This window comes from Centroberyx gerrardi, chromosome 18 (genome assembly GCF_048128805.1).
Source record: "Centroberyx gerrardi isolate f3 chromosome 18, fCenGer3.hap1.cur.20231027, whole genome shotgun sequence".
In the NCBI taxonomy this organism is placed as follows: Eukaryota; Metazoa; Chordata; class Actinopteri; order Beryciformes; family Berycidae; genus Centroberyx; species Centroberyx gerrardi.
The window spans coordinates 21,440,132-21,512,220 of record NC_136014.1 but is presented as its reverse complement, the minus strand read 5'-3'; the positions used below and the strand labels follow the sequence as shown (position 1 = coordinate 21,512,220).

General features: G+C 40.9%; 1 protein-coding gene across 1 annotated transcript; it reads right to left on the bottom strand.

Moving 5' to 3' along the window:
- Positions 1-22,167: 22,167 nt before the first annotated feature.
- Positions 22,168-53,123, bottom strand: ptchd4 (patched domain containing 4). The gene is made up of 3 exons (XM_071899292.2): positions 52,698-53,123; positions 43,662-44,157; positions 22,168-23,849 (listed from the first exon to the last, which is right to left on the bottom strand). The coding sequence occupies exons 1-3, from the start codon at positions 53,121-53,123 to the stop codon at positions 22,168-22,170; spliced, it is 2,604 nt and encodes an 867-aa protein (XP_071755393.1).
- Positions 53,124-72,089: the final 18,966 nt, after the last annotated feature.

Sequence of the window (72,089 nt, the reverse complement as noted above, 5' to 3'; positions counted from 1 at the left end):
TTGACTCTGGTTCTGAAAATTTGAGCCAAACTTGAAAAGTTTCTAACCGAACTCGAGCCGAGTCCGAGGGTGGAACTTTTTGTAAAACCCTGCTAAAGCCTGAATTTGCTAAAAAGAAAATCTCTAATGATAAATTTAATATTTTCAACAATATGAACCTGAGCTTGATGCAAACTGAAGCAATTCAATGAGAAGTTCATACTGACCTGACCCATGCCAATTGGGTCCAGTCATGTCCCATTGAGTTTGGGCGCGACTGTCAAGCTCAAAGCTGTATTTTTACTGTTTGTACAGGCCGTTGTGTCCTTCGTACTCCTACACCTGTGGCTTGTATACAGTAGATATTTCAAAAGCACTGAATGACATCAGCTCATGCACTCGTCAGCAGCCTTGAAACTCTGCACACTAGGGAGACGAACGCGACTCGACTCAAAGAACTCAAGGCTTCGACGGTCCTTTTGCAGCGGCGATCAAAAGCTGGCTCATTATCGTTCTCTTTCCACGAGTGTTCTCAAGAAAGATGAATGAAGGTTTGAGCCTTCACAAAGAAAAAATAGGACTTTGTATAAGCTGATGCACAAGTTGCATTAGGTGAGCACAAGTAAATGAACCAAATGTTTTGCACGGACGCACATATTTAAAGGCACACACACACAGAACGAGTACAGTTTGTCCTGTAAAATCATTCTGTATGCACTGACATCAGGTCATGTCTAATGATGTTAGACTCACATAACGGATCATTCCAGAGAAGTGGACGGACATACAAGATTCATTCAAAGAAGCAAACTGTGTTTCATGATCCTCCTCCTGTATGTTTCATGAACCAAAGAATTCACAGTTCTAGCCATGGCTACAGGAAACGCTACGGTGGATTCAGGGAAAGTTTGATAGCCATATTTTTTTTTGTTGCCATAGTCAGCAATCACAACAACTTTTGCAAGACGCATGAAAGTGAACATTTACTTTGGTTGAACCTTTTCCCTTTTTTAGCACACCTGAACTCTGCAAGTTCATGAACGGTCAGCCTCCAACATCAGCTGCTCTGGGGATTTACTTTTGGTATGAAAATCTGGTCTAAAAGTCATACTTTCAACACATATACAAACATGGCAAAGAAGGGTGTGGTAATATTTCATATCCTACTTTCAAGGCATAAATTTGCCTTTTTGAAGTTATTGATATTTAAGCCGGAGCCTGAATGACAGCTGGTGACAGCTAAAGTTAGACGCTGATTTCACCTGAACTCCTATGGAGGTGTGTTTGCTATTAAAAGAAAATGTTCCACCACAGTCAAATATCAGCCTAAGGTGTATAACAGGATGGGACAGATAATTACAACACTGATGAAGTGAAATTCACAACCAGACAACAAATCAGTTGCAGTATTTTCATCAATAATTTTAAACCTACCTCAATTATTGAGCAATGTTAGAGCCATCAGTCACAAAGTTAACACACAGTACAGCAGAGTGAAAAGCAAATTCAATCAGATGTCTGAGCGAGACAATGTGAATTTATATTCTTGAGATAGATGCTAATGAAATTTCTACTACAGGACTCTAACCATGATGTCACCCTGCTGCCCTGGTTTACATGGAATATTAAATACTAGTTTTTGAAGAAGAGGAGAAATCGGTTTTGTTTTCAGAATAAGACGTTTCTCCATCTGAGTGACAGATAAAACTAGGATGGGTTTTCCATACAGTATGCCCAGTTTAAGTAATATGCAACAAAAAATTCAAAACAATTTGACCACACGATTTGTCACAAATTTTGGTAATACGAGACTAGTGACTTACGAGACTTTTTCTAGTGAGGTGAAGTGATATTCCCGCTGCTGCTGAATTTTCTATGTCTTCGTGTGTCTCGCTGGGGTTGAAGCGTAGGTGTTTGGACGTCCTGTCACTGTGTTAAGCATGTGACTCGCCTCTGTTATGATGGCAACCTTAAGTCAGACACTCTGTGGACTTACCATCAACCCTTTAGTCCCGCTCTCCTTCAATTCTGTATTTATCCACTAGCAATACAATACTCCATCTCCTCTCTCAGCGTTGACTATATTTGTGTTGTGCACTTTCTATTATCTTTGTCCATAACTGTTCATTTGCTCATTGTCTTTATCGTCTTTAAGATCTTTGCTTTTTTTTGGTTGGATTTTTGGTGGAGTGATGTCATGTGATCTGACTTGTGATCATGTGACTGATGTCAACGTAGAGCAAAAAGGACACAAGTTTTTTCCAGAGAGCACGCTGTATTGTTTACCTTTAATCAGGACTGACACAACTGACGCGTTTATGCACAAAGAAATGCATTATAACTTGGGTCTGTTCGCTTTCAGTTCAGGAAGTTAAAATCAAATCTGAAGTTTGATTAATTTAAATATACTTATTCATAGTAATTAGCAGAGTGAATATAAGCCACTTCTTAGGTCTACATAGATATCTGAACTGAGTGCGATGTGGTTCTGGCCCAGTTGTTAATGACATGATGGAGACTAAAACGATGTCCTTGTTCAGCATCAAACTGAATCTCAGGTATTGGCTGTCAGTTGTTTGGTCTGTTGCTTGTCTGTCTGTCTACTTATGGCTATTTTTTGTGAGTGTGTCTGTCTTTTGTCTGTCTTTCCCTTTTTTTCTCAGTGGATAGGATTCAATCAAACACACCTTTTCAGCGTTTACACTGGTTTATTCTATGCCAAAATCTGCTTGAAAATACGATTATATTTTGTTTTTGTTCAGTCCAGAAGCATCAATAGCGCTCCCTGTGGGGAGTGCAGAGTATTAATTTTCTTGTTTTGACTTCCAAAATGTTTCATTTGATCTTTGTGCAAATGATAATTCCTGTTTTTTTCCATGTGATAGTCAGATGATTCATTGGCCTGAGGCCAGTCTGTGGGCCGTGTAAAACTGTAATGCATGATTTGGTAATCACCATACAAACAACAACATTAAGCCTCAGTGATGACATGATGTATAGTCCTTTCTCACATCACTTTAAATTAAGTAAAATTATCAACAGCAGTCTGAAAATAGGGATAAGTTCGCAAAAATTATACACATCACAGACATTTGGCATTATGTTTTTCTGACATTTGTACAGTGATTTTCAGAAAATAAAACCATTTCTTCCAGTTTCACTTGATTCTTAGATGGCCAAAAGATCCATCTGATTATCACATGACAAAACAGGAGTTATCCTTTAATATTCAATCAGACAGGTAAAAAAAGTCTGGACATTTACCCTACTGTATAAAAAGATTGCTTGAATATTGTGGTTCAGTTTAGACTAATTGAATCAAATATGTTTTTACCACTGGAAATCTTTAGAAATCAGTCGTTATGAACCTACTGTCCCTGGAAGAAAAAGTTGTAGCTTGAACCTTTAAGCAGAGTCTCTGAGGTAAAGAATGACTGAAAGAGTATAAATGATGAAAGTATTGAATGGTAAATGATGTGTGAACGGGAGAAGGAGCACATAAACACTCACAGTAGTCAGGTTTAATGGGATACCTCAACATTTTGAATTTTAATATTGCAGCACTTGTCTAAAAGTACTATAATAATCAGAATCAGAATTTTTCTTCATCATGCACTTGTCACATAATGGGGAAAAGATTTCAGCATTTGTCCATCAACCACCCTAATGCACTGGCATGTGGCTGCGTATCTGTAGGTTTCGAACCGTTCCCTTCGTATTGTGGCAAGTGACTGGTTAAGAAAAATAAGCAACTAAAATTCAAAATGGCAAAGTATTGGCATAAGAAACACTGCTTTTTGCCCTGCGTAAGCACTTCCCGTGTCGCACAGTTTCCGCCACTGGTTGTGATGTTCATGGACAATTCCCAAATTTAACAGAACTTTATAGTGCAGAACAAACAAGAAGAACATGCATGATATCGGATTGGATCGCAAAAACTCTACTCTAAACTATTTAAATAAACATAGTTAGGCATGGCATCAAGAGTTGGCTAGTTTAAAGCCGTAATCTCACACCTTTTGTCCAAAAACACCACTGACGATGAGATTGTGTGACAAGTATGTATTGACTGTCGCATCCCAGTGAGGTATTATTGTATTTATTTGAAGTACCACATGTTGCATACTGAGTAAATAACACACTTCTGTAAGGAATATGCTTTAATCCCCTTATTTGTATTGAAAAAGTGCAGCACTCCATTGCAAATGTGTTGTGTTCTGTAAAGTCTTGGATGAAAGTGCAAATAAAGGTGCAATAATGCACATATATTTAGATGAAATATGTTGTTTCTTTGTTGCAGTCCTACTTCAATGCATATCTTACAGCGTTCTTCCCTTTAATCGAATTTAAAGTCATTACAGTATCCACCGAAACCAATAATGACATAAAATATTAGACTATAAGAATTAAATAACTGAATTACCTTCCATCTGACCTGAAAATGTTACTGCAATAGCATCAGTTACATGACGGTATACAAATTACAGGGTAGTTACTGTGTAATTACATAAAATATTAAATGCCGGTAATTTCTGGTGATAACAAGTAATTATTAGCATGATAACAGAACTGCATTAATGTGGTAAGTTGTACAATCATTACTGAATAATTGCTATGTAATACTCTTTCCGATACCTATTATGATATATATATAACACCATGGGAACTGTATACTGCCAAGTAAAGTCAGGCTTGATACCTCAATATTACACTGATTTTACTCTGTAGTTACTCTATTCCTTGGTTCAATAGGGTGATGAGGTAGTTATTATGAAAGTATTATGTTAAGTTATATTATATTGAGTTGGTATTATGTTAGAGTTTTCAGTCTGACTAGGTTGTAAACACAAAAGTAAGTGATTGGCGGTGATTACAAGCCAACAGCCAGTGTTGTTGGTTGATTATTCCTATAAAGTGATGTGCATTAAAAAGTGAACTTTAGTTTAAGTTGATGGGGTGAAAAAACTATGAAAAATCTCTCTCAAAATGACTGAAAAATCACATCCAGAGCATTCAAAACTGTTGCCTAAGTCTTTCACTACCCATTTCACTATATACTGTAGATTGACTTATTTATGATGTTTCAAATTGTTCTCAGTCCCATTGACTTGTAAGAGCATTGTTATTAAATGCTAATAACTTCTGCTCCTACGTTTTCAATAGCCAAAGCACTGAGGCGAGCGCCTGCTGCACTGAAAGGCTTCCTGCTTCATGATGAATCAGGTAGACTTCTTTAAAAAAAAAAAAAAGAAGAAGCTGCCTAGGCCTACTGGTTGAATAATTGACCAGGCAATATTGGATCAATAGACCTCTTGTGGCCGGCGGAGACAGAATCTTTAAAACTTCATTAAATGCACTACTGAAGGACGCAGAGCTTTTTAACCGGCTATTTAAATGTCATTCTCCAGTGACCCTCACTCCTCTGACACCAAAAGGCAAGGCCGCTGAGAATATGAAAATGCTGTTAAAGCAAAAATCCACTCCTTTTAACAGGATAGGCATATTCTATCTCTGTGATTTTGGAGAATGTAGGGGGATTTTACAGCCGTGAACAAGCCTCTCTTACACCGAGAGGAAAGAGAGAAAGACGAGCCAGTGTTTGAAATCATTCGGACATGTCTTGGTTTTCTGGATTCTAGTTTTGGGAGTAGGCAAATATTGACGGAGCTGCATGTGATTTTGGTTTTAGGGTGGATTTTCACACTATAGTCCGCCTGAGACTTGTGCTGCTGCAGCACCTAGTGGTGGATAATGGCATATGAGAATCCTCTGAATATGAAGTAAATTGAAGTGCATTTGCAGGATTGTAGGGATTATAATCATTTGATTTAGCAGAATGAGCATCATGGAAACATTCAAAGTGAATCTGAACTGAAGCATCATTCTAGATTTGATTAATAATAGAGAAGGATGAAAAAACATAAAAACATGTTATTGACTCACAGGGATTCTGACCTAAAGGAATGTGTTTTTTTTTGCAAGGTACACTTGATGAGCAACAACAACGCGAATCTAATAATTTATTTCATGCTCCTTATTCTGTTATTCTCTTTGACTGTATGTGAGGTGCTGTAGCATGTGTGTCAGTACTGTGAAACTGCACCAACGTCATCAAGACTAATTCCTTCAAGATGGATTTAAACGGATTAATGTCTTTCGATGTTGAGGTTTTTTTTTTTTTTTGGTTTATCTTTTTGAAGTGACAGTCTGCAATAGAGAGAAAAGTTAAAGAAACAGCAACATTGATTCACTGCTTTCATTTTGTGGATGTAATTACTTTTTCTTTCAGTCACCTCAAACAAAAGAGAACGGTGTATTGCTTTTGTTCACGTCTTCCAGGCCGAGAGCTTCTTTCTGGGGCCCTTTACCATTGAAAACAATTACTTTTTGTTGTTTTCTTAAATCATTCTTGTGTTTCAAGTAGTCTTGACAGGCCTAAATGCTCCAAGATGTTGGCACCAATCATGGAAGTACACCAATATCGTGCACATAAGTACATTTGCGTCTTCAATTACTGTTCACAAACTGCTGTTTAGACAGAATGAATCCTTCATCAACTGCATTCAATGAAAATGTACTTAATAACTTGCTGTAATTGGATTTCACTTGTGTCTAAAGTGTTTTTTCTTCTTTCTTCAGTATATCTCTCTTTCTAACAGCCCGCTTACAGCTAATAAACACTATTTGCTTGCAATCTACACCATTACTTGCTTATTCCTTATTCCTGTCCACTCTATACTTTGACAAAGCCGTCATTTTATCATCAACAGTGCTGCTAAGGAGTTCATGTCCCACCTCCTCTCCCCTCCTATAGAGTTATTTTGAGGTTTGCTGATGGCACAAACGCCAAATAGAAAGTGGCAACCGGTCAGTTTGATTTTCCTCATGAGCAAAAAAGAGTGAGGGAAGTGCAATGCTGCTTTTTCCTTTTCAGTATTGGTAGCCTTAACCATCATCATATATCATATTGTATTGTATCATGTCAATGTGCACCAATAATAAAACTGAATATTAAAACCATAGGGTAACATCTGAGATAAACACATCACTTTAGGTTTGTACTACAAAAATAATCAACAACAGGTGATACAATGCAACTAGACATTACATTATTGAATAACATTACTAACTCTGCACTGGGCTTTGGTCACTGAGAATACCGTTGGAAACAAAGTGTACTGCCCTCTAGTGGCCAACTATATGAACAACATAAACTTGACAGTATAGGTTTGATCTCTGTGATGACCAGTACCATCCTGATGAGACTTTATTGTGACTTTAGCAAGACGTTCAACGTTTTGGGTTGAGCCGACCTACTCTCTGACCTTTGACCCCTCTGATGAAACACATTTGTGCTTCTGCTAATTACACTGCATTGTTTTCCTTACATTAATTTTAGCAGATGTGGCATTCATCTGAACGGCCATGTTTACTGCTGATCATCACTAAGGTATTTTGGGCCTGATTCAATGAAATATATGTGATGGAGGTTGCCCACTTGATATCAACGATGACTTGACAGTAAAAAAATGAAGAGTAAAATTGAGGTATTTTTAATTGCTGTGAAGAAAAATATTCAAGTAGGTCTACCTCAAAAATGCACTTCAGCACAGAACATAGTAACGTTTTAATAAATGTACTAAAAAAAAGTATCATGTGTGACTGAAACTACCTGGATCTACTTTTCCTTGTTTATAGATGTGTTGGAAGCAGGATTTTTAGACTAGGTTTACAAAATGAAAAAAAAAAAGTGGCTCCTCAGAGTGGCAAATTTTAGTGGTTGACAATTCCTGAGCTCCTATTCAGAGACAGTGTATGTGCACTGAAAAATGAAAATGCCCTACCAAAGTGAAATATCACATAAAAACCACTGTTGAGCAGAGAGAAACCTCTAGGGGGAGCAATGGCTCTTCCTTTGTAGTTGAAAAGCCAGCCAGCACTACAGCATGTAACTTCAGCATCACAAGTATGAATGTCTGCTATAAAATCTCTGAATTTATTTAACACAGTCTGAAAATGGAGATGGCGTTTTTTTTTTTTTTTTGCAGTGATAGATCATTTTCTCATATTCGCTTTCCTTGGGAGAATCAGGAACCACTCGTTTCAGATTTCATAAGTGGAAATGGACTGTGGAAATATCATGGTCATATAATTATGTGACACATTTGAACCAAAGCTCTTCTTGATGTCCTGCGCTGCATCTTTCCTTCCCTCCTCCCTCCATCCACCCATCCCTTCCTTCCCACACTTGATTTTTTCCTTCTCTCCTTCCCTTGCTCCCTCCCTCCTTCCCTCTATCCTTCCCATGTCTGCACCCAAAAAGACACACACACACTCTCTCTCTCTCTCTCCCACATCATCCTTCTCACCATTTTGTTCTCCTGCTCGTCTTGCTGTGTGGGAGGCAGGGCGGCTGGAGCTGGAGCTGGAGCTTGGCCTTGCACAGATACAGTAACACGCTCTGAAAATAAACGGTGTGAACTACAGTAGATGGTCGAGGTGTTGGTGGTCATGGTGATGGTGGCGGCGGTCGGCAGCGGCGTCCTTGGCGGCTCTGTAGTAGTGATGGCTCCAGTAGTAGTGGAAGCAGGAGGCTGGCTGGATGATAAGCAGCAGATAAAAAATCCAGTGCTTCCATGAATATTTCATTTTTCTTGAGAGATGCAAGCAGGAGTGGGTGAGAAGGAGTGTGGTGAGTGGCAGAGAGTGACAGAGAGTGACAGAAAAAAAGAAAGAAAGAGAGAGAGAGAGCTACACTACATAAGCCTAAAAAAAAAAAAGATAAATGCAGAGATTCAACAGCATCCTCTATCTGTCTCCTCTCTCTCTCTTTCTTCTCGTCTTCCTCCTCCTGCTCTCTCTGCCTCCAGCCCGCCGTGCCAGATGGACTATTTTCATTATCTGATTGGGATTTGTAATTAGTGGCGATGAGCTTCCCTGTAACGTAATGAATTTGGAATCAGATGTGGGTTATGTCATTCCTCTCTCTGCATGGCTAGGTGTCACTAACGACCAAACCGCACTCACTGCATTAACCCATGGACTTTAGTCTGAGTTAAATATCATATGGGAAGGAAAAATAAAAGTCTGATTCAGTATCTTAGTTCAGATATTTGTGGCTTGGACTTTGAAGATTTTGCTTTATACTTGTATCCTTTACTGTCCCAATCACTGTAACCTTTTAGATCATTTAAGATGCAGTGATATGACACCTGAATGCCAGACTTAGTGAGATTGAAGGGTTTCATACCAAAAGGAGACATTCCCCATTTCAAAGACTGGACATTTTCTCTGTGAAAATGATTGCAAGAGAGTGAAATTCAGTTTTTTTTATCATTTGCTTGTGGAATCTTTCCTCACTAACAGTGCCATTTTGAAGAACGTAATCATCTGCGTGTTTGAAATATTAACACATTTCCCAAAATGGATGTAATAAAGCCTTGTGAATTGACACGCTCCAATTACTGGTCCCATTTTCCTCTTCGTTTAGCAGAACAGACCCAAAGCCAAGTCGAATTACAACCGGCCTGTCACCTGCCTTTGTGAGGAAAACCACTAATATTTGGACAACCCCTGATTAACAGACTACATTTGGTTGTGTCGCCAATACCAATTAGATTGAAATCCCATTTTCTTTTCAGTCTGAGGAAGTTACTGATAATTGAATTGATAAAAGACAGTGCTTGCCCCAAGACTACCAATAAGAAAAGGAGAGGGCATCTGTAGTCTGTAAACACGTAAGTTGGAATATGAGGAGTGATATTAGCAGGATTGATTGAACACGGCCGTGTGTACGCTGCCTCATACATCACAGGCTATAACATGCGCCGATAAATGTGAATTCATCAGTGCCGGCGATGCACTTGAGCACGACGAAGAAAAAGAACGGCCGGAACGGAATGGAAGGCAGGAAAATATAAATGATATGTATTATGAGAGTGGAGAGTGAATTCATTAAAAGTGCAGGAGGCCCTTGGGCGCTGCTGATACACGTACATCAGACCTCAGAAGATTAGCAGAGTCTTTGTGATATGGCAGATCAGATTAAAAATGTGTCTCTTTGTGCTGTGTTTACGTGTGTGTTTGTGCGTGTGTGTGTGTGTGTGTGTTTGTGAATTAGTGTGTGCGCCTAAAGGGAGCGAAGCAAGCTGTAAGCTCAACCTGCAACGAGGCTTTCTGGCCTTTTATCGCTTCCTGCAGAGCAAAGTGTTTAACACACACAGACAGGGGGTCTCACACACACACACACACACACACACACACACACACGCTTACATGCACACTGCTTCCCAATTGTAGCCATTCCTGCAGGGCGTTAGGGAGGGGGCAGAGCTGTGTGTGTGCGTGTGTGTGTGTGTGTGTGTGTGTGTGTGTGTGTGTGTGTGTGTGTGTCCCCAATAATACATCAGAGACAGACTTCTCTACAGACAGATCTGATTCGGAAAACGCCGTCAGACAACAAACAAGGAGAGAAAAGCCTCGCTCTCCATCTGGAAGCTGAGGCTCAGTGTGTGTGTGTGTGTGTGTGTGTGTGTGTGTGGCATAACCTTAACTGTCCTCTATCATATATTACCACTGTAGTGATAGCCATTTCACCTTGTGTCTATATTGCATTAGTACTGTAAACAGTTTTAACCCTTGCCACCGATTATCCATCTATCCTGGGTGAGTGCTGCAGGATTTTCTGAGCAATTCCTTTTGAGTTGTAAGTTAGCTAATACATTTAACATTTCGTTGTTTTTTTTCTTTCATGCCAACAATCACTTGGAAAGAGCTTTTTCAAATGGAGTGAAATATTGTTGCTGTTGAGTTAAAACCTTGTAACTCCAAATTTTGGTGGTTTTGTGGTGATGATTTAACTTGAAGGATTACATGCTCTTCTATGGGTTCTGTGATCCTTGGGCTTATGAAAACCTTTCAATGGATAACCTGAGAAATGCATCGTTGTGAAGCTTCCTGAACAGTTTGGAGATACAAGGTTTTCACCCAACCACAGCTGTATATCATTTTGGAAGAATACTCTTCAAATGAGAATCATTTTGAACAGAAAAGGTGTATCAATACTTGTCAAAGCCTCAGATTAATATCCCTTAGATTTGTATCGGAAGTGGGAAATATAGGCTGTAAATGGTAAAAGTGGCCTGTGACATTATACAGATTTTCTCATGGAAACATAGTGAGTCGACTGGTAACTCAACACTAATGTAGGCATCTTATATATTCATATGGGCCATGTGGGTACTTGCAGTCTTCCTGCTGGCTTTACAAAATTAATGAGTGTTACCATATCTATTGAAAACTGAGATACTAGCTCAAAGATTGAAAAGCAGTGAGAAAAAAGTCCAAGCCACTCGAAATCCAGTAAGGAGGGAAGAGACTAAAACATCTAAATTTAAAAAGCCTTTATTGTCATAGCTTAGACTAGAGCCAACATGTTTTGACCATAAGGTCTTCATCAAGGCATCTTTCCCAGATGAAGACGTTATGAAGTGATGGAGTGCCTTCGACTTTGTGTATACAGCTCAAGAGTTTACTTTTTCTTTTTCAATCTTAGAGCTAGAATCTCAGTTTTCTATAGATTTGATTCCTATTCTCAATGAGCACTTTTAAACCTTTAAACCTAAGGACTTCACTATGTCTCCCTAATGATTCTTTACATTTTATAGTTCAGTCACATCAGAGACAGTCACATATGTAAAAGTCAACACAGAGCTAACAAAAACACAACATAATAGATTTGGTTCACTTGTGATATAAAAATACATATTCTGAATGAGAATGTACCAGCAGGAGATGAGTGTGTACTCTGCTGTGTTTACCATGCTTTTAGCCTTTATTCATCCGGAGAAGGTTTGCTGAGCACACATTGGCCTTCTTTTTTTTTTTTTTAGCGCCGCCCTGCTTCACATTTTAATCATTTCACACTTTCACACATGGGAGCTGCCCAGTAGAACCGTAGTTTTCTACTGTTGGCCACTGATCAGTGCCACTGCAGCTCTTATGGGGTAAGTGCCTTACTTAAGGACATTCTGACAGACGGTACTTGTTGAATAAGAGGACAGCGCTACTCTAATTTATTCTCTCCCCACCCAGATTTCCATCGCTTGATTGAGGAACTGAGCCAGCGGCCTTTCAGTCAAAAGCCCGCTTCTCAAAATCTTTTAGTTTACTGTTGACAAAATACTAAAACATGGAAGGCACAATACAAATCCAGTTATATCACATTTGTGAAGGCCTCAAATGTCTCACCTGTGCAGCAGTTACAGCACGAACAGCATGGAAACACAAAGACAGGCAACAACAAATAACAGAAGTCAGTCACAAGTGTTTCATAGACAAAAGCTTTTTTTAATGAAAATCATGTTTTTTTTTTTCCGTCAAGTAAAAAAGATTTATCATATGCATACTATTTATAGCTTCAACATTGCAGGCAGTAGAAAAAGAGTTTACATTTAAAATATTCAGAGCATTCAAAAGCATACTTCTTCTAATAAATTTAAACTGAGACATTCCCTTACATCATCAACTCACTATGGTTCTATTTTTGGCTGGTCTGATTAGTAGTGTTCAGCTCCTCGCTACAAGATAAATGCACTGTATACAGTATGCAAGCCTGGGGTCAAATTATATCCAAAATCCTTCCAGAAACATCCAGAACATTAGCTTCGGCCGGTAAGAAGTGCCAAGGATGGGCGGGTTTGCTGCTGTTGAGACAATGCAATTGGCTGCAATGTGCTAGGCAAGCTCAATCAATCACTGTAAAAAGCATTTGCAAAAAAAAGGATTCCAGATATTATTTTGACCCAGCTCATTTCAGCCTGACACATCTGCAAATCTAAAAGTTTTTTTTCTCCATTGTTTTTTTTTATGTTACAGATTGCCAGCTGAGACGTATAGGCTATGCTGTCCAAAGAGGTCTTTTCTGCTGTTATTATTACCTAGATGTCTGCACTTATGGAAGACTGCTTGTTCATTTGCTGCTGCCGTGAATGTTTGTGGTATTTCACATAGCTGAAAACAGCTGAAATCGCCGTTTTGAGAGTAACGCTGCGCTCATGAAAGTAAAAACGCTAACCTCTTACGCAGAAGTCATTCAAGCCGTCACTTAACAGATTACTGCCTTTGAAGAACTGATGAGGATACACACACACACACACATACACACACACCGAGTACACAAGCTGACTTAATGTATATCCTTTCATCTAATTCTTACTGCATAATGTGTTTATTTCAGACTAACAACTACTTGGCTCAGCTTCTGTCAGTGGGCCAAAACATGTCAAATGATTGAGTGGCTGCTGTGGATGATGCTGCCTGAAAGTTTAGTTTCCTGCACATTTTCCATTTCTAAATTCCCTACATTTCCCAGACTTTAATTTCTTGACTGTATTTGAAGTCTTTGTTTGGCGTTAAATATGATGTATGCTGGTAGTGGCTGCGCAGCTACGCCATGTCACTCTAAAAGAGCTGAAGATTATTCTGTACAACAACGAATATCACAATATATGAAATTACACCGGGTCTAAAACTTACATAAAATACCTCGTCCTATTTGTATCAGGACAGAAGAGGTGTATTTTTCATTCTTTTACAGGCTTTTTGTGCTATTCCTAAGATTTTAGAGCCCTGGAAATTATGAAATTCTTTTGCTATACTTTCCCAGACTGTCTAGACCAGCATAGGAACTTAGCTACAACCTGGCAGCCACTCCTGCAGTCCTCCAATACAGACACTCAAGTTACAAGTGGTTTGGATGCATGCTTTCCAATAGGACTAAGTGAAAAAGCCGGCGCACTGAGGACGGCCTGAGTGCTGGAACATCTGTGCATACTTTTCTATTTGCATGGAGAAAAGGAACTAGAAATAGAATCATCTGGCAACGAAGTGAGCCTGAACAGTGTTTTTTGAATGCAGACCGTTTTTTTTTCTTCTTCTTTGATAGGAATAGGATTTACTCACTGCCAGCAACTTTCCCATCATACATCCATTCCTCCAGTCCTAGCAACCGAACACAGTGATATATCCAAGTCACAAAACTGTTCGACCGTAACAAAGATCTCACAGATTTCTCACTCTCAGTGAAGGCCGATGGTCTTCAGTTACATCATCTCTAGTCAAATATGCATTCATACATTTTCAATCTTCATTCACTGTCAAAAGACTTCAGAATCTCCTTTTTAGGTAGAGAATTGAGGGAGAGAGAGAGAGAGAGAGAGAGAGAGAGAGAGAGAGAGAGAGAGAGTGAGAGATAACTCTATGTAGGCTGTTACCGCACCAACCCTCAGGAATGAAACTAACTACCTCAATACCTTATGAAGAAAATGGTCAAAATGGAGGGGGATGTGGAGAGAAACATTAAAAGGTACTGTAGGTAGTGGTTGTTAAATAACAGGATTTTAATTAATTTATTTATTTATTGGAGGGCATGGAAGTACTGCAGATACATTACATAACTGATTGGTCACCAGCATGGGACCACACACTTATTGAATTACGCACCTACAGGCTGGGAGCATGCAGGCATGATAATGATGACAGAAAAGGGGAAGGAGAGGAGGTGGGAGGTGGGGGGGCGGGGGGGAGAGTGAGAAGAATAGACTCAGGAGGAGAGAATGTGAAAGTGTGAAAGAGGAAGCAGAGAGAAGGTGAGAAAGTGGGGGGGGGGGGGGAAGGAACGGGAGGCAGTGAGAGAGAGAGAGAGAAGGTGGGATGAGCAGGAGGGAGGAAGGGGAGAGGAGAGGAAGCATGAATAATCCATCGGAGAATCACGACAGGATTAAGACAAGGTGGGAGCCAAAAATATCCCCGGCCAAGACGCTTGGCGCAATAACGCTGCAATGGAGCACAACACGACACCAGCCACTCCTGCTGCCAATCTCCCTCCGCTCAGGAAGGAAAACGCTTGGGGATTATAAAAAGCCACCACGACATCAGCATGTACAGTATAACTTCCAGTGTCGTGTATAATAAAGACCAGGCTCACGGTAGTCTTCCACTTTCTCTACTGCCTGTAATATCTAGGATGTCATAACGTAGACACACTTTTAGACCTAGTCAACAAACCGTAAACATACCATCACAAATTGCCAAAACCATCACAAAAACTCAACCAGCACATCAGTTTTTAAATTTCCTCAGTGATACTGACGCTTTCTAAATCCAAGCTTTTAACTTCTTCAGTGCTAATTCCTTTAAGACAGCCTCCCTGCTGAAGCCTGGCAGCCTCACTGCAGAAAGTGCCCATCTTGACAAGTCATTTAATCTAGTATTGAGCCTTAAACATTGTATTTTTTCTTAAAACAAGTGAACAAATCTGTGACAATTCTGAGATAATTCCACTTTCTTCCAATGCCAATCAACTTGTTTCAAGCATCTTCTATAAACAAATGACATTATCTTGATACTAGTGGAGTAATCTACCTGTTTTCAAGATAGCGTCACTCATGAGTGAATCTCCATTGGAAACAGCAGATTTCCCCCCACTTGTTTTAAGAAAAATAAGATTGCAAGACTCATTACAGCAGTAAAAGACTTGTTAAAGATGCACATTTTTTGCAGTGTTGCAGTCATCCTCAATATGACATCTCCCTTCACCAGAAAACTTCACATCATCCCCTGCTGCTGGAATCTTCTCAAATTCAAATGAGGGCTTACCTCCTGTTTTGCCAGCACTTTTTATTTTTTTTTTATCTCTTCCTCCCTCTAACACTTCTCTCATCCTTGCCTACGCCTCCCTCTCTCTCTCTCTCTCTGTCTGTCACTCCAGTCAAACGAGGTTAAATCTTCCTGCTGCTTGGAGAAGAGAAAAAGATTTGCAAAAACAAAAGTGACGCCAAACACCGGTGTAGCAGAAAGTTGACCAGAATATAAGCCAACGCAAAGACCAAGCTGGTATGGACAGAAACTATTTTCATGGCCTCCTGTGTGTGTGTCTATGTGTGTGTGTGTGTATGGTACAAAGCCATGCAGTGACAGAGCTGCACAACATTAGCATTTACATAACACAACATGTGCAACATTAACAGTGATTAGAGATGGAGAGAGCTGGCCTGGGAAGCCTTGTAATCCCATTTTGAATGTGGGAATAAAAACAATACATGTGCACCATAAATTCTGAGCAGTTTCTCACAGTCATGCATGAGCACTTCTCTCAGTTTCAGAGCAAAAACAATTATAACCCCACTAAAATGCTGCATGTGAGTGTGAGTGATTGTTGTGTGCTGTATAGTTACGAAAAAGGCATTAAGGATGAACTGCACTTAAAAGCCTGAATTCCACAGTATAGTACCTATATCAAACATGACAACACTTGTCCTCCACTTCCATACGCTTCCACTCCACCTATTCACACAACACTCAAACCGCCAACGACATGTGACATGATGACCGCAATGTCATCTCTTCACAGTGTATCTTCAGTCTACCTAGTTCTGAAGACCTGACTTAACATTGATACCTCAGTCACAATATAATAAAAGTACTCCACCTGAAGGATATCAACATCGGTATTGAAGTAGTGAATATAAACATAGATAGCACTGAATGTAAGGCAATGCCACAGGTCATGACATATATCAACCCCACAGACTTATGAAGCTACCAGGCGCTTACAACACTTAAAAGTGGAATACCACCCAGTTTGAGAATTGATATGTTGTTCGTATCGCCAAGGAGAGACCGATCCAAGATTTGTGATCATGACTAAATCTCAAAACCAGAAGTCAAGCAACTCAACTTGACTAAGATGATATCAAAATGTAAAGTGGAAAGCTAGTAAAGTGGAAAGCTGCTCAATAGATGATGAATGGGCGGCTGATGTTGAGTTTTTATACCCGCGAGCTTCGCTTTAAAGGTAATGTAGAACAATCCACAGAAAATTGCAGTTTCATCAGATTTTACATCTTGATGACCTCATAATGTCAAGTCTTAGCTGTGTAGCTTCTTGTTTTGGGAGAGGGTTGATCGTGTTAGCAAAGACTGGACTGCCCTAGACCACAGGAACAACATACTGTGTATACCTTCTTAAATTGAGTGGTATGCCCCTTTAAGACACAGTATATAAGGCTCAGACTTTGGCAAAATCAAACTGACCAGATTCCTCCAAATACATAGTTATCATTATATGAATAAACAACCAACCATCAACACATTGTACTATGCGATCCTTATTACCATATACAGATCTTTATCATTTGGGTCACAAAACTCAAATCCAGCAAGTTATACAATGACCATCAGACAGTACATATTGTACAGGTAAACACCAGGAGTCAAAAAGAATAGGTAAATGGTAGCACACAAATAGGTGAAAGACAAATAGAAAAATAGAAAGAAAGAAAGAAAGAAAGAAAGGAAAAAGAGAAAGGAAAAAAGATCGCCGTAGTTAAGACACAGAAACAGTGTATGAGTTCTACCTTCTGAGGTAACATTAGTCCCATTTGAGCTCTGCACAATGTTCACAATGTTCCCTTCTGCACAATGTTAAAACTTTATGAAAAATGCTGAACTAGATGCCATTAAACAACAGATTTGATGAATGAGAGCAACATGAGCCTATTTTGTGGCTTAGTTAGTTGACATACAAGATAGATGACTGACAATAAAACAGTAATTTGTCCTCTGAGGCTGTTGTTGAAACAGATTTGCCATGTAGATTATTCAACAAGCGAAGTGGGGATTGCATAATTTTATTGCCCTGTATTATGGGAATATTGTGCTGTACCTGGTTATGCAAACTTAAAATGTGCTGGTGCATGGTCAAAGGGCTCTGCAAGACTCATCTGCTGTTTGCCCCAACCTTAACTGCCAAAACCTCACTTAAGATTTGGTCATCTCTATATTTATTTCAGTGCCTTTTTGCTTTTGAGAATCATGCACCATACTCACCATCACCGTTAAATAAAAATTCGGAGGCAACCTGGCCTCATACCCAATGTTAACCTGGTCTTGTTTGAAGCCTATCCATCACATGGGTATTTTAGTTGTAATGTCACAGTATCGCATATATTTGAGTTATCATTTCCCCATAAAAGACAAAAAGGGCTACAGTAGACAATATAGCACAGGCTTCTGGGATGGGTCCAATGAAGTTGATTTGTAACATTAGAAAATGTGCAATACGTGAAGCGGGTTTGAGTGACTGTAAAACCTTCACGGTTATCTGTCTTCCAGGAGAAATACTGCAAGGATGGATGAAGGTGAGTTTTCACATGATTATGGGAATATATTAATTGTGACTTAAAAGGAAGAACAACCTAAATTTACTACTTACAACTTATTATTTATAGTCTTTTTGAGTCAGAAAATATAATTGTGCATAAGTGTATTTCTGGGCTACAGATCAGAAACATGTACTCTATGTTTCTCCCATTGGGTGAGAGTGAGATGTCCCCTGACAAAAACATAAAATCTTATATATCAGAAACCAGATCAACTTCTTCAAGAATATAGGGCACCCATCAAATTAAATTCTGAAACATATGACGCCAATTTTTTCTTTTTGAGTTGGGTTTTCTTCAAAGGAAGACTGAAAACAGTAGATGAGTATTGAATATCAATTATGTCGTTTCAGCAAACACATTGGTAAGACTTCAACTCAGTGTATTAACATAGAAATAGGAAGCCATGAATTGCTATTTTGTGAACCTGACACATTTAAAACACATAGTAGCCTAATTAGACGGCATTCAGCACTAGGAATGATGCCAACTGTGAGCACAGAAAGCTGAATGTCAAAAATGGTGAACCTGTCTAGTCTATGGCAAGAGCTTTCTAGGCAGCAATGATAGGTTGCCTACAGTATGTGGAGGCTAAGAATGATTAGGAATCATGTTTTAAGACAGTGTAATATTTGTTAAATATTGAAATATTTGCCAGCTAAGTATGGTACGCCTTATAGTAGACTCTAAAAGATTTATTTCAGTATAAAAATTGAAGATTTCAGTAATATTCTATGTTAATTTGCAACCTATGTTTGGTAGAAATGATCATCGCCAAGCCTGATTAAACTAAAAAAAAAAAAAGAAAAGAAAAAAAAGAAAAAAAAAAGAGACTGTTAAATATTTCCCTGTTATCTAATGGCCAGATAGTGATGATAAAGAAGTTGAGACACACAAGCAAATAATAAAACGTTGGCCACAGTCTCCCATATAAAATGTGAGATCATCAACAAACATTGACACTGCAGTGTGCAAGGAATAAGATCTAGTACTTATACTGGTAACATTCCACTGTTTATTACTGGCCTACTGTGTTCAACTTTTTTTTCTTTTTTATTGCTTTTTTTTTAAAGAAAATTCTGTCATTAAAAAATCTTTCTATAGTAGATTTTTTTCTTAGAAAATATAGAAAATAGTAATGTACAGTTATTTTACACATGAGATATTATCCTCTGGCTTTTGTTTTGGAACAGAAATGACTCATTTTGTTCTTTTGCAGCACATGGTGTTACAGAATATGCATTGAAACAACAAACATAAGTCACTACAGCGTAGCAAAAAAAAAATACGCAGACTTCATACAAAAAATTAAATACATGCATACATACAATACAGTGCCATGCAAACACAGTCCATTTTGGGAAGTAAATTATTTCAGTTTTGCATTTCTTTCCCATTTTATCAAAATTTTCATGCCTTCTTGCTATACATACATGACATGGCTTTTACATAATGTTGTAACGACTGCAGGTGCTGCAGTAAGTAGCTTGCCTATTACTCCTCATTTCTGAGTAGGGCAATGTCTAGTTGATGAAAGCTATGACGTTCTTACTAGTAACACTTCAACACTTAAGATTACTTTCAAACTCCACAAAAGCAGTAAATCTGTTAATGGTACAGTATAAGTGATACTTTTTCAACCCATTGAGGACTAAACTGGCTTTCAATAGAGGTTAATGAGTATGGCATGAGAAAGAAGATTCCTTTTCACCTTGGTCGCTAATTTGTTCACAAATATTAATGATTTACACAAGGAGTGGGTATGCCCATGATCAGCCAGAGATATCATTTTTGATAACTAGTGAGCTGTCATTTCATACTGAATGAAAACCAGCTCAGTCTTTTTACCAACTTTTTTTCCTACACGATCCTTCGCCAACGGTGACACAACATCAAATATTTCTTACACATACGTCTCACTGACATTTGGTCCAGTATGCACATTCCCCACTCAGCTGTCTGATTAGCTTTGTTTGCGCTGTATGAGAGCCATTAAGTTTCTAAGCAGCAGCACACAGAAACAAGACAGCAGTGCCCCCTCAATGTCACGACAGCCCAGTAAGAACCAGCCAATCCCCTAAGAAGATATTGACCGGTGCGCAATCAGCCACATCTCTTCACATATGAGGCCTCTCTATCACATGCCACCAGCTGAGATCCGCCTGCCAGAGGTCAGTGTGAGATTGGTATCTGTCGGGGCTGCTGACCTTGAGTGTGTTTGTTTTGGGACCGCAACAGAGATTGTTATCGGGCATCAGCAGACCTAGATAATACTGTTTACCCTCTGGGGAGAAGGCAGCCATTTTGGACTGCTAAGATTGAATATTCAAGGAGGGTATTAGTGGAAGGGAACGCTATTTTTTTTTAATGGAATGTTATTTTAAGTTTTAGGCTAAATAAACTCAGTTACTGTAGGGACAAAACCAGCTCCAGGTCTACAGGCGGCATTAGGGGGCATTGCACCCTCACTTTTGCATTGTGCCCCATCAGTTTTTCACGCTATTCAGAAGCAGTGTAGCTCTACAGTAAAGAAAGTGCCTCATTGCTTATTTCAAATGCCCCCTTCATTATCTTGCTCAGCAACCAACACTGAAAAACAATACTAGCAACCATTCAAATTAGCGAGAATAATTCATCATTCATGGTGTTTGATTTGTATGCAGGTTGAAACTTTAAAAGTGATTTGTTATAGAAATCCAGTCACACAAAAATTTCTATACACTGTATTTGGCACCGCTGTTCATCAAATTACTGAGACAAGTCGGGTAACCTCAGTTGAAGCTAGTATCGAAATCACATTCAAACCTTCCAGTTCTCAGTGCCGTGCTAGTGTCTTTATGTAATTTAATCAAGGTGACATTCATACCTTCACAGAAACGCTCCATTGTTATCAACCTAGAAAGGCGAGTTCAATATTTCAAGCCTTTACGATACTCTTCACTTTTGGTTTTACTGGTCTGGTGCAAAGCAGTTTAGGATTTACTTTAGTCATATTCTAAAACTCAGGCATTCCTGCCTTCCCAAATACTGCTGCAGAACAGTCACTTATTATCATTTCGCCTTCATGTATTTATCATATGCCGCAGCCCACTGCAGTTCCACTTGCCATTGCCTAAGACCATATGTGAACTCTGAAATAAAGCAGAAATACTGTATTTGTCTCCTGCTTAAATTAACCTTGACAATTCTATTCACATGATATAATGTGCAAGATAATTCTTCATAATGGACACAGTGTATGCCATCTGCCCAGTTCAGCTGTTCAGCTATTTTGGTGTATTAGAGAAAAGCATGCAATGTGCTTTCGGGTCCGCAGTTTCTCCCTCCCACAAAATTTTGGTTACGTTAGATTTTTGCAGTTATCAGTGTGAAGAGTAAGGTGTGAAGAGTAAGCCGTCCTCCGCTCAATTTTAATCTAAACACTTTTGTCTAATCACACTAACCACTTCCACCACCTTCCATAATGAGATATTTCATTTTGATAACTGCGAATAAGTTTGAGAGCGCTTGACCTCCCCTGAAGAGGCTTCTATGCTCTTCACTTGCTTCCTTTGAGACAAGGGCTGCAGGAGCTGAACATATAATTGCTAAATGGACTAATATATGAGTAGAATTTACTTACAGATTAAGCTAGCATTGGTTCTAGTGCATGGTAACTTGTTTTTTATATGCCAAAATGGCTGGGAAAGAACTTAAGAACCGTGAGCATGTTGCAGGTTGTGCAAATGAGATACACTGTCCAGACTGAAGGACTGAATGACTGACCAATGGGGCTGCTCTCTACTCTGGCCAGCATGGCTGCTATTGGCTGGGAGTTACGAGTGCCCACCCCACTTTATGAGGTCAGAGGACATCTCTGACACCTCTGGACCCTGAGAGGTGCCTCACCACTGGACAGGCCAACACCTCTCATCCACCAATCACTGACGGATACCCACTGATACTCGCTGCTCAAATTACAACCCACTCAGACGTTTGTCACATGATCAGGATTCTCCCTGACTTCGATGCATTCTATCTCCTCCCTTTCCCTCTCCCTCTCCCTTTCCCGCTCCCTCTCCCTCTCCCGCTCTTTTCGCTTGGCACGTTTCTTTTTCTTGTGTCTCTTTTTGGACGGCGGGAAGAAGGTTAGGAAGACGGGCAGGATGACGAAGCAGTGCAGCACGGTGCAGCCCGCAGTGAGGAGAGAGCACTTGAACAGCGTGTAGGTCAGATTGGAAGGCACAAACACCAGGGGCATCATCCCGATCACAAAGCAGGATGCGTTCTGCAAGATGGCTGCCCCGTGCTCCTCCAGTGCCAACTTGATGCACTGCGTCCTAGTGTGCTCGGTGGCTAGCACAAAAGTGTACAGGTGTGGTGCACAGTGATCCATGGCGAAGTTGAGGGTATAAATAAGGCACAGGATTGAGATGCTGTCCATGCCAACGTTCCAGAGGGTCATTAAACCCAAGACGCCCAGCTCCACAGAAGTAACCGTCAGGATGAGCCAGAAGTTCCCCAAGGGGTTGATGACCAGGAAGAAAGTGAGGATGAGGATGGTGAGCACGCTGAAGCCTGAGGTCAGGATGGGCGAGATGACCGAGGAGCTGTAGCGGTCCATAAAAACAAAGGTGGGGTTGAAGGCGATGAACTTGATGCTGTTGATCAGCATCAGCGGACGCAGCTTCTCCAGAAGCTCCACCACCTCCTCGCGCTTTTTCTCTGTGGTCCGCGCCACCAGGTACATGCGTGAGGCAATAATGTCATACTCATCGCTCTCACGGTTCTTGGAGAAGATGATGTCCTCAGTGAAGTGCTGGTACTCCGGGCTGCGCAGGAAGGAGCCCTTGAGGATGGTGATAAAGTCGCTCTTGGTCGACGCGCTCACGTTCACCACCCGCAGGTAGTGGAAGAAGTTGTCCATCCAGGAGATCTTGTTGAAACCGTGACTCAGTGTCTTCAGATGCTCCTGCACCGTGGAGTTCCAGTACTCAATGGGCTCGTAAATGTAAAACCCAATCACGGGACTGTAGTTACTGAAGTATTTCTGCTGGGTCAGAGCGTATGAAACGCTCGGAGAGTTACTAGCCAGCAAGTTCACGATGTTTGATCCATCACTGATTTGTAAACATCCCATGAATGAGAAAGAGGCGTAGATGAGATAGAGAATGACGACAAAGGGCTTGACGTAGGTGTTGGTAATCCACTCTGTGTAGTGCTCACGCAGGAAGTGTTGGATGAAGTGATTCTGGTAGGGGACGCTGTCGTGGTGCGTGGACAGGTCATGGCCGTCACTCATCATGGTTTTAAACCATGTGGGCTGGCGGTCCAGGTACTCCACTGAGGGGATTTTGCAGCAGAAAACACTGTGGTAGCGGTTCTGCTCCAGTTGCCCGGCGAACACCAGGCAGGAACCGTAGAAGGAGAAAACATAGAAGTAGTTGACCAGGATGGCAACACACATGCTCTGACAGAAGATTTTGACGGACTCGATGTTGGTGAAAGGGCTAGCTCCCATGCCGAAGGTGATGATGTAGAGAGAACTAGTCATGGTGTAGCACACCATCACATCGGCAAAAGCGTCCGCCACACGCTCCTTGAAGGGGAGGTTTTCCCTTGTTCTCCTCCAGCCCGCCAGCAGCTCAAACACCCCTTTGGTTCCATGGCCTGGAAGAGAGGAGAGATGACTCAATAAGGTTCATGTTGGCACTGATATGTTAGCACTGTGTACATCACAAATGAGAAGTTCTGGCAATTATTCATGATATGACATAATGTTTGCCTCCTAGGCAAGAAGTTGGTTCATGTCTCAGAGGGATCTCAGAAGAAACTAATTTCTTATTACACTGTGTGTAATATGGTGATTGAATGCTCCACGTTCCTAAAACTCTATTTGTTTGATTAAATTACTAAGAACTGCTCAGCCATATTTAATCACAAACACACATTTTAACAGATATAGCCTGGAGAGAAGATATGACAAAAATATCATTGTGCAAATATGCATTAACAATTTTAGTGTTACAACACAGATGCAATTAAAACACATTAATGTACTGCTGAACAGTTTCAGCCTGAGGAAGATGTGGACTCTCCTTCGTTCTTCATACTTGAGTGATGGTCTTATAATGTACTTTCTGCATCAGTAAATAGCATCCAAATCTGTCTGCACCAGGCCCATTCATGTGAGTCAAATCTGTGGGATTTCTCACCAATCACAAATATAGACATGAATACACAACGTTCAAAAGGCATATGCTCCATAGTGCAAATTCTCCCACACAGGAACACCCGCACACCCACACACACTGTTCATTTGTAAAGTGCTGGAGCCATATTTCTGGCAGGGGGGGAAAACTGCTGTGAGGAAATGTGTTATGAATTTCTGAACACTAGAATAAATTTAACGCTCCTCCACCATGTAAATATTTCAGTACAAGTGGATAGTGGATTTGGCCCCACATGTTTCTGTGCCAGCACCGCAGGTTTTAAGTATTCCTTCAAATCTACCAGGTGGACAGGGAAGTGAGAAGAGGGGGAGGGTTGCTACCCCTGACAGCATTATACATTTTCCCTTGTTTGACACAGAGAAAAAAGTTAATTAACTATAAAGGATTAGGCCAATATAATGAGTCGGGTAGATGGCTCTTCCTGCTTTTAGTTTTATTAAGCTGTGCTGCAAGTCAATTAGTTAGTGTCAGTTGGTTTAGAGGGTGTGGAGGGAAAGGAAATTCACGCCCCTGGTTTTATCAACATTATACAGGGGGCGTCTGCATGCATTTCCATTCACCAGTTACCAAATAGGATGTTAAGTAGCGTGTCATTTTCTAGTCGTGATTGGAAAAGCTCTGGGATTCATTACAGTGATTGATGGCAGGCAGGTGTAGGCGGATAATGACAAAGAGCCCATCTGGTAAAGCATCCCTGGTTAGTATTATTACTAAAGCCACTTTAGGCGGATTCTACTGCCAAACATCTATCAGTTTACCAATACATTAACTAGTCTTTGCATTACAAAATGTATATATATAGACTTAATGTAATATAAAACGGAACTCAATTACACAGTCATTCAGTTTAAGAGCTCCCTTTGTGGGCTTTCAGACACAATAAAACATTTGGAAAACATAAGCAATCACAATGATTGCAATGGCATGCACATCGATATCCATCAATTATTCAGGATACTGAAGTGCTCCATTTTCAAGTGGCCTCAAATAGATATATCCAGTTTACAACAACCAGGATAAGCTCTGAAGTATTAGTTACATTTACACATAGTTCAGAGTATGATGTATTAGGGAAGAATGGTTATTAATTCTCCCTTTGTTTCTTTATTTTCATGTTAAACAGACCTGGGTTGAGAAGCAATGAGTCTGTAATTTCAGTAATACATTTTGATCAAGTCTGCTCTCAGGCAAGAAAAGATCTTCCATTTTATCAATGATATACGAGTAACCGCTTGGGAGATTTCGCACCTACCTTGATGTCTGTCTTTGAATCTATCCTGTCTCTGAAAAACCTCATTGCGTAAAAGCGAGAAGGCAACAGAATCCCAATTAGAGGTGATGAGAGAGAATCAAAAAACAGCAACGTGCTCACTGGGGTGATATGTATTCAGACCCATTGGTTAAACCAATGGGCAACATGTTTGAACTAAACATCGAATACCGCCTCGCTGTATTCGATGATGTACAACTGCGTCTCTACATGTACTCTCTACAAAGTGTTGCTTACTCACACATTTCCCCCCAAACAGATCTATACCTAACAAAATGTAGGAGGATGTTTCAGAATTTATGCTAAGGGAGTAAAATCCCTCTTCGTACCTCCAACCAAAATCAAATTGTCTGCTGCTTATATAAAAGAGTCTTGCCTGACACCTAGGAAGCCTCATGTTTCCTTTGGCTACGTGGTTTATCCTTTGGCTGACAGCTTGATGTTTGGCTTGCAATGTTGGAGATGGTTTGATTCCAGGTGTTCTTACATCCAATGTGCAAAAAAAAAAAGCCTGACAAGTAAAGTGTGGACAGTCCAGGCGCTTCAATCAATGAGGAAGTAAGGGAGAAGAGGAGAGGAGCACATGGCTGGAAGCATGACTGCCACTCGATGCTAATCAGCTTTGGAGCTAACTGTGAATGTTCTGGATGTCTGAATGCTGAAGGATGCAAAACTGAAAGTCCAAATTTTCACTGGTGCCTTTTGACTGTTAGGAATTGCAGATGGAGGGAGGAGGAGGGACGAGGTATGACAGAGAGAGAGAGAGAGAGAGAGAGAGAGAGAGAGATGAACATAGAGATCACATACATCCCTGTTTGAAGCCATGATTATTGCAGTGATAAAACTAAACCACCATGCACACACACACACACACACACACACACACACACACACACACACACACACACGCACACACACAATATGACTAACATCTTAGAAGCTTCCAGTCTACAGGGACAACCAGACTCTCATTTTCTCTTGCTCTCTCTCTCTCACCCACCCACACACACACACACACACACACACACTAGAACAAACACACTCACACACACGTACACACAAATAAAGCACAGTCTTTCTCTCTTTACTCTCTCCCCTCCCTCTATAGAGGTCTTTCAGATGATGTAACGCACCCTCTGGCGGCCATATTGGAGGGCCAGAACAGCTGATTGCATTTCTAAACCTAATTATGATTGAATAGACATGAATTTCTGTGCTGGTTTTGACTGGGAACTGATCATTTTGCCATTGATACATCTGATTGATGCTAAGATAATGATTTTGTGCTTAGTATGTTAGCTAAACATAGGTTCTAGGTTCATCTGGTTATAGCTAACAATCACGGCCTTGTAAACACATAATTTGCATACTTGCTATTGTATCAAGTAGTGGCTAACATGCAAGTTAACATGTGGTTGATTTGCTAAATTAGCCTGTTGGCTAGAACACCAACTGTTATGTTAGGTGAGTTGACGCTTTTCAAGCTACAACTCCTCCTAATGCTTTAGTTTCCAAAATTTAGACACAAATGTACCTTTTCAGACTTAATTTTTACTTTTATGAATTGAACTACAGCCACACCACAACAATCTTTTTCTGGTATCGCTCTTTTTCTTGCCCTGTTGCCAGCCAGTTCTCCCTCCATGATAGCACCATCCTGCTGGGAGATCTGTGATGCAACTGCAACCCATATTTTTCTCACTCTCCTTTCTCACTTCTCACTAATGGGGGGGGGTAGCCTGTGTTGTGTTTGCCAGACACTATGTGGCTGGAAGCAGGGAAGGATCAAGAGAGAGAGAGAGATAAGAGGTTGTAGCTCAGAACGGAGGGATGGAGAGGCGTTGTATCTCCAGCCTCTCCCAGATGCAGGTACAGCGTGGATGGATCTTAAGAGGGCAGTTTGTCACTGGCTCTCCTACGGACTGTTTTCTGCTAAGAGGAGAGGTGGAAAAAAACAAAACAACACCCTGGTCTTATAGCCTGCCCACGGCGCACCTATAATGGAGACCCCGGCTGCATTTGTCCTCCCCTCCTCCCCTGGCCCGCACCGAAAAAGGCTCTGAGCCATTAAACTAAATTACTGCTCTAAAACTTCTGTGGCACGCAGCCCCCCAAAACACATCCATCACGGCGCGAGAGAGCGCGTCGGCCGCACCCGCCTACCGTGGATCCTTCCAATCAGAGTGAGTGTAAACCACGCCGGTTTGTCACACGGGTGGAGATGACAGAGGAGCCAATATTGCGAGGAGGAGGTCCCCCCGCCCAAGAGTGAACCAAACTCAATAAAAACAGATGAGGAGAGTGAAAGCGAGGACAAAATCAGGGCGAGCGAGGGAGCCCAAAAGCAATCTTCACGTCCAAATCAATATTTTGGTAATAACACTCTTTAAAAACCCCAGTCTCCTGAGCGATGCGCTACGTGCTTTTCTTGCTACCTTGTAGAAAACTTCTCCAATTCTATGTGTGGGACTATTCAATTCTTAATTTCAGATGCAGATTTCCCCAGTGCTGGCTGCATTATGCTGGCCTGGCTCAATGCAGCTGCTGGTTCATACTCTGGTTTTCTGTGGAGGTGAGGTAAGCCTGCTGCAGTGGATTACATAGTAAAGACTACTGAAGGACAGAGGGAAGCCCTGATGAGACACATAGAGAGAAAAATATACAGTGAAAGACCATACAGACATGGGGCCTGTTTGTACTAATGCTGCATTCAAGTACAACTCCGATTTACGGTCTGAACGAGTTTCTGACCAAGAAGTGCTACATGAACACCTTATTATGTCGAATGATCAAGACGGAGAAATCGGGATTGTAGATGCAGCACAAATTGATAGATCTCATAAATATCTTACGTAACGTAAGATATTTCATACAATAAAGCCCAAAATGAACCACAAGTACAAATTTAAATTTAATATATGGATGTTCCTTGATAACTATAGTGCTATGACATTGAATTTCCTGTGGTGTGTACATTCATAATCCCATGAAATAGCTGAAGATTGCTTGCTAGCGAGGCTATCGCTAGCTCAATTGCTAATGTTAGCCTAGGCTGGCAATGTGTGTAAACAGTTGAGGAAATGTTCTCAAATTTTACGACCATAAAGCACGTGAATGCAAACTAGTTGTGACGTTTTCAGAGAAAAGTATGACCCGACATCACTTGAATGCAGGTTAAGAGCATGTTGTGACGGACATCATGTGGTTTGGATGGTTGCCGCCATGTTGCCCCGTCCTGGACTGTCCTGACCGCCCAATGAAGGGTGAGTTTCAGATGCTTCCCTAGGAGCATCAGAGTGCAATTAGTGAAGGCCAAGAAGTCCAGGGACTCATCTATTCCTCTGGCTATGAAGAGACTAATCCACTCGGGAAGTCGACTTTTCATATTGATGTTTTTAAACGTTGTGATGCACTTGGTATTGACATATTTTGTATAGCCCGTTCTGCGGTTTGGGCACTTTGTCATGGTAATTTTAGTACTGCTGGCAGGAATGCGGATTACAGTGATATATTCTCCTGTGGAGAGCTGCTTGTCGGCAGCTTGTCAAGTGCTGTGTATGGCTTGATATTTGTCAAGTATGTGTTTTTACATTTGCTGCACACAGAATTTCCACATAGAATAAAACTTAACTTGTTTAAGCCTATGATGACTATATGGGCTTAATTGAAAGTTTTATTCCAAAATGAGATATCTACAAGTGAAACCTACTCTGATAAAATGATTGATGATGCAAAATTAAAACAATTTGTGTTACTTTTTAAAGTAGATAACTTAGGTCCTTGGTTGACAAAACACTAATACTTTTATACAATGTGTATACAATGTATATTATAGAGATATGAAATGATAAACTTTTTTTTTTGTTTTGTTTTATAAAATATATTTTTTTCTTCTTTATGTTTCACTTGCAAAACCAAAGAAAACTGCTTTGGTTTCTGATCTTTTAGTTTCAAAATGGTTATATTTCAAACTACTTTAACTCAAAAAATCACATATACTGCTCATCTGATTTTAATTTCAAGCCCTTAATCTGAGTTTGCTGGTGCTGCAGGTTACTCTCTGTGCATCACAAAGATTGTCCATCCTGTGACTGATCCATGATTATACATAGACAGAGGCATGCACACGCACACGCACACGCACACGCACACGCACACGCACACGCACACACACACACACACACACGCACACACACACACACACACACACACGCACACACACTCCCCTGTCCAGTTCAGCAGCAATATCATCCTGGATAATATGTGCAGGAGCCTGGCTCGGTTTGAAACAGATTCTCTGGAATTGCCCCCGGGTGTGAAACAGCAAATTTGGTCATTTGCATTTTCAAGGCTTCTCCTTCTGGACGAAAACCTACTTAGCATTAATTGTTGAAGCATGTTGCTGCTGCTGTTCTGCGGCAGAACCAGAAATTCACATCTTTGCTTCCTCCCCCCCTTTCTGTCTTCCTTTCTTTATCTCTCTCTCTCCAGCAGCTCGGTTTGTTGCTACAACCTTGAGGACCCAGACGTTAAAACCAAAACGCACGGTAACACCAGATAGACAGTCACTAACAATATGGCAAAACTCAGCATGTAGAACTAGCTTAACTGCTTCTTGAAATCGTATCAAGGCATGACATTGTGATTATTTTTGTTTTTAGGTACGTGAGCTGTGAGGATGTGTGTGTGTGTGTGTCTGTGTGTGTTCATTTACAGGCTACTGTTTCTCCTTGTGTGTGCCTGTAAATACATTACTCACTACCCGTTCACCATCAATCATATACTGTAATTTCACACTAAAATAGCACCTAAAGCACATGATCGATTCAAGAGAGTTGCACCACAGCATCGCAAGAAAACTATCCCACCTGTTTAACCAGATATGAAACATAGTGAACTGTGCTTGTGTGGAAACCTGGAATATGTCACTTAACATACAATTTATCACTTATGGAGCCGATGACAAGAAAGAGTCACGAAAGCTCGTCCTATCTGCATCCTATCTTTTCCACAGCCATTCTGAATGCAGCAGCTTGACATGTCGAAGTGAAATTATGGCTGCACAATTACAGCTACAGCGATAATCCTGACTATATTGGTAGATAATACGATCATGATTATTAATTCTGATCATTAGTCTCGATGACTTGCGGACCGCACTTATTGTCTCGTATATCAACTTCTCAGATATTTTCATCTACAGCAGGCTTCTAAAATGAAATAAAATTATTATTAATTGTGGAAACTAAAACTACAATATATGATTATACATCGTTATTTAAGCCATAAATTTAATACCTGTATAGTGCTACAAAAGTCAATTGTGGAACACATTACGGTTGAGTCCTGGAGGGATTGTGGTCTAATTCAGTCTGTGATGGGATTTATCCACTTGATAATCCCAATGATATCCCCAAAATCCCATCCTTCCCAATATAATCAAAGCCAGGTTTACTGTGTACGCACTTCCCCTAGACTATGGCACAAGGGACAGTTATATCAGATCCTGTGTCTTTGTAAAAGCACAAGAGATGTTGATCTTGCATTATGCATTAAGTGTTTGTCTATTTCTGTTTATAGCGTTTTGTTGGAGCAATGCAAAGCTGCTTGGGGTTTGACTCAGCTCTACTTAGGGGTTGCTGACTCTATTTGGGACAATAAGGAGTGGAGAAGGCCTTCGGAGTGTATAAATCCAAGAGTAATTTATTGGATGCAGTTCTGCCATAAAGTTTTACTGTCACTCTATATGGGGTCAACAGATGTCGTACCGCAGTGAGAGCAGAGAGTACTTATGATTCAACCCAACCACTGGCATGACAGGCAGGTGGGGACAGGTTTTCATTTAGAGATATTGCTTTTTTTTTTTTTTTTTAAACACAGAAGATGCTAATATATGAAAATACAGAGGAATCTAAACCCTTGGCAATGGCCAAAACAAACCAAATCAGTTGGATTTATATGCTTTTATGGCTGATAATCTTGATTATTTTGCTAGATATAATAATTTTGGGATCAAAATGATTTTATTACACATTTGCCATCTTATTTTCTATTGCATATTTTCAACTTAAGTGGCTTCAGTAAAACTTCAGTAAAATGAAATGTTTCAATATTGTCGACAAGCCGCCATTCTTTAATTACTAATTGTGGAAGCAAAACTCTTGATATACAAGTATAAAATATTCATTGTGCATCCCTGTATGCAATGCTTCTATTTTTCCCTTTCCCAAGCTATTCATGTTGCACATAATTGTCAAGCAAGACCTTGAACAAGACAAAAAACATTGCTGTCTGTCTCTCAGCTTTGATGTGAAATGATTTAACAAGCAATCAGTGACATGCAACGCACTGAAATACCTCAAAAGACCAAAACATACAGTCAAAGGCAGTATGATCAGGACTGAGAACAACTCTTTTTTTCTGCTGACTCATCAAAAATGCAAGGCCTTGCTACTCTTTGATGCTATATTTAGCGCTGTAAGAGGGGTTCTGTTGAGTCAAGACCCCACTTCCTGCTGACTGTCCAATTAAAAATGGATTAGCCCCCAACACACCTGCTCATTGATTCTCATCTTTAAAAGTGGCTCTCATCCCAGTCAATAGTCGAGCACTTCACTAACTAGCACAGAACACAAAGGGCAAATACTGTGAGAGGGTGAAACGTACTGCGGAGCATGAGGTCGATTGTTGTAATGAATTGTTTTAATATTTTCTTACACTTCTGAATGCAATCACAATAAAATTAAAATACTTAATGCTTTAGTATGTAATAAAACCAGTTTTTATAGTGAAATACTGTGCCTCTGTCAGTCAAAATACAGACTGTTTTAATTGAAAGTTACACAACATATAAATATTCATTGATATAATGGTAATTAAAAAGTTGGGTAAACTACAAGCTCCAGTCAGTGACTTGCCATCATAAGGCAAACGACCACCAATACAAACAAAAAACGATTATAGTCTCTGAAAACCATTAATTTATGCCTTTGCCCTCAAAGACTCTATCCTCATATAACTATATAATCAGTTTGACGGTACTTAACAATGATGAATATTATGAATTTATATCAGAAAGATGTATGCCAGCCTACAAGATGGTTAAACTCTATTTTATAAATAAACAGTGGGTGAATGAGTTTAGGTGGGTTTACCCCCCAGTATATACACTGTACATCCACGAAAACAAAAACAAATCACCTGTCAAAAATCTGCAGTTATATTCATATATGCATCAACAATTGTTAGTTAACCATTATAATAAATATTAAATAATGATACATACTGCTGCAGGACAGGATACCATTCACTGTATAATTTCAAAAATACACAAAATTTTTCTTACCCCCTAAAAAAACTTTTTGGAGATACAAGGTTTTCATCCAATAGCGGCTACTCATGTATTACAATATACAGTACATCATGTCACCATGGCAAATTGAAGAGACAGTGCTAATCACTGTGTATCATTGTCTGTCTTCTCTCCCCAGAGCTGAGCAGAAGATTGCTGTTGTAGCATGATACAGACCTCAAGCGATCGGCCGCACTGCCCTCAAATCCCCTTAACTCCCCGTCACACACTGCAACGGAGAATTATACAACTGGCCGATTAATGACATGTAATATGTTACGCTTGGGGGGGCGGGATCTGTAATAAGAAGCTCAGTAAGAATACCTCTAGCGTTGATTAGAATTCTGTTGGATCTTACTGCATACTGGTAAATCAATAGATTATAGATCAACCATACAGTATACTATGCTGCGGATTAAATACGTAGCATTTGAGAGAGGCTCTGTGAGATGCACTGACCTGCCTGAATCTGTAGGTGTGTGTGTGAAAAAGAGGGAGGAATGTGAGCGTGTGAGAGAAAGCGAATGCACAAAAGAGAGAATGTGTCTATATGCTTTTGAACCTGTCCATGTGTGTTTGTGCTGCTTACCTGCATGACATAATGTGTGATTGTGCATGTAGGTGTGTGTGTGTGTGTGTGTGTGTGTTCATTTGGTGCATGCGTGTGTCCATCAGCAACATGAAAGTGAGCACAAGCCTTTGTGTCTGTGTGTGTGTGTGTGTGTGTGTGAGGCGGACTGAGGGAGACACTCTCATTGGCTTTCCCAATACCCACAGCATGTTTGTCATGACCAGGTACATTCATCTACATGGGACCAATCTTAATCAGAGTAGACTGCTGCATGGGGCAACATTGAGAGTATGTGTGTGTGTGTGTGTGTGTGTGTATGTGCAAGAGAGAGAGAGAAAGAGAGAGAGAGAGAGAGAGAGGGGGGGGGGGATAATGAGATGCACATTCATGCTTCATATGAGAGTATGACTTTTTCATATTCAAACCTTTGTGTGACTATGTTGCACATTTGCATGTTGCATATGCGCATGTGTGTTTATGTGCACGTGTGTGTGCACAGATGCATATACACTCCTATGTGTAGGGAGCAGTGCACGTTATTGCTGAGCTCTCTGGCAGAAATGTGCAGATCAATATTTTTTGACGTACTGAGGAGGAGCTGCTCTGGTCCTGAATGACAAGCCTCTCTCCATATAACACACATGTGACGTACAGTAGGCTACATGTCTACACGCACACACACACACACACACGCACACACACGCACACACACACACACTATACTTGTGAAGACCTTCCACTGACTACATGTGGCCCCAAAAACTTGCCTAACTTCCACCCAAACCTGAACCTATGCCTAACTCTAATTCTAACTCTTGAGTAAAATAATATATCACTTAAAATATATGATATATAAAATATTCTAAAAGATCTCAAACTGGTCCTCATAATCCTGGGTCAGTGTGTGTGTGTGTGTGTGTGAGAGAGGGGGTAATCAGGGGTAAGGCCCTCAAACTGAAGGGCAACCGAGGTGATACTGTACTAAATTAGACATATTAGGGTGTCACATCTGGTCCGAGGGCCCAGAATTCCTAACAGCACCCTTGCCCACAAGTATAACAATACAAATCCACTCACAAGCACGTACGCACTCAAAGAGGACAGCAATCACATACAAACACACACACACACACACACATACACCATGGCTGGGTCAGTTGAGTCAAGGTTGGTGGCGGCGTGGCAGTGGGGAATACAAATGACTTGCCTGTGATGCAACAGGTCTGACAAATGAGCCTGTAAACCAGATTATCTGCTGTGTCTCTGCTTTATTCTGTAGCTCCCACTGAAATCAATGCCTGACTGGAAAGCAGCAGACATTGCACTTGCGTTTGATGGTATCCACTGGGGATTCGTGTTCATTTCAAGGCTTTTTTTTAAGGCGCAGAAGTTAGGAATACAGCGCTATCAAAGTAAACTCCTAAGCCTTGGGGTAGAACAGCCTTCCCTGAGTTCTGTTTCCTCTGGAATAATCAAGCATTCACTCCTAAATAACAGTAATGTTATTTATATATATGTTTAATTCAGAATAGAGCTGGACATTTATACTTAAAGCAGACAGGAACTGGAATGGCTCCATATTTAACTTGTTTGATTGTGGTACAAAAATAATGTTGCAAAATACAATGATTAGCAACAATTTAGGATGTAGTCTCAGCTGGGTTCACAAAAAACAATAAATACAAAAAATGTACCCCATGTGCCCAGTTTAGTTTGGACAGTATTATTTCAGGTTTGGGGTGCAGCCAGGTTCATATCCAGGCCTGAGTCTGGTGCTAAATCAGTGTCAACCTGCATGCAACACACATAACTGAACATTATATAACTGGCTGTGAGTAATTTGGAAAAAAACTGGACCAACAGAGCTGTGTGACAATTGGAAAAAAAAGGTGTAACAGTTGTCACAGGTCTTGGACACAACAACACAGACGGCGGGGTATGGTGTCGCTCCACAAATAAACACGCTTCATTTCACCTTTAATTCCTACTTCCGTGAAACAAAGGAAAGTCATCCACAGACTCACTTGTTCTTTGTCAGAGGGACAACACAGCTCCCAGGCCCCTCCACCTACTGATAGACAGGGGGTGTATGTAGGACAGGACAGGGTTAATAAGGTCCAGACACCGCTTGTTGTTTCACCAGACTGTTAATTGTCTCTCTCTGCCTCCAGATCAGTGCTAAACCCCTGTGAGCCACAATAAGCTAGGCTACCACGGGCTAGATTTAAAGGAAAAAACGACAGTAAAACATGTTAACACTGTTAAAAAACAGCTACTGGTGATGTATCTTGTATTTCTGGGCTCATTTTGTGGTTTGGTGATGCATTTTTCTTATTCCTGCAGATAACTGGCCAAATGTAGATGACATGATGTCACGTCTAGATATTTACAGCGCAGCTACAATGGAACTTGATAGCAGAAAATGACTCAGCTATCTAAAACATCAACAGTAAACATCAGGTTTTGGTGTCAGTCCCTCAGAATCAAAGAGCAAGAGCTTTTTTCTAGACTCACCATTTTAAACCTAAGTTCAACAATCATACAGGGAGAAATCCATAGTAGAAGAGAGACCAGAATGCAATGCAGCCACAAGACATGTTGCGTTTTGATTAAGTAGTGCAAAGTAGTGGTTTGTAGACACGAATAATCCCATTTTCAAGCTATTTATATGCCCATACACCCATCTTTGATTGAAGTAACAAGTTCATGTCCGTTCTCTGGGCGTTGTCGCAAGTCATTCTGGGAAATGTAGGAACTCACTGACCGAAGTAGAAGTAGATGAGGCAGGTTGAGGGAAAGTGGGTTTACGAAAAAAGTTAATTACAACACTTCATCACAAAATAACTGCTTGAATGCACTGAACATCAGATTGATATCTAACAGTGTAAGAGTATCTGATGGTGGATTTTGCCTTTAAGTTGCTTAATCTTGGTGAGTTAATTAACAAACAAATACACAACAGAATTTATATAAACAGAAAATGAACAATATTTGACCACCTCTAGCCTAATCTATGGTACTCATTTGTCTGGTAGTATATTGTTCTGTTAAACTCTGAATTAGGCCTCTATATGAATGCTCACCTTGGATTATGGCAAAAGGGAGAGTAAGATCATATCCTGTGGTATTGATAAATGCGCCCTAAACACAAAGTATCCTGCATTTACCCATTGGTCCAATCACTACTGGCACTGGTCACAAACTGTGTTATTGTTGCAGTGCGCTTTGATTCAAATGAGACTCATCCAGGCACTCGTCGCCAGTTTAATCAAAGTTATGACCTGAAAGAAACACGGAGGCCATTTCTATAAATACAGCAAAGTGGGCAAAGCACACAGTTTGCAAAGATGGATTGAGGGGGATGTCTTTCAGTGGTATTTTAAATGGAATGGGCCCCCATGAGCCGCAGTAGGTAATGTGACTTTAAATTAAATAATGTAACGACACACGCTACACACTGAACATTGACTTTATGTCTGTGAAGTGAGGAGGGGAGAATTGATTTGTTGGAAAAACTCAATAACACCACTAGTGGAACTTGATACTGGGAATAGGACCAGGAGCAAATCCAGTTCCCAGTATATAAATTTCTCCCCGTCGCCCACGGCAACATAATATTCTAGTGGAAACGTTGGGAGGAGGATATTTCATAGACTCTATAAGCTTCGCTCTCCAAGAATAACTCAGTATTGTGCCATCTGGGACCACATCATCATATAGCTTTATTAATTGATGTATATAGACTTGGTTTATGATTTTTCCCTCCAGTGCTTAATAACGACCCCGACGCTGTCATATCGCGATCGTCCCCAAGGCGCTCATGGCAATAACATCCATAGATCGATCATCAGTCACCCGGCCCTGCTTAGAGAAACAGGCAGAGTTCCCAGAAGGCCGTTCGCCGTCAGCAGCGATGGACGCCCGCGTGACCGGCGGCGAATGTTGAGTGTCACTATTCATCTTGCCCTCACAGGATAAAAAAAAAAAAAATCAATCCGTCACAAACATCGGGGTCCAGAGAGAGAAAACGGCAAATGGCTTGTAAATCAGGCAACATCACCTACAGAAAAGTCTCCGGCTGTGACTGATGTGGCAGAGGAGCAAAATGGGGACAGCAGGTATGATGGAGAGAGCTTTTACTGAAAATATCTTTGGTAACCCTTCTTTTAGAGTCACCCTAAGTACTAGATATTTACCTGATAAATACATGGTAAGAATAGTTAGTCACCAAGTAATTACAGCTGTAACTCAGTAGGTAAATGGTTAAATCGTAAATCCTAGGAAATTAGACTACACAGTGTTTAGAAACACCTTTCTGTTACCCATCAATTCAAGCATCAATCTTGTAGGTACTGGATGTTTATATTAACAACAGCCCATGCTTCATTCTGTACTTTTAACGAATTAAGACAATACTTTCCTATAAAGTAGCTTCTTAACACAGTAATTGTTCATGGCAACCTGGTAATTCCATGGGAACAAACAACACTTTCCTGTACAGTCCAGGTAAGTATAAAAAAAAACTTTTCCAAGTAGGTAGAACCATCAACAATTGCTATGTAAAAAAGCTGATTTATATTAAAGTATCGCCTTAATTCCTAGAACGTACACAGTTAAACTTGGGCGACTGATAATATAAACCTTCATGAAGAATAAGATAGTTCCTGGAATTGATGGTAAATAGAAAAGCCATTTCTAAGAAAGTGTAGGCAGGATTTATGCTGTTAAACTATGCTGCTAAATACTGATTCTAAGTATTTACCGACTTACAGTAGTTACAGCTGTAATTACTTGGTAATTTACTATTCTTAGCATGTATTTACCTGGTACATACCTAGCACTTAGGCTGACTGTGAAAGGAAGGGTTACCAACATCTTTGTTGGGAGATATCACTTGGTGGTGCGCTGTCAAACCACATAGCCTCAACACCGTTGTGAGCACCAATGGGATTTGTACTATGAACGCAAGAAGGTTACAGTCTATGATTGATGTGGCAGACAAGTAGAATGGGGACAGAAGGTATGATAAAGAAAACTTTTACTGAAAACTGTTGTGCGATGGGATCTTTTTTATTTTAACCTTCACATTGACTCAATTCACACGGGGAGCGGCCCAATATAACCTCAGTCTGTTTGCAGCTGGGGCGTGCCTTGCTCAAGGGAATGTCGACTAGTTGATGAGGGAGCGGAAAGCATTTGTTGTTTCATTTTCCCCACCTAAAAGACACACACACACATGCACACACACACACACACACACACACACACACACATATACCGCAGCTGAGTTCATACAAGGTTGCTACTTGAAACTATTTATCAGTGGCACTGATTTATGTTCTCACTGTGAGTCAAATATGGCCGAGGTGGAAAAGATTTGATTATATCTCGGCACAGTGGAGCGCTGTCGTGTCCCAATGTAAAGTAGCTGTGTGCTGCGTAAAGTAAATAATGTACAGTTTGGGGCGGTCAATACTTTGGGCTCATTTAAGGCTGTGAGAGACTGAGAGAGAGCGAGACGGGAGAGAAAGACCACGAAAGCGAGAGACAGGAAGAGAGACAAAGCCAGTCACTTCCTCACTAATGTCGCAGCATGTATGTTTCATGAGTCCTGTTCTGGGGTTCTTCCTTTCCTCCTCGCTCCCTGCCTGTTTTTACACTTCTAACAGCCGTCACATATCCAGAGAGAGAAGGAACTGACAAGCTCAGCTCAGCAGTAATTGGCTTCCTCGCAGATGACACTGCAGATAGACATTGGGGAGGGAGACAGGAGAAGAGGCTGCTGCTCCATATTAAACAAATGGGGAGTCCTGATCCTTGCCGAGGTCCGCTGACATGCGGAGGTAACTGCCCCGCGCAGGTTTTCTTTTTCCACGCGATTCAAAGGCTAGAGCTGACAGCGGCTAAACTGTTCAGAGAGAATAATGAATTAGTTTTAGTATAATGTGAGAGGAGGTGTTGATGAAACGGATAAAAAATAAACCTTGACAGAACCTGGCATTTCAAGAGCCAAAGTCAGCTTGAGCAACTAGGAAGCTATATTTGAAACCCCTGTGTATGCAGAATCCAAAAGCCTAAGCCGTGGTGACTCTTTCATGAAGGAATAGCCTAAAGCTAATTCATGCTAATTAAGAAATATGAAAAATGTTGCAAGAGCAATAATGATTTTGAACCTGTTTACCTTAAATACATGACTTGATCGTTTTACACTCTCCTCTACAACAATTAGCTATTCTATGTACACACAAAAAGTCATTTGGCGAAAAAAGCGGAATTGAATCCAAGAGTCACTGTCTGAAAGCCGAACCCGAGTTGAGGAATCGTCTCTTTTGGGGTCGACCCTCTACCACAAATATTGCATACATACATTGAAGTGCTGCTCATACAACAACATGCTTTATTATAAAATGCTAGAGTATGTGTTGTCTTCTGTTCATAAAAAAATTTAGCTGTAGGCCTATATCGCTAAAGACGTCACTATATTGCAGCAGTCGGGTATGCAAACTAATAGACAAAGAAGTAAGTTTTGTCGCAGTGTGACATCGTCAAAACTCATTTGCATATGAAGAGGATTATGGGAGCTTAAAATTAAAGTTAAAGTTAATGTTGCATTTTAACAACAATATAACTTTTACCTTGTTTTTGTTAACTGCGCAATAAAGATAATAAAGTGTCTCACTTCTACTTGCTCTGAAGCTGAGTTGAATTCAGCTCTTGAAGACCATGGTGCCATGATGACTGTGCCATGGTAAAAAGAAGTGCAAGTTGTATTGTTGTGAAAATCCCCTTTGTATGTTCACATGTTTTGATGACATTACATGATGAAAGAACTTCTGGGTTCCTCATATATTAGCTTACATAGACTGCTACAATACAGTGATGTTTGATGATATATATAGCTACACCTTTTTATGATGGTAAGACACACATATTCTAACAGTTTATCATAAGCACATTGTTACACATAGAAGCAGTGTTTCTCTGTATATACACTCACTGAGCACTTTATTAGGAACACCATACTAATACTGGGTAGGTATCAGCTTTCAGCTCAGTGTCAACCGGTTACCAAAGTGACATCCGCCTCAAGGTTTGACGTGTTGTGCATTCTGAGATGCTTTTCTGCTCAGCACAGTTGTAAAGAGGTTATCTGAGTTACTGAAGCCTTTCTGTCAGCTAGAACCAGTCTGGCCATTCCCCTCTGACCTCTCTCATCAACAAGGCGTTTCCGTCCACAGAACTGCCGCTCACTGGATGTTTTTTGTTTTTCGCACCATTCTGTGTAAACTCTAGAGACTGTTGTGCGTGAAAATCCCAGGAGATCAGCAGTTTCAGAAATACTCAAACCAGCCCGTTTGGCACCAACAACCATGCCACGGTCAAAGTCACTGAGATCACATTTTTTCCCCATTCTGATGCTTGATGTGAACATTAACTGAAGCTGCTGACCTGTATCTGCATGATCTTATGCATTGCACTGCTGCCACATGATTGTCTGATTGGATAATTGCATGAATAAGCAGGTGTGCAGGTGTTCCTAATAAAGTGCTCGGTGAGTGTATGTAATATGCTACAAGCTATGTTTGCAGGTGGATCAGTTGCCAACGTTAGCAAGCTAGCAAGCTAAGTAGCCTAACATTAACATTCTCCATAGAGATGAAGGCAGCTGATCAACTAGGAAGCCACAGAGCTGAGACCATATTCAAATAAAGTGATAATTAATTAGGTCTATACTTTGTATCACCAACACAAATGCACCATGTGGTGGTCTGCTCCTGTAAAATGGTTTATTAGCATGTTAGCATGTGGCTAACAGATTCCACCGCTGCCATGGTAGCGTGGCAGCGTCTTCTGGTGCATAAAAAAAAGAAAGAAAAAATCTGAGTCCATTTCACTTCTCAGTCTCTGCCCTGATGTGGCGTTGATGTAGTGATAGGGGTGTGTCTCAGTCAGGACCTCCCAGGAGGAGGGTGGACATCTGCTGCCTCCGAGGCCCTGTCACATGGAATTACAGACTTAATCAAGTCCTCTCTGTCTCTCTCCATCTCTTTCCCGCTCCTCTACCTCTTCTCTGTCTCTCTCCATCTCTCCCCTCTACCTCTTCTCTGTCTCTCTCCATCTCCTTCCCTCTTCTCTACCTCCTCACTCTGTCCATCTCCATTTCTTTCCCTCCCCTCTACCTCTTCCCTCTGTCTCCATCTCTCCCTCTTCTCTACTTCCTCCTCTCTGTCTCTATCTCTTTCCCTCTCCTCTACCTCTTCACTGTCTCTCTTCATCTCTTTCCCTCTCCTCTACCTCTTCCCTCTGTATCCGACTCTCTCTGTCTGTCTCCCTTGCCTCTTCTTTTCGCGCCTACATCGTCTCCTCTCCTTGAATCTCTTTCTTCCTCTTTTCCTTCTATACATCCCATCCTCCTCTCTCTTTCTCCTTGACTTTCCTTTTTACCCTCTCTTACCGTCTCCACCCCCCCCTTCCCAACACCACACCTTCCTCCTCTCCAGCCTGTAGGTCACAAGGAGGCGATCCAGCCTCCTGTTCCTGAGTCTTACTTAAACTTCAGTTATGTCAGCTGGCCCGCAGCAGAGCTGTACCAAAGCCCCAGGGATCCAGTGACCTTAGGAGCGCATAGGGAGGAAATGCAACATATACTGTACTGTAAGCGGAGAAACTATTTTTAAGGAGGCAAAGAGAGAGAGAGAGAGAGAGAGAGAGAGAGAGAGAGAGAGAGAGAGAGAGAGAGAGAGAAGGAGGGAAACAGAAACAGAAAAGTGGGAGAGATAGACATAGAGGGAGAGGAACAGAGAAAGAGATATCAAGAAAGAGAGGGGAAATTACATCATATATCAAAGTGATGACGGACTAATACGAATATTGGTTATAAGTTGAGTATGACTGTAAAAAAGGTCTGCCCTTGTCCTTTAATAGGCAGATAGTTCATCAAACTATTAATGGATACAAAGCCAGACAATGTATTTTCATAACAATGGACTTACGGTATCATGTCACCACAGCATTTCCCAATAATTTAGTTTGATTCAGGTATACATTCGACAAATAATTGCTAGTATAAATAAGTCACACACTGGCAATAGTTTGATTTAAAGTAAATAGGCAGTCTTATCTGGCCAAGCATGTTCTTTCATTGTGCTTTTGTTCCTCATACGCCACCGTTTCTCCCATTTTGATCTGTTCCCTAGTTTGCCAATTCATATTCTCTACTGAGGGTGACCTTTTTCTCTGGCTCTGTTACTTCAAAAAGTTATAAAACCATCAATCTCCCAACAGTTTGTTGCTTCTGCTCTTCTGTGTTCAAAATGAGTCATTAATGCAAAAAAAAAATGAAAGGAACTAAATGATTACCTCTAAACAGTGTTTACTCACCCCAACTGAATTTATTTATCACCACTTAGGCACTTAGCTAAATCATCATATCATAACGTACTGTTTCCTTGTGACTTTAAATGCAAATTTGATATATAAAATATATTTTGTATGTGGCTTCAGAATTAATTCAAATAGTGCCTTTTCCATGCTCAGGGATTCTGATTTCCACTTATGTTAGCCCCTCATGGTTGGTATGCGCTCTAAGAGAGTATATTATTAAATCCACCACACTGATGATAACATCACCTGAAGCTCAGTAAAATTCTGGAAAACCTTGCTAACTCAATACCAACAACTGAATGTGTTTACAATGCAATAAAATCACAGAAAAATCACTCAAAACTGCCTGACAGGAGAATGTGCTGCAGAACTGCTGCTGTGAAGTCCACACACACACACACACACACACACACACACACACAGGACAACCACAACAACAGCCACAATGAACTGCCGGCATCCCCTCCAAGGAAAAGCCCATCACAATTCTACTAATCCCTTCCCCAATCAACCCCCTCCAAGTGTCAACCCCTGATAAGCCCCATAGCCAACCAGCCACCACTACACACACACACACACACACACACATAAAACACACACACATACACACCACCACTCTCTCTTTCACAGACACAGACACACACCACCCTCTAAGCCCCACACTCCCACTCACCCATGGCAAAGAAAGGGATCCCCAGCAGCGTGGAGTTGAACTTCCCGTCCGATATGAAGAAGATCCCGGCGGCTGTCACGTTGGCGATGCAGATGGTGAGCACGCCCAGCAGGCCCAGGAACGGCTTCCCCCTCAGGCAGTCCCGCATGGAGCTGGAGATGGTGGCCGCCAGGAGCACCAGCACCAGGCTGACCAGCACCTCCCCCTTGGCCAGCACGCCCGTCTGGTGGAAGTCCCGCCACAGGCTGAAGGAGGTGAGCGACTGGATGTGGAGCTGGTCCGGCGCGTGCGGGGCCTCGGCCGTGGACAGCCGGCTGACCAGGGCGCAGAACTCGTTCTCCCAGCGCTCGGCGATGGCGTCCTGCACCACGGGCCCATGGTTGCGGAGGTAGTAGGTGATCTGGACGGCGCGGGCGAACTTGACCTGCTGGTCGCGGCTGTTGGGCGAGAAGGACACGCCGCCCAGCTGGTGGCCGATGAAGGACACGCGGCCGTCCTGCAAGGGTTTGGAGGGAGGGGGAAGGTGGAGTCGGGGGAGATCAAGATAGATTAGCTGTAATACAGGGCAGGGCAACATTTACAGTGTCCGACAGTAACTTTGGGTCTCACCTGCCAAGGGCTGATAAACTACAAAAATGTCCCTGCCAAGAATAAAAGCCAAAAATACCAGCCAAAACAATTAGTAAACATTTATTTTTCATAGAAATATAGCAGCCTACCCCTTTTCAATAGGGATGTGACAATATGCTTATCTCACAATACGATTTGATACGTGATATGGAGTTCATGACTCGACACAACCATGATACAATGTAATAAAAAAAAGTTCAATGATAACAAAGCATGACTGTGCAAAATTGTGTTTATTTCTGAGACTTTCTAGCGATGGCATTGGCTTGCTAGAATGTAAACAACAATTTGAAAATGTCATTACAAAGTGCAAATAATATAATTTGGATGGACAGCTTGTGAAATTGTGATGGTCAATCCATCTTATTTGTGATTACTACAGCAGAATAAAATGCAGCTAATATCACCATTCACTTTTTCTGCCACACAATACGTATCGTCACATTTTTGTATTGCGATATAATGAATTTCGATATATTGTCCAATCCCTGCTTTTCAATGCTATTTGATATATAGACTCAGGTACTGTGTGTTAATTTAAAACTTGCTCACTCACTTACAGAATGGATCAAGTTTGTAATTCATCATGAAGTGCAACATAATTCAATATAACTGAAGCACTCCACTGTTATCGTCTCTAAAAGTTACCGGACAGTGTGGGGGGTGACCCTTATTGATTTATCCACCAAACACAAATTTTACCGGCATCTGGCGCTTGGTGGGTGTTAATTTCTAACCCTGCTTACAGCTGTGGTCAAATACACGAGCAGATGGGTGAGACTGCAGCACATATCGACATGTTGCAGAGGCTGATGTGCTGCTTATGCTGAGGCGTTGCACAGTAATGCTTAAATGAATTAAATTATACACAACACAAATAAGACTCCACTGTGACAAGAGTTTGGAGGTAATGTAATGTTGCAGCGAGTGGGGAAGTGTTCGATATGGCAACCGAGACAATAGAAGTCTGTAAAGAACAAAAGCAGAATTAAGAATATGGTTTGTCGTAATTGTTGGCAAAATCTCTCATATGTATCAGCTGGGAATGCTGCCTGTGTAGCGCTGTAGATGTGTGCAACGCAGCTAGTTATGATAGTGGATGTTTTTAAATAGTCTTTCAGCAGTGAGTGAGCAGGAATACAGCTTGGTGTGAAGGCACAGTGAGCACAGGATGTCTTATATACACTACCAGTCAAAAGTTTGGACACACCTGATTGAATGTACTATGTTTTTCATTATCTTAAAGCCATTTTGATCTAAAGGCTTATGCTTAAACGCTTGAAAAGTTTTTTAGACAAATATAAATAGTGAAGTTGATGCCTATGTATGAATTTCTTTCCAAAGCCTTTGCCTTTCCATCAAGGCAAAGGGCGGCTACTTTAAAGAATCTAAAATATAAGATAGTTTTGATTTGTTTAACACTCTTTTGGTCACTGCATAATTCTATTTGTGTTCTTTCATAGTTTTGATGTCTTTACTATTATTCTAAAATGTGAAATATAGTAAAAATAATGACTGATAGTGTAGGTTTTGACACAAAATTAAAACAATGCAAAAGAGCTTGGGTTTGCCTTACGTAGTTCTACTTATAGATCATTTGATTCTTTTCTAAATAAGTGCTACGGTCTACCACAATTTTAAAAATATAATCTACTTCATGAATTTTAAAATGCTAAAGTCAATGATACACAAGTATTAAAGCTGTAGACTTATCCCCCATTCAGTCTTTCAGTGTAAAAAATATCCAAACATTGGCATAATAAATGTTTACCCAGTCCCTTTAATCAAAGGGATGCAACACACCCACAACAACACTGGGAGCTGACTCTGAACTCTTGCACGACATGGTTTTGTTTGTGCAACCGGAACAATGTCAACTTTAATTTGCAGCTTATTGTAGATGTGACTTATCTTCTTATGAACAGAATAATCCATCACAATCAAACAGTCACAATATGCCGTTTCACAGTGGGGAAGTTGATATAAATCTCATGTTTCTAGATAAATAAATCCCCGTTATTGTTCGCTTCAGTTTCAATTAGCAATTTACTGCAGTGGGGAAAAAAAATGGATAACAAGGAGTTATTCAATTTTTTCACTATGGTGTTACGCAGGCAGCAGGATGGATTAGTGGATATAGAGGCTGTCCTGTAACTGGAAGATCACAAGTTTGATCCCATGTATAGATTTCTGTCAAAGAGTCCATGAACAACACTCTGTACCTGCTCACTAATTGCAAGTCACTTTGGTGAAACGAGTCAGCTAAATACTTAATGTAATACATATCAAGACAGCAAAGGCAAGATATCTTTAAAACTGCACATTGTTTTTGTGGTACAGTACACAGTGCTTGATATTTGTCATTTTCACGACAGTATACAAGTGTGTTTATGTAACGTAATCGCACAGCAATTGCTTAGGGAACTGAAAAGGCTTTAGCTCTCATTTCACTTGTGTAATTGCACAAATCTCAAATGAATCTACCACATTGACTTTCCAACTTCACTAAAGCATTTCAAATGAATTTTAATAATTACAGAATACTGCTTTGTAAAATCGAATTGTACATCCTCCATTGAGCCAGCACAGGCTCCGGCGATGTGTTAACGCCACCGTAAAATCGTTGTACACACATTCAAGTCTTTGATGCTCTAAAACAGTGTTTCTCAACCTTTTTCATATCAAGGACCGTAATTTAGTCCACATTAGAGCCACAGACCCCCATTTAATGAGATTTTGTCTCTCTGACCCAGATCTGAGAATATTTTTTATTCAAAACAGTCATTCTTCTACATTCTCTAATGGTGTTAACTTCTTGTAAATGAAATAATGGTGAAGTTTAACAATTCATCAATTTGCTGGGGACCCCCTGGAACCTCCTCCAGGACCCCTGGTGGTCCCTGGACCCCATGTTGAGAACCACTGCTCTAAAAGACTGAATCATGAAACATAGTGAAGCAATAATTTTGATATCACCTGAAAAATGCCTGTGCAGTTGCAGCTATTTCAAATGCCCAGGGTTGGTTTATCATACCTTGACAACTGGGATATAAATGGGATATGATAGAATGACAGTGGAAATATAATAGAAACAGCTCAGAAACCTGTTTAACTGGTTCTGGACTGCTGACAACCTATCCACTTTCTTCTGTATTTTAATTGGCAGCAACTGTTAGTAAGAAAAAAAAAATTGAGCTGGAGAGCAACGAGATGCATGATGCATACTGTGCGTGTGTGTGTGTGAGAGAGAGAGGGTAGGTGGGAGGGTGGGGTACCACACAAGAGGGAGTGTGTGTGTGTGTGTGTGTGTGTATGTGTGTGTGTGTGATATCCCTGAGAAGTTGAGTGATACGTGAAGAGAAGGGAAGTGACACCTCTTGAGCTTCCTGAGAGAAGATGGAGGAGGCTGACAGGAGAGGCAGGTAAAGGTGATCGCAGATTATTTTAACTAATTTAAAGGGGAAAAACATTTAATTCAATACTTAATACATGTTATTCCGGTTTTCTAGGACAACCCAATCAGTATTTGTGTATATGAACATCTCTCTCTCTCTCCAGAAAACGGAGAACAAGCGGAAACTAGGATGACATCAACATGTAAAATCTGGGAACCGCTCCATAGGCAATGAATGGGAGACTCAGTTTATTGTATGTGTAGCCGGAATATCTGAGGTTTAAATATCAGGAAATGTATCTCTTCATGGGCAGAAACGCCCCTGGGTGCTCTCACCGTCATGTTTGTCATCTTTGGAAATTCATTCTGTATGGAGCAGCTCAGGATTTTATATTTTGCAGACATTATTAGGTTCATGATATATTCCTAAAGTGATTGTAATTCAGATTAACTAAAAGGTTTTATGGTAAATTTCCATGGCTCATATAGAAGACCTTGTTAACAATCATCTACTGTACATTAACCATACAGCCTTATGCGGCGATAAAGCCACCGTTTTTCTCCTACATTCTTTCCTTGCTGGCTTTCCTTCATTCATTTAGCTAGTCATGCATCTATCCATCCACCCATCCATATAACCATCCATCCTCCCATCAATCTATCCATCTATCCCTCCATCTGCGTGTTTTAGTCTGAAAATGTTTGATGAGGAGTTTTAACGCGGTTTCAGGAGAAGAGCTTTGAGGATTCAAATGACCGTTTTTATCGCCACTCGCCCAATAGGGCAAGCCAATTATTGACCTGCGTATATCAAAAGCCATCAGCCAATTCCTCTGCCTCGTCTACTGTCTCATCCTCCAATCACATCCAGTCCTCTGCAGCATTTAAACTGTCACAGACCCGCTTCCGCATATCAGCTGCGTCCCTCGCATCTCATCGCCGCCGCACTCACCTCCTCAGTTTTATGATTTATTAAAGAGAAGGGGGGTGTCTCATAAAGCATACCCCGACCTTAGCTTGACATTGCCATGCAGCATACGAAACCAAACTACCCAATAACTTAATTCAATCTAGCACTCAATTTCACCATGCTCTCGCGAATGTAACCAGAAGCTTGATCTTGTCAAACACAATATTATTAGTGTCAGAATAAATGTAATGCAGATAGAACACCTCACCTCAGCCTCTAATATAATATAAACTCACACTGACCATCAGAGCCTTAATCTAAAAGGATGATATTTAACCTCAGATTCACATCACAAGCAAATCGGGCATCCAGGCACCAGAAGTCCACATTTCCATGACTTGAGACAAGTTGGCTGAAGTTGTGTCCCGTCTGTCAGTGTGGAACAACTCAATTTCTGGGCCGTATTGTCCATCAACAGCAACTAATTGCATACCAGTGCTGCCATATGTCCAGCCTGTTGCAACACCATTGGCACTTCAGCTAGCAGTCAACAAGCTCAAATCGGCCATCGGACATTAGCACAGTGATGCGGTTGCTGGATAAAGCTTCTCTCCAGAAAAACCCACACAAAGTCTCTCATACAGAAGCTGACAGGCATTTCTCACATTTCTCGCATCTCAAAAATCTCTTTTATCTCGTTTATATCACCCCATTTGCTCTATTCGGTTTTATATCCTTTTCTTCTTTGATGTATCCTAGCACTATTTGCTACTGCGCCGGCCCAATTTCACCCTGGGGATCATTTAAAGTTTCATCTAATCGAATCTAATTTCACATGTGAGGTGAAGCGTTTCAATTATTACAACACACAGGAGTGTGGTGAAGAGAGTAGGGAGACTGTCCCGCAACTGGAAGGCCCGGATTCAAACCCCTATTACAGCAAGCATCCGTCCTGCTGAAGTGTCCTTAAGCAAGACATTGAATATCCTCTGACCTGCCTTTAGAGGGGGACAGGCGAAAAGAGAATTTCCTCTGTGGGAATCAATAGGGTATTTAAAATAAAAATAGTGAGTAATGTGAGAAAACAGTAAGTAGACACTGTAGAAACATGCATTTATCCTGGATCTATCCACTACATTTTTTCTCCAAGGTTATACAGTACATTAGAATCATATTACTGTACAGTGACACAAAACTCTAGCGTCTCTCAACCACCCACTGTAATTACCACACCACTTTTTGTAATATGTGACAGCCGAAAAAGAGAGCAAAACTGAAAAGACAGCAAAAAAAAACAAAACAGTAAAACAAAAACTATATTTTTAAACACATCCTCTGGGGAATGGAGCCCAAGTTCAGCAGTAGTTCAGCAAGCACGCAGCAAAAAGTAGGACTTTTGCGACGGCTACATCTGTATGAAAAGCACAGAATAAAACCCCGGTTCTGACATCAAAGTGCACGATGAGGCATAAGAAGTCAGAGCAAATGAATTAGCCTAGACAGCCAGTCAGACAGGCAGACAGAGAAGAAGGATTCAGGAACATCAAGGATGCAGTCTGGTTGATCCACGGTGTAGAGAGCTGGGGAGAAAGGAGGTCACATCAAACCTTCAAGAGAGAAACACCGTAATTCATGTGGTGGAGAAGTTGATGTCAAGTGTGTGTGTGTGTATGTGCATGTGCAAGCTTCTTCCATTGAATGCACGCGCATGTTACACACACACACATGTACGCACACATTGTAGCACACGTACAAACAATACTGACAGGACGTCAATGAGGAGGCCAGGTGACAATGAGAGGAAGAGGAGGACAGAAGAATGAGGATGAAGATGGAAAGTAGTGATTTAAGCCTTATTTTGACTAAAGCCATCTTATAAACAGATTTAATTAAGAAGAGTCTAAAGTATTAACTTATTCTGGAGCATAGTAAAAAAAATGGCTGTTTATTCCTAGTGTGATAAAACATGGACGTGAACATAATTCAGTTTTACTTGACTCATTCTTATAGTGTGGCTTCCCAGTTGTTTATTTTCTCTTTATGTTAGAGATGCAACAGTGATTGCGCTTTATTCTGTGTATTATCACACTTTATTTATATAGTTTATTTGATAGAGACACTGCAAATTAACATAGTGCCACTTCAACTGGTTACTGATTGCTTTAATGAAAGTACTACAACCATAGAGCTAAAATGACACAGAAATCGGAATGTGTTAGATGTAATAATAATAATAATATTAATAATGAGACCGTTTTATCACTTTTTTTTGACAGAATGACAGCGCTGTAAAAAACATACAGCCTTATTAAAGGGAAGACTTGCACTGCGGACTCCACTAAGCCTGTTATAAACGACTCAGCGAAATTCATACACCCTGCTGGACTCCCACTTATCCAAAATAATGTAAACACTCCATTTTCCTTAACCTGGAAATCAGGAGCCAAACAGTTCAACACAGGACAATGAATGGCTTCACTACTAGACACTGATACTGCACTGATACTGTATCTCACACTGCTTTGGCAGCTCTCACTGGAAGTTATAACCCAACCCCCCATACTGGAGCATCAGTGTGTGTTACATAAAATGTGTGTGTGTGCGTCTGTTTGTATGTGTCTGTGTGTGTCTGTTTGTGTGTGTGTGTGTGTGGCAGCTCTTACTGGAGGAGATAGAGCAGTGTAGTGTGACATGCACCTCACGATTTAAATTGCCCAGTGTTGTATAAGCTGGTTGTTCGAGTGTGTGTGTGTGTGTGTGTGTGTGTGTGTGTGTGTGTGTGTGTGTGTCCTTGTCCTGCATGCAGTACAATTTTCTATTCTATCAAAAAAAAAATAATGTGCAGTATGGAGTGTTCCTCAAGGCCGTACGGTGGAGGCTGATCAGAAAAATGCCTCGTCCCTTCACTTCACACAAAGCGTGCATCATATTATGTAAAATAATCAATCAATCAGCCTACAACCTTGTACTTGCCTCATGGTAAGAGAATAGTGAAACCTGGGTGGAATCTGTATTCGTACAAAAGGCCTATAGGTGACACGCAAATAGGAATTACATTGAACCGTACTTGTATGCAACAGATTTTCAGTTGAAATGCTCACATCATGCTCACAAGTTGAAATGCTTCATGCTTAGAAACGCCTGAACAGACTGTGATAGTAATAGGCTCCATCTGTGCAGTATGTGATGTTTGTGTGGGCCTACATGCAGCTGTGTATATAGACGCAGCCTGTATGCACCATCTTGACATGTTTTATTGTGTGTACCTGCTGCTATTAGGTTGCATTTAAAAGGTTGTGTGTGATTGATACGGCTGCCTGCCTGCGGTCACATCACACTGAGGGACTGGGTCGTTGTACTGAGAGGAAGAGGATTCGTGCATGATGCAGGCAAGATCCCCGGGAGTCTATTAGCTAGCCATGTCATCCTGTATGTGCAGCCAAGAGAAGGGAAGAGGGAGACACTGCATCAGAAAAAAAAAACAGAGGATGTCCCTCTCCCTCTCTCTCTCTCCCTCTCTCTCTCTCTCTGTGGAGGAAAGGAACAGAGCAGTATGCAGCCAATCAATTCATAACCCGCACCAACAAGCCAGGCTGAAAACTGCAAAGCCGGCTGTCTGTGTTATGGAGAGGGTTCCCTCGCCGTCTGATATATGTTGCAATCTGCAGCCCCACATCATAGGCTGAGCGAATACAAGCCCACTGCGTTCATTCAGAAATTATGGCAGCCTCCAAGCGGCGGCCGGCCAGCCTGCTACAGCGATTCACATGCTTACCGCCGCTGCACTGTCACCACGGCTGTGATAAGGAGAAAGCGTGGTTTGAGGCACAGTAAGCAATAGGCCTGACATGCATGTGAGCTCGCTGGAGACATGTAAGAGGAATTGCAGTACACTCTTGTGGCAATAAAGCATCCCTCCCGTTCTCACCTTTAATGTTGTATTGGGGTAGCTCACGGGCACCTTATGGAAAGTGCTGTTGGAAAGCACAGCCAGTCGTATGTCTTCGAAGATGGTGATGATATCATCCAAGAGGCACCGCTTGTCCCTGTGGCTCAGGACGCAGAGGTGCGCGAACGTATAATTGAATCCCTTGTAGTTGACGCGCAAATCCAACACCTGCTTGTGGACCTGCAGGACCTGGTCGGCCAGCTCCAGGATGTTTCCCCCGGACTTGGCCAGCAGGATCAGCCTGCCATATCTGCCCGGGGTGTGCAAATCCGAGTACAGCTTGTGCTTCGACTGGTCGATGGGAAACAGGCTGTTGGCGAGACTCCGCTCGATCTTGGCGAGGCTGTGAGTCGGGGCGACCAGGATCTCCAGGTCCGTCTCCGGCTTGAATCGGCTCAGCACGGTAGATCCGAAAATGATGGTGAGAACCGCGGGGACGGTGAGGAAGAAAACGGGATGCCTGCTAACGAATAAGCCCAGCCAGTAAAACGAAGCCTTGAGCCCTCTGTGTATCACTTGCCGCAGCATCCTCCACAAAATCCAGCTTGCAGATGCCCCGTCTCCTCCGATGAAGCACATGTGACATCAGACTCCGTTCCCCGGTTTAGTCCAATTCGTAGGAGAATTACACCAGGCTACAACACCACCACCATGCACACACGTACACACGCGCGCACGCACACGCGCGCACACACACACACACACACACACACACACACACCACAACACCTGGAAAAACAGCACTGCAGCAATTCTCAGCGAGTCGGACGGACACACACAGACATCCAGACAGTTAGATATTGATTGTGCATCAGTCGGTCGAGACGAGCCTCCTTTTTTTTTTTTTTTTTTTTTTTTTTTGTGGTCTGATCTCAAGCCATTCCTCCTCGTTGTGATAAAACGCCGTGACTCTCCTCCGCTGCACCGGCTGCAGTAGCAGCGACGAGCCGCGGCGGTGTGATGTGCATGTGTGCCTTCAGTCTGCCTCGGCTGCCTCTACAGCTCGCACACTATCGGTGGCGCCTGATTTATGTACTTAACTGTACCCATGTGGCGGGGTTGAAGGGGGGGGGGGGGGGACGAGGACGAGGAGGAGGAGGAGGAGGAGGAGGGGGTGGGGAGGGCGATGATGCCTGGTTATTTTAGGCAACAGTCAGGCAACAGCCGCATGAGAGTTGTAAAATATTCCCGCAGGTGGCAGACAGAATGACCAAAAGCACTATGGGATGAGTCAGTTGGCTTCATGAATGGGGAAAACCCACCTTGTCTTGTGCATCAAGCTGAGTGGTTCATACAGGCCGGGCAGGGTGGAAACTGAATAGGACACAAGGCAGCAGAGTAGACGAGGCCTGAGTGTTTTTGTTGGTTCCCACTGACAGATTACTGACAATTTGCACGGTTTGCTAATGGATGATTATCCTGAGGGGACACACACACACACACACACACACATACACACACCTTTCAGGTAGGGCTGAGCGATATATCCTATAACATCGATATCGTCATACGAGAGACTAGATATCATCTGGGATTTTGTCATTGTAATATTGTGAAATAACTTAAATGTTACTTCTTCCTGGTCTTAAAGGCTGTGTTCCAGTAAAGTGATACAACTTTCTGAACTTATTAGCCTGTTCTGGCTGAGTAAAATGAACAATGATTGCCTTTACCTACTCATCATATCCACATTGCTTATTACTCATTACACATTACTGATTACTAATGTTCATTTACCAATGTTCAAAATGTTTTTGTGTGTAAATATCTTCTGAAGCACGAATACTAATCCCCAAAATATCGTCAAATTATCGATATGGAGGTATTGGGTCAAAAATATTGTGATATTTGATTTTGTCAGTATCGCCCAGCTCCTGCCATCTTTATGCAACATGGTCCACTGGCACTAATAACCATGGTGGACAAGTGCTTTCTATTTCTTATCTTTGTGCAGGCTATATTGTATTCCCATCCCCATCTAGAAACCATAATCTAACAGGGGCACAGAGGAATCTAATAGGTGCCAAGATTTGACCTTGAATCAAGTACTGAAGTACCGAAAGGCTTGATCGTCTGAGGATATATTTACAGAGGTGTTGTTCCTGTAAATATGACCCATTAGGGAACATAGAGGTTTGTTTCTATGGACGCCAATTGATAAGTCATATAGGCATAGAGGGTAATTCCTATGCTGCAATGCCATAAATCATAGTTTGTTCCTATTCTGGAATACAATAAAACAATGTTTCTATTTTTTACTATTATCCTTACTTAACCTATTTTTTTTAATGTTTCTTTCTTAAATGTCATTTTACTAGAAGAATTATATATTTTTGTATTTTATGTGAAGCACATTGAAAATGCCTTGTATGAAATGTGTTATATAAATAAAGTTTGCCTTGCCTTGCCTTAAATTACCACTTTTAGTGGTAATTAGTGGTCCAAATCTAACAAGATGTGTGGTCACAGTGGGGAGATAAATTGAGAGTTCCCCTCACATTCTCCTAAAATCTATACTTACCAAGCGGGAAGCTTTGAACTATTTGTGCTAACACCGTTGGGTGCTATTTGCCATCTCACCCACTCAAATAGCTGCCTGCTTGCTGACCAGTTTCACAGACAAGGATTAAGCCTCGTCCTAGACTAGCATCTTCCAGTGAGCATCTCTTCACTGAAAAATCAATTTAGCCCAGGATTAGGATTAACTCATGCCTGTTCAACTGTAAATACCATTTGTATACACTTGGGTTTACAGTGGTAATCATCACAGAAGTCCCTCCCCATCCTGTACACAATGGAAGCCACTGAAGAATCCCCCCCAACCTTGATCTCATTGCATTAGTATTGTAAACAGAAGTCACCACTGTATAAGTCCTTACCCACCCGCACTCCTGCATTAGTACTGCATGATTTTCCAAACAGTTCATGTTAGGGTTGGAACAACAACAGTGCAAAAAAAGAATAAAAAGTAGGACACCTGTATAATTTCTTGGCATGAGTAAAATCTCATTCACCAGTCTGCCAAACAGGCCTCACTAGCAAAATATGCAGCAATGTTATTTTTTCCCCCCATTGATTGTCAGGAACTGTTCAAATTTTGTTGCTGATTTAAATGTCAAAGTATTGAAACTGCTCATTAGACCGCAAAAAACACTGCAGAATACACGTGTATGTGGTTTTCATGATTAGAATAAATTGTTGTTTGGACTTTCAAAGCATTTCAGTGTTCCAAAAATTCATTCTTCCGAACGACCTCCATTTCTGAGGGGTGCAGATAAACAACCTTCTATTGTACTGCATCACTATCAGCAGAGCTAAAGCAGCAGGCCTTTATCTGAACACAAAACATCGGTATCAGAGCGCTCATGGTTGGCACAGCCATCAAGTCTGTTTCAAGTAGCCCCATGCCTGGGAGGAGAGCCAGAACTGGGGTACAAGACTTCCACAGTGAGGTTTCTGTTGTTTTCATCCTAACTCTGGGATCACACAAAATGCGTTGAAGGCGTTACTGTCTGATGGAAGTTGTTTAATTTCAAATGAGAGAATCCCTTACCGCTGCATCACACCTTTGCAGATGCACCATGTTGTGATGCCGATATCAAATGCACTGGATTCTGCCAAACAGGAGATGCCTACTGGAATACATTCTACTTATGCACTGCTATGTAATCTAATCAGTTTCATCGAAATATATTTCATATGCCATGGGATCTTTGCGTAGAACTGTGTGCCCACAGTTTGCGGCAACATAAACGCATTACGGATTAAGTGTGATCCCGGCCTAAGTGGGTGAGACAATGCTATCCACTCATTCTTTTCCCCCTTCCAGAACAGTAAATCCTTCCCTTTAGGAGAGAATTAATTAAAGGCCACAGAGTGACCACATTCCATTTAGCCTCTGAACGCATGCCAAGCGCTTCCTTTAGAAACCAATCTGGTCAGTGGGAAGAAGGCAGCTGCTGGTAAATTGATAGACTGATGTCGATGCTCTAATACCATCTAATATAAACTAATATCTCCATAACTGCCTTTTTTCACTGTAACTGATAGCTGATTTTGTCACCAACACATAAAAAATGCTTCATGACCCCGTGTCCAATCCAAACCATTGAAAAAGTACGGGCAACAAAAGGAAAATGGAAAGTTTACAAGGTAGCAACACAGCAGTAATAGTGTGGAAACAATGTGCGAGGTGCTCAGGAGATGAAAAATAATGAAAATAGGAAAGGGAGCCGCCAGTTATGCAAAAATGTCAATATTTATTTGTTACCTGAATACATATGTGGAGTCCAAATTATACAAAAGCACAAAATAATGATGAAATAGCTGTGAAAGTCTCCAAGGATACAGGCACAGTATGCGCTTCTCCGACAATGGCTTCCTCAAGTACTGGAGAAACCCTTTAAATAAGGGAAAGTGTGTGTGTGTGTGTGTATGTGTGTGTGTGTGTGGTGTGTGTGTGTGTGTGTGTGTGTGGGGGGGTACTCGTATCCATGTGACAGCACACCTGTAAACGCATAGGCTAATCAATTTTAAGGATAGAGGAAACATACCTAATTAATTTAGTACCTAATCATGAGCCTCATCAACATGGTCAACATCATTACTTTCATTACAAGCAGCCAATTACATCTTGACTAGATAAGATGCTAGATGCATATCTATACATGAGAGGGAGATAAATGAGGTCGCATAAAGGGACGACTGGATCACTACCGTTATGCCCACTGATATTACTCATATACAGAATAATAAGGGATTTTTTTTGTCAGTTTTAAGATTAAGTCATGAGGATTTTAATTGCGTAATTGTTCATACCTTGTTAATCCACCATCATAATGATTTTAGTTTCTTCCACAAATAAATTGGCATCACCAGAAATAACTCTATTCGATAATGCAGCTATCACCAATAAGCTGGTGATAACTCCATATTTTCTCTACTGATTTGCATTGAAGATCGCATTGAAGCATTGAAGATTGAATCTTAGGAAGCGTGCACCTTCCATGTACTGGATAAACAGCCACATGGCTCACAGAGATAGTTGCTAGGTAAACCTTGATGGTCAAATATCCTGAAAAGTGTCCAATAAATATGTGAGAATAGCCACAGGGAAGGCTTGGAAAAGGATAATATCATTGCAAGATCAGTCATAAACACTCACACACACACACACACACACACACACACACACACATACACACACATACTCTGTTTCTTTCTCTTACTAAATTTTAGCCACAAGGGGTTCTGTTGCTTTCACGTTTTCTGTGTATTGCCTGGTGATGCATAAGTGGAATGTTGTCATCTCTGCATTTGAGTGTTTTTACCTAAGATGTGTGTTATTGTGTATCTCTGCGTGTGAGTGTGTTTCTCTGTGTGTGTTGCAGTCATTTGAATGGTGTGTGCTTGTGTGTGTGTGTGTGTGTGTGTGTGTATGTGTGTGTAGGGTCTGTGTCACTTTATGAAAGTGATTTTCTGCCTGAGTGGTTGTTTCCCAAATGCTGGCAATGTCCTGTAATCCTGCAGGGCGCTCCAGAGGCTCCAGTGTCGTCCTCACTGCTAATCAGAGCCATTCATCAGCACCTTCACAAACACACACACACACACACACACACACACACACACACACACACACAACAGAGTATACAGGAAGAGGCCCTCACACTAGTGCGATCAAATGCAATGTTATGCACAGATACACACACACACACACACACACACACACACACACACACAAATACAGCCAATTTTTCATGCGTACATCTACGAACACACAAGGTCAAAATCACACAAACGTACATACACTTACGCACACACACACACACACACACACACACACACACACACACACACACACCCTCTGGAGGCAAAAATGATCTCATTGGCTGAGTTAAACCTCAATGGGTGGAGCCCAAGAACCACAGTTTGGAGCTAAGAAGTTAGCCAACTGGCAAACTTAATAGCAAAGAGAGAACTTTGGTCAAAATATAAGTAAAAAATATAAATGCCAATGGCTTCTTTTTCTTATTCATTCATAATATTGGAAGGTCAGCAGCTAGCTAACTAGCTACCTAGATAGCTATAGGCTAGTTTGGCTACTTTGAACTTGGAAGGTCAGCTAGGCTAACTAGCTAACCTGGATAACTTAGTATGTTAGCTTACATTTTTAGTAGCTAGGTTTCATAATATTAGCTTCCTCCTTTCTCACCTCTTGCCCTTTTCACTGGGCTTCGGTCTGTTACATAGCCAGAAAAACTGTGGTTCTTTGGCTCCGCCCACTGAGGTATAACGAACCAATGAGATTACATATTTTTGTAACAGGGTACAAGTTAATGTAAACATGAGAACTGAATTACAGACAGGATCAAGAATCTGAATTGACATGCAGAAAGCTTTTTAGGAGAAGCTGCTTTGCGATCTGTTTTACTGCATTAAAATCACTAGTCAGGTCACATGAACATTATGTTTGCTTTCGCTTTTGGCTGGGACACAGTCTTAATATTGTATGTACTGTATATTACATTTAATATTTTATGCTTTTAGCTGATGCTCTCATCCAGAGTTTCTTACACTGGCTGTGAAGGTGGGGTTTGGTGTCTTGCTAAAGGACGTTATAACACATATGGGCACACCGATGTTTCCAGAGTCGAGCCTGTGACCTTTTGGTTACAGCACACTCTCTCCAACCCCGAACAGGCAGTTGTCTTTAAGTGTGGATTTTCTCTTTCAATCATTTCACCATGATTTCTGCAATGAAAAACTCTCTCAGTGCTATAAATGAGAGTCAACACTTTCATCTGTGATTTGAACAACAGTTGCTCAACAGAGTTGCTGCATTGGCAGTGAATGAGAGAACAACATTGTGGACATTGTGATAGCACCCAACGCAATCAAGTGGGGATATGTGGACATTTTCATACTCAGAACTATTAGCACAAATATTAAATAGTACATTTTGGTTATGAGCCTATGTAATATGAATCAGCCTCATTGCCAGTGAGGCAGCTCCAGAAAGTGTAATGTAACACAATATAATATAACATAATGTATACCATTTTGGTGGACTTCTATCCTCTAACTGCTTTTCAATAACATTAGCACCTACAGTATATCTTTAGCATGCGCAACCCCAGTGGGAAAGTAAGTAAGTAAACCTTTATTTATATAACACCTTCAAAACAGTGAGTTACAAAGTGCTTCACAAAATGAAAAGGGTAGAAAAGAGAAAACAACAAGGGCACAAACTGCATCGCAATAGTATAAAACAGATGGATAGAATAGTAAAACAATGTGCAGAAGAGCCACAAATACAAGTATAATGACATTAAAATATAGTAAAAGTAAAAAAAAAAAAAGGCCAGTGAAAATAAATGAGTTTTAAGATGCTTTTTGAAAGTTATGACAGATCTGGTCTCTCTAATGCATCTGTCTCTTGATGACATATGTATAAAATTTTATCTCGGCTCCCTGGTTTGGCATTTCAGAGAGAATCTGTGTTAAAAATACTGATTGAACTGACCCATGCTCAGAATACTGAATGAATATCACTAGTTGTAAATATGTAAATACTCTTTTAAGGTAGCTTTGTGTCTCTGTGTAAAGGTGTTTATGAATGGTTTGTGATTAGCCGTGAGAATGACATTAAAACCTCTGGAGCGCTCTGCGGGATTAGAGGATATCGCAAACTCCAGCAGAAAATCCCTTTCACAAAGCGGCCTCCATCCATTTCTAAAATACCATTATGAATACAAGTTCACACAGGGACCGGACAGGTAGGGGGGAATGTTGCAGCAGTGGCCAGACCCACACACACACACACACACACACACACACACACACACTAATCACCTCAGTTGTGAATTTTAAAACTCGTCCACAGTATATAAATATGTATTTGGGGATTTATCGTATCATTGTCTCCTAGAGATGGGACTATGCTTATCTCACGATACGATTCAACACATGATACGTGACTCAATACGACCACGACATGATGTAATAAATAAAGGTTCAATGACAACAAAGTCTGACTGTGCAGAATGATGTTTATTTCCGAGCCACGAATCTTTCTAACAATGGCATTGGCTTGCTAGAATGTAAACAACAATTCAAAAACGTCATTACAAAGTGAAAATAATATAATTTGGATGGAGAGCTGGTCAAGCCGTCTCATTTGTGATTACTACAACTGAATAAAATGTAGCTAATATTGCAATTCATTTTTCTGCCCTACGATACATATTGTTACATTTTTGTATTGCGATATATTGAATTTCGATATATTGTCCCATCCCTATTGTCTCCATTAAATAATCTAATGGTTCAAATCTGGCAGTAGCCCGTAATTCACTGCCGCGCCGCCATCTTGAAGCCAACTTCTTTGTCAATACATTACTTCTGACTCACATATGCAAAATTCCACCAATGTGGCAGAAACAGGCCACAGCAGAACGGCAGTAATGAGACTGGCTTCAGGCGTCGCTATAGGAATAAACAGCAGAGGCCACATCTGTTTTTTTTAATGTATATCACTGGTGGCAGACAGACAGACAGGTGATGTGCTGGCATTAAACCCTGCTTGTACTGTAAGCTATAACTCACTCTTGCGTATCCTGTGTGCAATAGGAGTGTAAAGCTGTTGGAAATGTGCTGTCATGCTCCTGATGCCTGATGCAGAGCTACTGAGCAGAGATTTAGTACTGCTGCACTGCTGGACCCTCACTGCACTCTTATGAAGACACTAAATCTTGTGTTACTAGTGTATTTTTGGTTTGGTTAGCCAGTGTAGCTAGGTTTTTGTTTGAGGATTTCCTTTTTGAACTAAACTCTATACTATGTAGTTAGCTTGGGTTTTGTTTTATTAAGTTCTAAGATTTGGCAATATTGTTGGTCCTTTCCTCTTTTCTCTCCTGTGTGTTTCTTGCTGTGCTCCAATTCTGTGTATATTATAGTAAATATCTGCTCACTTTTTACACAGTAAATAAACACGTTGCACTGTTCTTGTTGTGTCATTTAGTCTTATCCCTTAACATCAAACTGGTTGTTGTGTTGCCTTCCCTGCTCATCCCTAGACAGCCACTGGTCGTAACAAATGTGTTAAAGATGTGTTAATAGCTGCACATGAAGAGTTTATTTTGTAAATGCTGTAAAATGGAGCAAAAAATACCTGAAAAAAGTGAAGGTCACAATATTTCTAAAATATAGAGGGTCCATGCAGTCTGTGAAAGTGTTATCATTTTGTCAAGCCTTTAAAAAGTACCATCATTTTTCTCAATTTTGTGCTGTTAATCTTTTTATGAGAGTATAAGTGTCCCATTTTTCAATTAGTGGAAATCTCATTTTGGTGTGAAACACTTCACTTGTTGTTCAGATATGTTGTTCATAATGTTGAAAATGTCACATCCTTTTTCAAATAAATTCAATAAATTTATTCACAATGAATGCACAGGTAGTGGTTCAGTGTCTCGCTAAAGGCCTCTATGTCAGGACATGGCTGTTAATTGGACACACGATGATTATTGCAAAGAACAAACTTGTGATCATTCCAATACTGTGGTGGTTTTTCTAAGCTCTGTGTCACCCTGCCACATTTTAGGAGTGTGCAACTTCCTCTTGCAATCCCATAATATGCCAGGAATTTGACTGAGATTGCACTCCCAATATAATAAAATATACTCCAATTGTATGTCTCTTGTCAACTAGCACTGTTAATTGTTGATGTATTGCGTTTGGTGTATAAAAGCGATTGATTCTAATACTGAGAAGAAAAGCAGAACTGAGCGATGACCCTGTTTTGCTCGTCTTGTCTGTCTGAAAATAGCTCGCAGTCAGCACAAGGGACATCAGTAAACTGTCATTCGTATCCCAAAAATACCTGCGCATAATGAGGCTCTCGTGATTCTATTTCTGTCTCCGCTCTACCAATAACACAGGGGTGTAGTGACAGAAAATGAATGCGCCCCCCCCTCCCCTCCCTCCTGCATGACAGCACATATAAACCTGCTGAATCTAAAGGTTTGAATGGGGCATTGCATGGCGTGTCTAGCAATTACATTGCTGTATTGGCCGTTTGACATGGTTGATAGCCCCTAAAATGCACACACGCACACGTACACACACACACACACGCACGCACTCATGCACCCACACCCACCCACACACACACACACACACACACACATACACACACACACACACACACACACACACACACACTCACAGACTCCACCTAATTACTCCAAGAACAAAAAGACAGACCTTTGTCACTGGATTCATGCTCTTTTTCACTTCAACTTCTCCTCTAATGACCATTAATCTTCAGAGAAAGACTTCTTCATCCAGTTTTAGCTAAATTTAGCAGCTTCTCAGGCTATTCATTTTCCAAAAAATCTTAATAAGAGGAAACTTTTCCTTTTCATCTGCCTATTAATGTGAAAAATCTACAGGGTTTGCTTAATGAGGGTTTGGTAGTGTATGGCACTGATTGATTCTGCTTGTCCTCAACTGTTCCCTGCAGACTAGACCCTAATGAGTCCTCTACTGTTCCTACTAAGCCCACTTAACCCAAATTGGGTGTCATTAACTGGCCATCACACCCTGCTCTCCTAGACTATAGCAATCATCTACAGTCTATCCTCTATGATCTAAAAGCTCTATATAGCGGCAAAAAGCAGCTCTTTAGCTGTTTTTCTGATGTACTTTTCACTTTTATCAACTATTAGAATTTTGAGGGATGTTTGATGCTAAAAGCTTTTTGCAAAATGGTGCGAAATGGCTACGAACAAAGGTCCTACTTATATAAATAATAATATAATAATGGTTGCCATAAGATTAGCAGCAAACACTGATGAGGGTTTATATTCTCTCTTTGCCTGTATCGTCTTGTATGACCATCAGCATGTGGAAATAACATGCATGGATTGAATTCTAGGTTTTAAGATGCAATCAGACTTTTTTTGTTGCTGTTTTTTGCCTCCACAGACGCTGCAATACTTTACACAAAATAGATCGGTCCTGTTCTTGCTTGACTTTCGTTGTTTGTTGTGTTGTTATTTATAAACACGCATGGAAACATACATGGACGGCGTTAATAATTGATAGAGGAAGGATATGTACATGCAGCAGTGCTTACACTTCAGGAAGATGTGGAGCATGTTTTATGAATCTGCAGATGCAGTACATTACAACCCCCTGAAGGACTGGATTTAAAGTTGTGCAGGAGGGAGGAAGGGAGAGAGAGAGAGAGAGAGAGAGAGAGAGAGAGAGAGAGAGAGAGAGAGAGAGAGAGAGAGAGAGAGAGAGAGAGAGAGATCCTTCTGGGTTTCTTCCACCACTCACCCACATGAAAAGAGAGCTGTTATTCCACAGAGACAGAGCGGTTAGAGCAAGGGAGTAGAAAGAAAGTAGGAGGCAGATGATAGAAGCCAAGCTGCTGTGTGGGGGGATGGAGAGGAAAACCCTGTGCAGAGTTAGCATGTTTCTGGCCTCTAAGCTTCTCTCAAGGTCTAACGTTACTACTGTACCTGGAGGGGGTGGAGGGGTGCTCATGAGAGTCAGTATTGCAGGTAGCAGATATACAGTGTGTGCAGTGGATAAAACATGCCTCCGTGTCACACTCCCAGCGCGGCGATTGTCCTCTCTGTCTTTACTTTGTAGGTTACTACCATTGGTACTGGCAGGCAGGTGAATGCACTAGGCTGCACCCCCAAGGCCTTTCACTTATCCTGCTCACACACACACACACACACACACACACACACACACACACACACACCATGCATCACCTCCAGAGCAGCCGTCTGTCACAGTGTCATCCCCTTACATGCCACTCTCCAATCTGTCAGTCCGTCCCTTTGAACTGGCAGCGGCCCTGCATTCAGAGGGGTGAAGGGGTGACAGCGGCTTTAGATTAGGGAACACATGAACTAACTGTGGGTTTTCCCTCAATAGTTTAATAATTTCCCTCAATAATAGGTGATACTAGCACCCTATAAGCCCCATATTGAGCAAAGCATACCAAAACAACTTTCTTACTGACTGCTATAAGCATTAATTAGGAGGCTACTAATATACATGTTAATAAACATCTTATTAATAGTTTATATGTGTTCCCTAATCTAAAGTGAGATTTAATTGATAGATTAAAGTTATTTTAGCCTTATATTTCATCCCACAGTTGGCTCGCTTAACACTTTTTTGCTTTTTTTTTTTCAGCAGGGCCCTGCATCCTGCTCACTCAGCTAGACACATTCATACTTGGAAGTCGCCCAGTACAGCCACAGTTTTATTGTTAGACACTGGGCAAGTCCGCTGGAGCAGTTAAGAGGTCAGAAGCTTGGTTAAAGCCACATAAGTGGTATACAGGGAATAATACTCGTATACCTCACTTGCCCATATTTCCCCAGTCGGTCCGGATAATTAAACCAGCGACTATTCAGTCATAAGCTTCGTTTTTTATCCTTCAGGTGACTGCAGCACTATAGGGTACGATGTGTTGCCTTTGTATCATTAGGTATCATTATCACAAAATGAACCCACAAACCCTCTGCTTAAGGATTGTAGGTTCATGAATCTACTCTGCTTTTTTCTTCCTTGATATGAGGAATGAAATGAAGGAGGGGCTACGTTTTGCTACAATTATACATTTTTAGAATACATTTTGATAATGATTTGTGGAATTAAATTAAGTATTCTAACCTCTTCCCAAAAGGAGAAAACACATTACGGTACTTTTTAAATGGATAATTGGTATCTTAGAGACATTGACCCTAACCCTGAACTTCAGCTAATAGTGTATTTTCAAAATGGATAAACAGCATTTTGAATAGAAGTAAACATACTGTGATATGCCTAGTGCTGAAGCAGTGCTATGTTACCATGTAGCTCAACAGAGAATGAATTGCACATTTTGATTATATCACATAACTCTTAATGAAGCTCCCTACACACACACACACACACACACACACACACACACACACATACACACTAACACATATGCTTTTAAACACACTGAAAAAGATGCATACAGACATATAAATAACTTTTTCATGCTTGACAATTTTTTTTCACTTGCATGCATGATGTATTTTTAAATTTGTCAAATACAGAGAGAAAGAAAGGCAATAATATTTATATATTTAATGTAAATATGCTGTCACATTAATTAATAATGCGTTCTATGTCTGTGCTGCAGTTTTAAAAGCCCTTCTGGAGGTGAAGTGAACTCCATCTACACTCCTGACAGTTTTCAGCTGTCTTCTTTTTTTAGCCGTTGCTGTCTAGGATCAAGAGCTTTCATTTGAGAAGGAATCAAAAAATGGAATATATTCTGTAATGAAAGAAAAAAACACAACAGCTTGTCAAGTGCCTTTTGACAGGCCGGCTTATAATGAAAACAGTACAGATGTAGTTGTGGTGGAAGTGTCACTTTTTACTGCACGCTTTGCTGCACTGCTGTTGCACTGCTACTCTACCACAGAGAGTTTGGAAATTATTTTTTTCTCTCTTTTCTTCTGCCAGAAGGTACAAGGAATGGGTTTTTTTGGGGGTTTTTTTTTGCACTACAGCATTTGAGAAAGAATAGGTTGTAGTGCCTGCTGCAAAACAAATGTAGAATTATAATAACAACAACAACAACCTCAAAAACAAAGTACATGAGGAGGATTCAGCCAGAAAATATCCAATAAACCATCAAGGATAACACAATAAAGCTCAGGAGCTTATTTCCATTGTGGTCCTTAAGAGGGGCAAACATTAATGATAATAGAAATGCCATACTTGCATTAAAAGCTGGGTTACAGAAGAATTAAACAGGCAAATCCAATCAGAATAAAGTAGACCTTAGTAAAAAAGTAATTTTCTAAAAGCTGGTCTGTAAAAATGTCTTTTCAGAAGTGATGCTAAAGATGACACTGGTTTTGCTGGTCTAAGCATCACAGGCACGGCGCTCCAAAACCTAAGAGCCTGGATGGCAAAGTCCCAATCATGGTCTGTAGGATAGACTTTAGACTTGCCAGAAGGGATCTGCTTTAGGATCCAAGGCTGTGTGCTGCCTCTTGGAGACCAAGAGAAGGAATTTAAACAAGAACTGGAGAGGAAAGAAGTAAACAGAAGATAGCAGCAAAGAACAGAGCAAATAGGTGAAGGGAAAGAAAGAGGAGACGATGCTGTCTCAGATGGTTACGCCAAAAATATATTCTGGGCTGACTCTGTCTATTGATTACTTGTCTATGAAAAGTAATCCATTAATGATTTATGATTACAGAAAATGGAGGAAAAAACAGAAAATGGAAATGTATGTACTGATGCCTTCAGGAATATACTTTAAAACAAACAGAAGAAAGTTTGGTTTTATTCCAGAGGCCATATAAGACTTGTGAACAGTAAATGTAAAAGGAATGGTCTTCTCAGACAGCATATGCACTCACACTTTCCTCTGGACTGGACAGAATTGGATAGTATTTATTATGCTGTGTGACCTAGCCATTATTTATTTATTTTTTTCAATATCTATCTATTTCATATCTTGTTTTCTTCTTGTCTATATGTGTATGAATGATTGTATATTGTGGTCTCTTGTTGTTTATGAACTCATTGCCTTGAATTGCCCCTTGAGGGATGAATAAAGTATTTTGATTGATTGGTTGATTAGAAAGTAAATAGAAAGTTACTGATGTTACTGTTACTGTTACTTTTTAGAATACTTCTGCTACTTTTACCTTTTTGTATCTTGTGGCAACTTGGTAAAAAACAGGCACATTTGAGGTTATAAACAGATCATCAAAGACTCAGTTTTTCCTTCCAAACAAACAATAGAGCAAATAGAAGGGAAGCTAAAGCGAGAGGCGGCAAGGTAATTCCCTCTAGAGAGTGCCGCCAACCCTGGGCAGACTTTCAGCATATATTAGTTGGTAATAATAATAATGCTAACTTTATTTGTATAGCACTTATCAAACTTAAGTAGGTCAATGAGTTCTTCCATCCCCAATCATGGAGCATCTATGAGTGAAGGTACTGATTGCTGATGACTTCACCTGTTTTCACCCTGTGTGGAAACTGTCGCTGTCCTGGGTGCTGAAGTCTCTCCCCAGGCGGAGCGGAGGCCCTTCGCTCTCCATGGTGCTGATTGACTTCACCAGCCTCAGCAGTATGGCCACTCCACAGTCTGTACGCTGTGAGTATTTTGTTGTTCAGTTTACGTTTTCGAAGCCTTTTGCCAGTAATGTGATGCCGTCTGAAACCATCAACAATACAATTTACATCACGAAGTCAAGTGTTGCACTAATGTTGTATTTTATGTTTATATTGAAGCCCAAATGATAATCACAACTTTACATGGAGTTGAAATATTGTTAAAGGCGACTTCATTAAAATAGACTGGAGTCTCGGTCCATTAAGTTGATATTCCTTTTCCGTTATTTTATTTTATTGTGAATATTCATATTAAATAGTCCAAATTGTAACTGTAGTTAAATAAACCCTGTAATGTGATACACAGTAAAAAGTATTAAGTTCTGATTTCAGTAATATTTTTACTGTACCTAATACTGTATGTATGATATATGTGATTACTGTGCGTAATCCAGTGACAACTGTTATACTTCCAACCCTGCATATAATGGTTAAGTTGTGCTATACACAAGACTAGCTTGGCACAATGTCTCTTAAAACCTCTCAGTATTTGTTATGTTCTTTTCCTGTGTTGCTGTCTGTCAGGAACAATAAGACCTTGCAGAGAAAACCTCACTGAGAAAAGGACGGTGTCGCGCCATTGTTGCTTTTCTCCTCTTATGAATGGCTTTCACATATGTACCCACAGTCACACAGTCTCACTCTGTGTCTCCTATAAGCTTCCCCCCCCACACACATATGCATACACACACACAAATCTACACACACATGATCACTCAATCAAAGGAATCAGAAACATGATTTTATCTGTTGTCACTAAATAAAAGCATAACAGCTTGTCAGATGTCGGATGTATTTTGATCAATTTTTATAATAAAGAACACACATAGTACATACACACACACACACACACACACACACACACACACACGCACACACAGATTATGAACACAGTGACAGATTCAACTGAGAGATGACAATAGAGACAAAGTGAGGTAAGAAAATACTTTCAGAATAGGTGATTGATACAGAAAATCCATGATACCGAGAAGCTATTCTTGGCACACATTATACAGGATAGTTTATCCTTTTCCTGCACATAGGTCACAAGTATTAGTCTTATTATAATAAGGAGTGACAGCCAAGCCATGAATACACATGCTGAGCGTTAAATCCCAGTCGTGCTTAGAAAACGTCTTTATTTGAATAAGCAATAATGCCACACTGGGCCGCAGAAAGCCAGGGGTTCTGCTTGGGTTTCTGAGCCCCCTGACAAGATGTGACTCTCAGGGACAGACGGCCATAATAAACTGAATTAATAAATTCAGTTTTCTGGAGCCCCCTCTGGCTCGGGGCACACTGAATCATTACCGCGTTTGTCTCACTTACCAAGCTCCTATAAGCAAGACCTTATGACAGAGAAAGCCTATATGGAGCACAGAGGTTCTGCCCATATCATGGTTCCACACCGCAAAAAATCTCCATCTTAACAAGTCATTTTGTTGTTGTTGTTCTTTGTTTTTTTTGTTTTGTTCTTGTTTAGTCATTTAGTTCTTTTGATCAGTCAGCTTTCTCAGTGAGAGCCGCATATCTTTGGAATATCCTGCCACTACACATACGCAATCGTAAAACATAAAAACATATAACATAAAATGGCTCATTTCTAATCAAGTTTGTCAACATCTAACAATTTTTGAGGCCCAACATTAATTCGTTGTCTTAATTTTTCTCCTATTTTTTTTTTTTTTGTCAGACTGCCTCATACTTCTCCTGTCTGTCTATCTATACCGTACAGATGATTGTATGTTGTGCTTTTATATGTATTTTTAATTACAGTTTCTGGCCAATAACATCTGGCCACAGGGACTACAGTTGAAAATTAGCCAGTTGGCTAACACTGTTAGGGTCAATTAATGTGCACTGTTCCTGTTTAAAAATAAATAAATGAAATGAAAAATGAAAAAAAGTCTATTATTGAGTCCTAAAATCTTAATTTTCTTAAAATTAGTGAAAAAATCTGCCAAGTGTCATTTTCTTGATAGGAGTGCAGTGATCTGCCTTATTCTGTGAAATTACATCGGAAACAAGTGGAGTTATCGCACCTCATTGGCAGAATTTTTCTCTTGGTTTAAGAAAAATAACATTTTAAAGGCTGAATATGAGACTAAATGACTTGTTAAGATGGACGTACAGGAAGTATTTTAAGATAGAGATTTTAAAATCTTGTTTGAAAAAAGCTGATACCATTGCCTTTTGGCATTCATTTGAAAATTGTATGATATTCTTGGTCTACTATTTGATTTTTAGATGGATTTGAATGTTTAAGACCCAGCTGGCCGGTAGGAGCTGAGCCAGAAATCTGCTGCTGAATTTCTGCATCCACCCTCCTTGATCTACGACATGGATATTGTGAAGAAATATTTCTTAACCACGCAGCACATAAATAATGCGGGGCGGTAGGGGTGGTTGTGTTAGGTGGGGGGGTAAAAGGTGCCCATTTCCGGGCATACCGGTTCTAACCACCTCTGGAATGCACTGCAAAGCGGTCTTCCTCAAAAAATATAGCCGCTCGTTAAATGACGTTGGAGCAGTCCTTCGAAACCTCATTAATCATCGGCACTTGTCGCGGCCGATTCGCCACCGCGCTGACATAGCTTTTCTGGAAATATATAACCCCTCAGGCTAAGGGGGGTTTCTCTACCCATCCCTCCTCCTCCTCATCTTCCTCCCATCTCCTCCCTCACTCTTACACTCTCCACCCCTTCACCTGATCTCCTCATGAACCTGTAACCTCTTCTACACCTGTTCTTCTGATACTCACTCCCACCCCCCCCACCCCCAAGCTCCACTTCACCCACCGGCGTCAGGCTTTGCCATCAGCCATCAGCCATGGAGGGAATGCTTAATCAACGAAAGCTCTTCCACTGCTGCGCTGCGTTGGCGTTGAATTCTATCGGATAGAAGCATCCAAGTTAAAAAAAAAACACGGCTCAATTCTCGATGGCTGACATGTGCATGAAGAAATAAGAAATAAAGTTGATGTCGGTTGTTTTTTGTGTATTGCCTAATGATAAAAAAACATGGAATGCCAATGAATGTCAATCTGCGTAGGCTATGATGTTCAATTAATAAAGGCCTGTATATTTTTTTAAGTGAAAAACTTTTAAGTGAAAAAACAGAGAAATTGTAACCTATTATACAAGCGTCTCTGTTTGTTGCTGTGTTGTAGACTGGTTCAGCTCAACTTTTGTTTACATTTGTTAACAACCAGGCAAGAAAAAGAGAGATAGCCTACCTGAAAACTATCGGTGTGGGTAGAGGTTATTATGTTATAAGTAAAAGTGATTAGTCTTATAAGGAGCATCTGTCTAAACTGTCTCCTCTTTAGCCCTAGCCTAAGAATTGTAGCTTGCGAAATGTCACTTCAATTAACGTGAACAAACAGTTGAGCTTTGTTAGCTAGCTAACTAGCCAGCAAGCTATAGCAAAGCAACCAATGTTTATGTTAACATGCGACGACTAGCCACTACTAACGCTGCTTAGTGCACAAATCAGATGCGTTCACAAGACAGTGATGTCTAGCTAGCTAGCTAGCAAGCTGAGATTATTGAAAGACAAAATTGATCATGTGTTTCAGTGGCAAAGTGATCAGCTGTCTATTGAATGCTGTTTATTTAGAAATGCTATCAGGTATTCATAACCACTTTTGCCCAGCAGCTGAGGACCTCCACTATGGCCGCCAGAGGGTGTGTTAATCACCTGAAAGCCCTCTATAATTATGTTTATTGATAAATAGAGTCCAGATGCTCTCCCCCTCTGCTCCTGTTTCAGAACATGACGCTCTGTGCAGCAGCTTGACTCGCTGACGCAACTCTGACGGTGACGCATGGAGCAGGATTTTTGGGTTATGCCTCTTCTCTCCCATCTTCCATTCCTCTATCCCAGTTCTCTTCCTCTCCTCCCTCCTTCTTCACAACACGCTTCCCTTCATGCTCCCAGCTGCCTATTAGCAACCTTCCCTTCACACCTCTGCTCACATTCCTCCCCTCCTCCCCTACACCTCCACCTCCCACGTGTGGAAAGTGGCTAATTAATTGACTGGGGGTTTTCCAGGGGAGGTTTTTTTTCCCCCCTTTCTCTCTCCCAGTGAATAATGCAGCGGCGTGAATGCAGAAGAGGGTTGGACTTCATCCCCTGGCCCTTCCTCCCCTCCATCCCGAAAAAAGCTGCCTCTACCTCTCTCTTTTTTTATTTCTCCCTTTCTCCATCCCTTCCCCTACACCTTTTTTCCCTTCCATCTCTCCCCACCATCCCTCGCACTCGCCCCTCCTCTCTCTTTTGCCCTCCCCTTTCTCTCTCTCGGTCATTAAACAACCCCCGCCCCTTTTCCCCTCCTTCCTCACTCCGGTG

Coding starts and splice junctions, on each gene's coding strand:
- ptchd4 (XM_071899292.2), bottom strand. CDS start 53,123: ATGTGCTTCATCGGAGGAGACGGGGCATCTGCAAGCTGGATTTTGTGG. Junction 44,158..52,697: donor AGCAGGTGTTGGATTTGCGC/GTCAACTACAAG, acceptor AAACCCTTGCAG/GACGGCCGCGTGTCCTTCAT. Junction 23,850..43,661: donor GATCCCTTTCTTTGCCATGG/GTGAGTGGGAGT, acceptor CCTCTCTTCCAG/GCCATGGAACCAAAGGGGTG.